Source organism: Aplidium turbinatum, chromosome 4, assembly GCF_918807975.1.
Source record: "Aplidium turbinatum chromosome 4, kaAplTurb1.1, whole genome shotgun sequence".
In the NCBI taxonomy this organism is placed as follows: domain Eukaryota; kingdom Metazoa; phylum Chordata; class Ascidiacea; order Aplousobranchia; family Polyclinidae; genus Aplidium; species Aplidium turbinatum.
The window spans coordinates 28,392,039-28,464,127 of record NC_137475.1 but is presented as its reverse complement, the minus strand read 5'-3'; the positions used below and the strand labels follow the sequence as shown (position 1 = coordinate 28,464,127).

Sequence of the window (72,089 nt, the reverse complement as noted above, 5' to 3'; positions counted from 1 at the left end):
TACCGGAACGGCTCATTTTGGCAAATCCAATTTGGAGACAGCTTTTTCAAAGAAAACCCATTTGGAGAATTTTCGAGAAGTTGTAAGGATTATTTAGATAGGTGGTTTTTACGTTTATCTTTCCATACCCACGCAGAAGGTTAGGCAATTAACTTAACCTACAACATCAGTCAACAAGAAATTTTTACAAGACAAACTAACAATCATAGGTAATTCTGGTGCCCAAGTTAGTAATTCAATACTAATACGGTACGTAGCCAGTGCTATGCTTGGTCAAAATTAGTATTGTTTTGGAAGCTTAAACTACCTATATAAGGTAGCATTCATGTTGCTGTATTTTTGTTATTAGCATAGCTGGCAAGAGCGACTGCAACAAGTATGAGTGCTACACCCAGTAGCTCAAGACGAAGTTGATTAAACATCAAAACAAATTTTTGCTTCATATGCGAAGAGTAGGTACACATTTACTTTCTGATTCTGTAAAGCTGTCCGCCAGCCACAAGCTTGCCTGGGCTAATAAAGTTAATTTATTACACTATAAGGAAGCAATTGCCAGATTTTCCACTGATATGTCAACCATGGTAATGATTCATACGTAACAAGTATGGATGATTAGATGGGCAATTTGGAATTGGATCTTCGCATGCGTGTCTTAAACCATTACGAATTTTCCTTTTATTGGTCATGCCACTGTAGGGTAAACCGGGGTAAAATGGGACAAGGGAAAAAAGGGACTGTTTTTTGTTCATTTTGCTTTTTATTCATGCTACATATCTCGAATTAGTGTTCATTTTACATGAACATTTCATTTCGTTTGTTGTGTTAAATTAGCAAAATACTTGTTCTTTTAATGAACTGTTATTGTTAAAAGTTGTCTTACTATACCCAGTGAATAGAAAAACGAGACAAAAGGAATTTCTTTAAGTGTCCCATTTTTCCCACGGTACACGACAACTGGGCGAGACAAAGTGGGCCATACCCACTTGGGCGAGACCAGGTGGGCGACAAGACAAGTGGGCGACGAGTCAAGTGGGCGATGAGCCAAGTGGGCGACGAACCAAGTGGGCGACGGCCAAAGTGGGCGACGGAAGCGAAAGTTTAGCCGTTCGGAAAAAAATACAACTTTTAATTTTTTACTTTAAAATACAATGATTGATTTGTGGAAGGGAGGCAATGAGAGTTCTCGCGCTGAGTTTCACGAAGCATTGGAAGCAACATTTTTATTATTTTTTGTAGTCTAGTGATAGCGCTTGCTGTTTGATGTTAATTTGCATTGTGACATCATCTTGACACATTAGTTTGCAGTTTGCGGCGTCAGGGTTTATCGTGAAGCTAAAGAGAAACCCCTCAGAAAAGAGACAAACGAATGGCCAAAGAGTGGTTTAAGTCAGTTATGAACGTTCCCTAACCGTTATCAAAGCTTGTCAGTATAAAATATGACTAGGGACATTTTGTTTATGACCTAAAAATTGAAAAATATGACTTTATTTTTAGAGCATCAAAGTTATGCTAATCTCCGTAGTTAATGATTTGCATGTAAGTTTTTACATGTATTTTGAACAATAACACACTCGAAAACTAACAAAAACTTCTGTTTTGCTTGAAAATCACTACAAACATTCCAATGTCTAATGCATGTACCTACCAAACCAGCTACTTAGTAGTTAAGATCTCAGCACTGGCTGACCTAGTGACCTACCGCAAGTGTTTATAAAATTCAGAAACTGGATTGGGTGTTGCAAAATAATGTGTCAAGATGATGTCACAATGCAAATTAACATCAAACAGCAAGCGCTATTACTAGACTACAAAAAATAATAAAAATGTTGCTTCCAATGCTTCGTGAGAAGTCTCATTGCCTCCCTTCCACAAATCAACCATTGTATTTTAAAGTAAAAATTAAAAGTCATATTTTATACTGACAAGCTTCAATAACGGTTAGGGAGCGTTCATAACTGACTTGAACCACTCTATGGCCATTCGTTTGTCTCTTTTCTGAGAGGTTTCTCTTAATCTTCACGATAAACCCTGTGCAAAATAATGTGTCAAGATGATGTCACAATGCAAATTGACATCAAACAGCAAGCGCTATTACTAGACTACAAAAAATAATGAAAATGTTGCTTCCAATGCTTCGTGAAACTCAGCGTGAGAACTCTCATTGCCTCCCTTCCACAAACCCTATCACTAGACTACAAAAAATAATGAAAATGTTGCTTCCAATGCTTCGTGAAACTCAGCGTGAGAACTCTCATTGCCTCCCTTCCACAAACCCTATCACTAGACTACAAAAAATAATGAAAATGTTGCTTCCAATGCTTCGTGAAACTCAGCGTGAGAACTCTCATTGCCTCCCTTCCACAAATCAATCATTGTATTTTAAAGTAAAAATTAAAAGTTATATTTTTTTCTCCGAACGGCTAAACTTTCGCTTCCGTCGCCCACTTTGGCCGTCGCCCACTTTGGCCGTCGCCCACTTGGCTCGTCGCCCACTTGGTCCGTCGCCCACTTGACTCGTCGCCCACTTGTCTCGTCGCCCACCTGGTCTCGCCCAAGTATGTATCGCCCACTTTGTCTCGCCCAGTTGTCGTGTACCGTTTTTCCCACACCCGGGAAAAATGGGACGCTTTTTCTTTTTTAAAAAAAGTTGACTTTCCCAAGGCGGTAGTCTTGAAATTTTTATAGGCTTGTGCCACCCTTTGATTGTTTGCAAAATATGCAAAACAATATTCATGCCAGCTGTAAGGTTATTTATTCCAGTTGCCAGATGCTCAAAAGCAAGCTTTCCAAACAAAACACACAACATAACATTGTTGAACTTGTAGCTCCTGCGGGCACTGCACACTAGGGTGATGACTAAAAAAAAATTTGTTTGCCTGCTATGGGAATCGATGAACTTTTTTATGTGTACCAAGAATGTGAAATTTTTTTTTGAAAATTTTTCAAAAACCTCCCCCACCAATTGATATTTCTGGCATCACTTGGGTACATTTTTCTCCTTTTTTATTCCTCATACATTGTTTAAACTTGTTACAGACTCCTTACCATACTAAAAAGGTGGCCCACAGTATGGTGAAAAATTTGAAAAAAAAATTGTCGAAAAAAGTCAAGGGGGTTCTGAGATTTTACCCTTTTTGTCATTATTTTTCGCAACAGCGCCTCTAGCGGAAAATTTTTAATTAGTGTAACTTCAAGAATTCTTAAGCGATTTCGGTAAATTTTTTTGTCAATAAGCTCATTGTAAATGCTGAGGAGGTTTATTGATACTTTATTTTGATACATTTTTGTCACTAGAGGGCACTAGTGCTTTATATCTGAACTAATAGCCTATAAAGCTAGACCAGACAAGAGTTTTTAATAGCATTGGAAGTTGCTAATAATTTAAAAGAATAATTGAAATCATTTGATCTGTTAATTATTAGCAGCTTGTTGTACTGTACATAAAATCTTGAAAATGTAGCCTAGTCTATTTAATGGGCCTATATCATGCAATTTATCATGCAATTGAATTCAAGTTAGCCTAGTTATCGGGTTAGTTTTTTAGTTACCAGTATTGGGTTTTGGAGTTGGGGGTGCTTAACTGGTTGTTTTGGATTGCATATCATGAGTCCAGCAAAGATGGCGATTCTGAAAGTGACAGGGCCTCCAGTTATTTTGAGAGCACAATATCAGAAGAAGAAGATGGGTTTGAAAAGAAGATGAGATCGTCAACATTGTCAGCAAAAAAAATGGTGGTTTGCCATTCTTTGTCCACGCACGAAGCATCGGGTGTGTGCTCCACTCTGAATGAAGAAGGGATTACTCTCCCTACTCCATCGCAGTCTGGCGTAGTGTTGTAAGAGCTGGAAAAAACGAAAACGATAAAATAAAGTTGCTGTTGAAAGAAGGAAAATATTACTTTCTCCATTTTGATGGAAAAAGGTTGTCTGGGGAGGAGATTCAGGTGGTTTGCCTCCAAAGAGAAACAAATGAGGTCAAACTTGGAATACTAAAGTGCAAAAGTGGATCTGTTCAAGATATGTATAATGAATTGGAACGAATTTTGAATGAATATGAAACCTGGTCCAGTATCAAAATGATTATTTGTGACACAACCGCTGTGAATACTGGTCGACTATATGGTATAGTGGTGAAATTACAAACAAAAATGGTAGAGATAGGACTGGATCAACCACAATATATTGGTTGTCAACACTATATACTAAACAGAATTCTGAAGCATGTCTTGGATTTCTTTTGTCAGCAAACATTCCACCAAACCAACTCTGAATTACAAGTTTATTGATGATATCTCCGAAAGATATGAAGAATTGCAGAGATATTACAGTGGAGAAGTTTGTGTCAACATCAATAAAAATCCTGGTTGGAGAGATGACTTCAAATTCTTATATGAGCTGTGTCGTTCTTTATAATTGTATAAGGTGAGCTAAAATTTGAACATGCTGTGCTGTAAGATTACTAAAGGTACATCTTCTAATAAATCAATTTAAAATTCATAATTTTACAGTTGCATCATGTTTTTTCTCAAATAAAATGGAGAAAACTACCTTCTTTGCACAATGCTAGATGGAATTCACGAGCAATTTATACTTTAATTGCATACTTCTTGATCCCGCAATGGAGAGGAAAATTAGAAATCCCATGTCACTCTATTGCTAATGGATGGCAAGAGCAATGGTTTTCTAACCAAAGATACTCAGAGGAGGCATACCCAAAATTGTTATTGGCTGTTGACAAAATCAAAGTAGGTAAAACTAGTGTTTAACCTTATTGAACCGTGATATTTTGAAGTAACTTTATGGTACCGGTACTATTTATATCATAAAAGCATCATCCTCGTCAAATTTGTAGCCTACTCTTGAATAGCCAAAACAATGTTTATGAAATAGTTCAAGGTTATACCGGACTACCAATACCAACAGTAAATTAGGCTTTAACAAATATGTTTTATGTTAAGTGTAACGGTGCACTGAAATGCTTGAAAACACATTGGAACCAGGATTGCTCTGTTCTCGACATCCCTCGCTCGAATATGATTGCTGAAAGAGCTGTTAAGCTGATAGAAGAACTCCATAAGTGCACCAAAGAAAAATATTTGAGTGTAAAATTTGTTGCATGCAACAAATTGTAAAGCTGTTAAGGACAAAGTATTGTGTGTATTAATACTTTGTGCACCTGCACTGCATCTAAATGATTTTGTCACAATAATACAATTTGCCATTCATATTACTAAGTAACTGATTGTGAGTCATGTGTAGTACATTAGGAAAATAAGTAGAGTAATTTTTACTAATTATTTTGAAACATTGCAAAAAAACTTGGAAATATACGATAAATTTGGGTATCATGCAGTCGATTTGAGGATTTTGCAAGTTTTACACAAAAAAAACAAATTACTGCCATCTAGTGGTAAAAATGCAACAACTAACAAACTACCAAGTCACCCAGTATCAAAAATAAACCATCTGACAAAAAAATTTGTCGAAATCGCTTAAGAATTTTTGAAGTTACACTAATTAAAAATTTTCCGCTAGAGGCGCTGTTGCGAAAAATAATGACAAAAGGGTAAAATCTCTGGACCCCCTTGACTTTTTTCGACAATTTTTTTTTTAAATCTGCACCATACTGTGGGCCACCTTTTTAGTATGGTAAGGAGTCTGTAACAAGTTTAAACAATGTATGAGGAATAAAAAAGGAGAAAAACGTACCCAAGTGATGTCAGAAATATCAATTGGTGGGGGAGGTTTTTGAAAAATGTTTAAAACAAAATTTTACATTCTTTGTACACATAAAAAAGTTCATCGTTTCCCATAGCAGGCGTTTTCGATTTCCTCAAAAAAAAATTTAGTCATCACCCTACTGCACACGTCTTTTCATAAATGATTGGATCTGGAATCCGGCGGCCTTACTGGCTCACTGTTTTTCCCTGCGCTGCGTACAAACCATTAGGCAGGAATTTCGCCATGCGATTAGCCTACTTGCTCTCTCGCATTACGTTGCATTCGCATGATTTTGTGTCTATCTGCATTGTTGGTCTGTTGTGTGCTGTAATCAACAAGCGCAATCAACAAGCAAGGGCCATGTTTGTAATCTAAAAGCTGGTTCTTAAACTGCAACGTCTAGTGTCTCACTTCTAGAGAATAAAAACTAGTAGGAGTCTTAACTCTTGGTACGTAAGTTTCGATAAGTTATGGAATGGGTTGGTTTTCAATATGCAAGTTCGTTACATGCTTCAAGAAGTTTCAACGTGCAGTCGGATGTAGAAAAGTAGTTTCAATACAATAGTTTTCAAGATGAGCAGTGTGCTCCAACTGTAGAAGCTCTCGTAATGGGCTTCAGCTTCAAGATTGATTTCAATCAGTTTTGTGTTTGGTAAAGACTATAGGCTACGTGACTCATTTATTCCAAGCATCTTAGTGTTTCATAAACCAAATAGTAATACCCTGAAAATAATATTGATGTCTCAGAAATACGTGCGAAACGTAGCCCAAAGACAACGCACATTTTATCCCAGATCACTTATCAGAGCTCCGCGATTGTGTTTAAACTGTTGGGTCATTGTTTCTATGTCGGAGTTTTTGTAAACATATCAGACCTATTCATAATTCACTCAAAGGAAGTCACGTCAGCGTCAGCTTAATTGCAGAATGCTAATGCCAGAGTTTAGTTGAGTTTTCATCTTACCCAGCTCAGGTGCGCGGCAAGCATCGGCATATGTTTACATGGCTGGCTCTAATGTGTCAGACTGTTTCATTGCATTAATATACTGTACATATAATCGGGTCTGCTACTATTCGGCGAGTTCGATTCAGCTAGTCCGATTCAGCAAGTTCCCTATTCGGCGAGTGCCCTATTCGGCAATTTTTTGAAATTTTTTAAATAAAATTATCGGTCACCGTAGCCTAATTATAATTGCCGTTTTTATATCGTTTTAACGTCACTAAACCTTGAAATTGTGCAGAAAGGAATAAAAATAAAATGTTTGAACTATTAAATTAAAATTTGTCACGTCAGTTCAGTTGTTTTTATTTCTGACCATCATATCAAAACATTATCTGACCATCATATCAAAACATTTTTATTTCTCTATAGTTCATATCAAAACAATACACGTCAACATAGCAAAGGTAGAAGTGACAAAACGCAAACGTTATAACGTGCTTGTGACCGAAGTAAGTTATTGAGTTGAAAGAAATTTGGCACGGTCGCAACACCTTCAGAAAAATTTAAGATATGAAGGGAAAATAAAAAAAAGAAAATGTTATAAACAAAATAAATATATAAATCATGTTTATGTCTATAAGTTAGTTCTTTTGAATACCGTATTTACTTGATTGTAAATCGCACTTGATTGTAAGCCGCCCTTGATTGTAAGCCGCATGTGATAGTGTTAAAAATTTAATGTAAGCCGCCCTTGAATATAAGCCGCAAATACTGTTTACACGCAACTGTTTACTGTTAAGTACCATAAATAAAACTGACAACTCCTTTTTTTCTTTCGAATGCACGTCATAAATGCATGTGACAATTTAAAATGCACGTCACAACTTCACAATTGTCGGCATCAGACAACGCAGTACCGGTACGACAAAACATCTATGGCAAAGTCGACAAGAAAAAAGGCAGAAAGAAAAAATGTAAGCCGCCTTTGATTGTAAGCCGCCCTTGAATTTAAGCCGCAAACATGATGGAAAAAAAAACTTTATAAGCCGCGGCTTACAATCAAGTAAATACGGTAGTTAAAATGATTAGTTTGGATCGACAAATGTGTGGCCTACAGCTTGGATTGAAAGGAAATTACTGGGTACCGTGGCCTAGTTATCCCAACCAGCAAAAATTTGTTCCAAGAACCCAGTTAGCCTAACAGTTCATTTTTACATTGTAGTAACAGAATGAAAAGGCTAACCAAATGTGTGGCTTATTGTTTTAACGTCGCTAAACGTTGAAATCGTGTAGAAAAGGGAGCTTTTGCAGACTAGGATACGTTGAAACTGAGAAACATTCACAGAAGCCCTTCGATTTGTTCCAAGAACCCAGTTAGCCTAATGTTACTACAATGTAAAAATGAACTGTTAGGCTAACTGGGTTCTTGGAACAAATTTTTGCTGGTCGGGATAACTAGGCTACGGTACCCGATAATTTCCTTTCAATCCAAGCTGTAGGCCACACATTTGTTGATCCAAACTAATCAATCATTAGCCTACATGATTTATTTATTTTGTTTGTTACATTTTCTTTTTTTTTATTTTTCCTTCACGTTGTGTCGCTTCTACCTTTTTCTACACCTTTGCTATGATGGCGTGTATTGTTTTTGATATCATGATCAGAAATAAAAACAACTCTACTGACATGACGAATTCAAGCACATTTTAACGTTCGTGTTTTGTCACTTCTACCTTTGCTATGTTGATGTGCATTGTTTTTGATATGATGGTCAGTAGGGTGATTCAAAAAAAAAAAATTTTTTTTTCATCACTCTCACCCCTTAGATATGTGATGCATCATGCAAAAACATGTATTCCAAAAGATTTTTGAAATCAGACATCATTTAGAGGTGGCACAGCCCATGCAAAATTTTCATAGTTTTCCTATATGCGATACACTACCATCGTCTTGACCAGGACCACAGAAATTCTTAATCAAGATGCTAAGTGTAGAATATGTCAAAAACTGGGTAAATATTACAAGTACATGGCAGCAATTTCATAAACCAGAAGAAAGAGTGCCTGAAAAAGTCATCACCTGGTCTTGCAGTTGCGTAAGATCGCACAGGGGTCGCTGACAGGAGATCCGTGTATATATCAGCAGAAACAGTGGCGGGGGTGGGTGAAGACCCTGCTCAATTCAGGCTAAGTTCTTCTACCATGAGACACCATCGACAAAAGTATCGACTAGACATTATGAATGAAATAAAAGATCAGTTCCATTCTAAAATCCTAATGAACCATTACCAGTGCAATGGGATGGCAAGCTCCTCGAAGATCTGGTAGGCAAGCAGCATGTGGAACGTTTTCCAATACCAGTTTCCGGTCACAGCATTTCCAAGCTTCTCTGGGTACCGAAACTTGCTTCAGGAACTGGAGACATGATGGCAACTGCTGTTTTTAATGCATTTGAAGAATGGGAAGTGAGTGCGAAAGTGAGGGCCATGTGCTTTGACACCACTGCCTCCAACACCGGCCAACACGCTGGTGCATGCACTCTTTTGGAGAAGAAACTTGGGAAAAGTTTGCTTCACTTTGCTTGCAGATATCACATTATGGAACTTATTTTGAAAGGCACATTTGGAACAAAATCTGGTATGTCCTCTGCTCCAGACATCAGCCTCTTCAAGCGGTTTCACAAAAAATGGAACTTTATTGATCAACCCAATTACCAACCACGCCCAACTGATGCACATGTCAATAACACAACGGGGTTGCCTTCCGCTGTCCAGGTGCATTCCACCACGCTCGATGGATGTCAATGTCAAGCCCAAGGTATTGTACTGTTACAAGATTTGTTTTTTTCGCAGCTAATTTAAGCTGCCTAAGAAAGAAGATATTGGACTTCGAGATCTATGCCTCTTTGCTTCATTGGTATATGTGAAAGCATGCATTACTTGAATTTTGCCAAGTGAGGCTCCACGACAAGATCTTAATTTAATGAAATAGCTCTTAGTCTTCGGGTATAAACATATCTGCTCAGGTCTTTCAAAAGCTACTTCAAATAAGCTTTCACACCACATATGGTACATGTCAGAAGAATTAGTGGTTCTGGTTTTTTTGATACCTCGGTGAGCTTGGAAACCAAGAGGAAAATGATGAGCTCTCTCAGAATGCAACAAAACCTGGAGGGCAAAAAACAACCTCCGTCCAGAATTGCTGAAAAAGAGCTGCGGGACTTTGTGTCAAAAGACACTATGGAATTTTTCCATAAGCTTGACATTCCACATGAGCTCCTTTCATTAGATCCGACTACTTGGGATGACAGAGATGATTATGCCAAAGCTAAAACACAGGTGCTGACTCTAAAAGTGGTTACGGTAACGATCATGTCGAACGAGGTGTGACCCTGGTACAGCGGTTTAACAAGCTGCTTTCGAAGACTGAAGAGCAATTTCAGTTTCATCTTCAAGAGGTGACTGAGCAACAAAAAACCTTTCCAGACAGTGTAAAAATACTATTGTGAGCCAGATTGAAAAACAATAATGTGCATAAACTTTGTGATAACGACTGAACACATATCTGCATTACAAAATAACATTTCTGCATTCATTGAATCTTTGTAAATATTTGATGACTTTTAAAGACAGTGTTTTTGATATTTACCAAGTATTATTGATGCAACAAAAATGCGAATTTTTTATTGTTTGTTTTGTGTGTGTTAATTTGTCAGGCTGTATTCTAGCTTTATATAGTTTTTTTTAGCATGTATTTGTGTTTTAGGTGTTGTTCTTCCTTTGTGAAATATTGTGCATCAGTAAATCCAGCATTTCAATGACATAAATAATAAATATGTTATTTTTTAATAAATTTCATCCAATTTGCTAAAATTGAAACTGGATGTGCCACCACTAATCCTTTAGGTAGGACAAAATTTTTTTTATGTATCATATTATTTCTTTACTCATCACACTTTTAGGAGGTGAGAGTTAAAAATTCCAAAAAAAAATTTTTTTTCATCGATTTTGAATCACCCTAATGGTCAGATATAAAAACAACCGAACTGAGATGACGAATTTTAATTTAATAGGCTAGTTCAAACATTTTATTTTTATTCCTTTCTGCACAATTTCAGGATTTAGCGACGTTAAAACGATGTAATAACGGCAATTATAATTAGGCTACGGTGCCCGATAATTTTATTTAAAAAATTATAAAAACTTGCCGAATAGGGCACTCGCCAAAAAAGGCTCTCACCGAATAGGGAACTTGCCGAATCGGACTCGTCGAAACGGTCCATTCCGATATAATCAATGTAGTGTAGTTGACTTTAAAAAAAAGCTTTTAACAAATTGTTTATATTTCTATGATGTTTTAATAATATCTAGGGGAGACCGGAGATATTTCGGACGCGGGGATACCTCAGATAAGGCATTTGACGTCTCAGTAGAGTATTGTTAAATCACGTTTACCAAAGCTTTGTGGCTTCATTAGTGGTGCCCCTCCTAGTGTTTTTCCACTAGATCTAGTGTTTTTGGATTGCATTTAGTGTTCTAGTGTTCTTTCAGCGATTTACCGCTATGTTGGTGTGCATAATGAAATTATGCACACCATTATGCACACTATTATGCACACTATTATGCACCATTATGCACACCACCATTATGGCTTATGAAATTTACCTTGAAATCATCTTATGATGTTATGTATTAAGTGACAGTATTATTGTGTATGTATTTTTCATGTGTATATGACCGTATTTTTTCATTTTCTGCTCCCACTAATATGTCTTCTAAAAGTTTATACCGTATGATATATGTTATCAGATGTTATTGATGGTTAGAGTTATTAGTACCATATTACTTATTAGTTATGAAACTAGCTGTTAACCTAATTAACAGCAAATGCGTTGTGTATATCAGAATGATGAAAAAGCACCTCGGTGCTTACAACATCAAATATTTATTATTATTATTATTATAAGTTTGGACAGTATTCAAAGTACGGTAGCCCCACCTATTTTTTGTTTGGCTGCATCAATGTGTTTGTAGTGCTTTTCAAAGCGGACACGAGTTTTTTGTCTGGTTACACCCAATGATGACCAAATTTGAGATATTTATCATAAATACTTTAAAAAATACACATAAATGACTGTACAAAGTGTTCAAAGTACACTAAAGTAGGTAGCGTAGCCTACCTTATGGTCAGTGTTGTATGCGTCAATGAAATAAATTGACGATGTTAGCGTCAGCGCAAATTGCCAAAACTTTACGGCGTAAAGTACTGCATCAGCTCTTAAAGAAATTGACGGCGTCAGCGCTATTATACCCAGGGTCTCACAAAATGGAAGTATTTCAATCAAGTGTAGGCTAACAATAGCTATAAACAAAGAGCAGGATTTATGTTTTGAGACTGTATTGTAATTAGCTGCTTTAGCTTCCGAACTGTTCATGGTACGAACTAGGTTGCATCCCTGCTGTGGAACGCATGTTTTCGCTTGAAAAGGACATTATGCGTCCCAAACGCAGCAGATTGTCAGAAAAACGTTTTGAAATGCTTGTGTTTTTACAAAGAAATAACTAATAAGCTAAAGCAGGTAATTACAATACAGTCTCAAACGGTAAATCCTGCTCTTTATTCATAGCTATTGTTAGCCTACAGCAGCGCTGAATGGTATTGGTGTGTTCATGGCCACTTGGAGATGCGGCCTGATTTGTCACATTTTGCAGATTTTGATTACAGCTACTGCTGGTGTTTGACTAACATTTTCTGAGAAGTTTTTACTTTTTGCTGTCTCCTAATGATATAAAAGCTTTTTGTTGCCTTGGGGAAGCAGTAGCAAATGAGAAAAAGTAAGTTAAAAAACGCTGGATCAGAGTCAGACTGTTATTGAAAAATTAACAGTCTGGCTACAATCTTCGAAATCAAAATTTCTTTGTTTTTCAACATCTAAGGATGTTAAAACGTATTGTGTCATCTGGGGAAAACAGTAAAAAAAGCGTAAAAGCACAGTTTTTAGAAAAATTTATTTAAACATTTGCCCAAAGTTAGCAAAATCTGGAAATTTCTGCAAAATGTGACAAATCAGGCCGTATCTTTAGGTAGCCATGGTGTGTTGTAGCCTACTTTAAAAACAAGTCTTGAAAATGTTTAGGCCTACTCGGAAAGGTACCGTCGCCTATCACTGTTCCAAGCGTGCTGTAATGGCTTAGCATATATAAATCTTATTTTAACGAGGTCCACTGCACCAACATCGCTCTTTTCAGGGCATAGAGCTCTTGAAATAAAGTAGGCTATCTTCAACCTCCTCGATGACATTCATTGATTTTTTGCTTTCTCTCTCTGATCTCTCCTTCTCGATACTGCTCAGTGCTCACGATATGAGTGATCACCATTTGGCAAACTTCTTCCGCTCGGGGAGCCATGGCCAGAATACATTGTGAAACGAGATTTTCCATGAAAACAAAAAATGACGCATAGCGCTTGACGCTTAAAATCGGCAAAATAGTTGACGGCGCTATCACTTCCGTCAACTAAAAAATAAACTGACGGCGCTAGCCTCAGGCCTCAGCGTCAACAAAAAGTTGACGCCGTCAAATTGACAGTGTCAACGTACAACACTGCATTATGCATATGATAGGCTAGGCTTACATTTCGTCGGCTTACATTTGATGAGAGTGGAGTTCTTAGACTACACTACCTCAGAGATGACTGTGAGTAATATTGCGTTTTTGACAATATATTTGCAAAGGCCAAATTTGGAGAAAAATTTGGGAAAATTTTGTTCGCCCTCCAAAATGTTTTACTCTCCTGCGGCTATGACTTCAGAATTCTCACTTTTAAGGAAGTTCAGTTCTATTTTGAAATTTTAAGGACTTTTAACACTCACTAACGCCATTGGTTGTCATTTTTGTACATTGTGCATGTAAATGATCGTGTATTATGATACTAGTGTTTTTTTTTGTGAATCTAGTGTTTTTTTTCAGTCAAATCTAGTACTTTCCAATGACAAAGAGAGTGGCAACACTGCAAATCAGGATAAAGATCATAAAGTTTGCTGTAGCCACCAGCGTTACCACATCTGATGTTTTAGCATCAGATCTGATGTTTTGAGCAAACTGTCTGATGTCTGATGTTTTAATGTTGAAATCTGATGTTTTGATGTGTGATTTTTTTTTCTGGGGCAAAGTACTTCTATTAGGGTGAAGGCGGTTTTTATTAGGGCAGAGTACTTCTATATAGGTAGGCTATATTATGAATACTGTAGGTTTGTGTTCTAATTAATCGATTTAGTATAACATAACTAGCTTTAGGCTTTAGCCTATGTGTCCACACTCCACAGGCTATTTCTAAGGAACTATTCAGATGTCTAGTCTCTGCACATCAGTTAATTTCATGATCCAATGGAGAGTGCACAAGGTGGAAGCCCTCAACAAGTTTAATTCAGGATATGAAAATTGGAGGACCATCTCGATGATATAGAGTGTACACTACAGTGAAGACTGAGAGTAAATGCTGGTTTTGTAAATTTCTCATAGGGGTTTCCAAAATATTTGTATTTGCACACCCCTTGGACATTGCAATTGAAAGACATTGACAATGACATTGCAATTGATACTGTAGTACAACCACTCGTTATTAAGTATTCGTAATGCTATCACTGCAGAATAATACACAACCACTGTGTATTATTCTGCAGTAATAACATTACGAATAAAGTACTTGATGTTTAAATGCACAAATTACACAGAATTCGACTGCTTGTGTTTGTGCATTTCATTGATACTGTTAGGTGGATGCAACCTAGTTCGTACCCTGAACAGTTCGGACCCTCACTTCGTACCCTGAAAAGATCGAGAGAAAAAATTAAAAAAAGCGGAAGTCGCTGATCGCAGTTTCCGCTAACCCTAACTCTAACCATAGACTAATCTATGCTCTAACCCTAACCCACGCTGATCGCAGTTTCCGCAAACATTTATCCGTAGTTTCCGCTAACCGCAGTTTGCGCTAACCTTTACCCTAACTCTAACCATAAAGTAATCTATGCTCTAACTGTAACCCTCGCTGATCGAAGTTTCCGCCAAACATTTTTCCGCAGTTTCCGCTAACCTTTACCCTAACCCTAACTATAGAGCAATCTATGCTCTAACCCTAACCCTCGCTGATTGCAGTTTTCGCAAACATTTTTTCGCAGTTTTTGCTAACTGCAGTTTCGGCTTACCCTAATTCTAACCATCGAGTAATCTATGCTCTCTAACTCTCGCTGATCGCAGTTTCTGCAAATATTTTTTCCGCAGTTTCCGCTAACCGCGTTTTCCGTTAACCCTAACCCTCGAGTTTGTTTGTGGAAACTCCGATCAGCGACTTCGGCTTTGTGCCATTAAACTGCGATCAGCGACTTCGGCTTTTTTAATTTTTTCTCTCGATCTTTTTAGGGTACGAACTGAGGGTCCGAAGTGTTCAGGGTACGAACTAGGTTGCACCCCTGTTAGGTAAGGTGTCAGAAACTTTTGGATTATTATTGAAATCAATAAGATTTGGAGTCTGATACTAGTTTGGAACTTTTCGGAAAAAATGTGATGTTTTACAGGGCTTATGGGTAATTTGACGCAACTTATGGGGCTTATGGGTAATTCGACGCGACTTATGGGGCTTATGGGTAATTCGACGCGACTTATGGGGCTTATGGGTAATTCGACGCGACTTATGGTGCTTATGGGTAATTCGACGCGACTTATGGAGCTTATGGGCAATTCGACGCAACTTATGGGGCTTATGGGTAATTCGACGCGACTTATGGGGTTTATGGGTACTTATGGTGCTTATGGGTAATTCGTGGGACCGAAATTCTGCCACTGCGAATGACTACAATGCAACCGCCAACCAATCAGAACATGTTATAAGAGGCCGTCCAATTGTGACCCTTCTAGCAGCTCATCCAGAGAGTTAATGCTTGTTTTGAACTTTATTTGGTAATTACAGAAGAAAAAGAGCAATAGCAGTGGTGGGAATCGAACCCGCGTCAATGAAATGACTACTTTCTAGCCCTAAGCCAACCAGCTGACAAAAAATCCATCACTTAATTTGCTTTCTATCATCTTCTTTTTGCCATTTTTTACGTCACTTAAACCGTAGCTTATGATTGGTTGGCGGTTTCATTCTAGTCAAGTTTAGTGGCAGAATTTCGACTTGTTAAAGTGGCTACCAAAGTTTGCAAGTATACTGTACTGTCCAGGGTTACCAGGTTGGCTTTTTTCAAGCCAAATTTCTCAAATCTGGCTCTTTTTTAAGGCCTTTGGCTGGAAGATTTACGGTTTGGCTTTTTTTTGTAATTTAGCTTTATTTTGGCCTTTTTTTAAGTTTGGCTTTTTAACCAGTTATAGATTTTTTTTTTTTTTAAGTACTGAACATATACATCTGCAATTTTTCTCGTTGCTAATTCCGTAAAATCCTGACTATGTGTGAACATCCCAGACAGCAAAATCCGCCATATTTATGTTGATTTAACATATGCAGACGTTAAATCGATGTAAAAATGAAGGATTTTGCTGTTTGGGATGTACCCTAGGGCAGTGCTCTTCAACCTTTTTGTCCGTGGTACACCTTTTTTCAATTTTTAATAACTTTGTATACCTCACAAATAGCAATGTTTAATTGTGCACAGAAAGTAAAAAAAAACTAATACCGGTAATCAATTAATTGTTTGTTAAAGTGATTATAGTATTCTTGAACTGGGCACAAGAAATTACGCATGCAAAAGTGCAAAAAACGCTGTATAGTATACCCTTCTCCAGCTGTACATAAGCTGTATACCCTTCGTATACCCTTCTCCAGCTGTATACCCTATTTTTGATCTGGTATACACTTGGGTATACAGTATACCCGGTTGAATAGCACTGCCCTAGGGTGACTACTGACCAGTGACCAGCCTTGTTTAACTCCTGATTGTCTGGAAAGTAAAAAGCTAATAACGGCAACCATGTTAGATGAAACAGCAGAACGTCCATCAAGGAGACGAAGCCTCAAAGTAGATGCGTTTCTTGGCAATAAAGGTCTAGAACAGTTTTACAACTTTAATTCAAAACGGCTTCTTCAGCTGTTGGGTGTAGATGAAGCAATACTTTCAAAGGATCCTGCTCAGTGCTCATTGGACTGAATATAGTGCATTTATTCAAGCTTTACACATAGCAAAGGGACTTTCAGCAGTCAATGACAGAGCAGAGGGAGGAGTTGCTGTAATCTAGGATTTTACCAAACTCAAACTAAAGATGAAGTCCAACTTCAGTTTCTTTTGCAAGTTGTTACCGGTACTGAATACAGGAAACTGTTTTCCAAATTGCAACAAGAACAATATTGTCGATAATATCGCTTCTCGCAGTACAAACCAGAATTGCATTTTGAAATGAATATTGTCACCAGTGTTCCCTAAGGTTCAAAAATTGAGAAAATAAACAAAATTCTGTAGACTGTTTCATGGACAGAAAAAAGATTGTGAAATCAAGATTTGGACAGATTTCACGAGTCCTAATTTCTTAGAGGGAACACTGATCGTCACATATTTTTTATAGAGCTAATGCTATTATACCTTTTGTGTTAAAATGTGTTTTTCTAAATAACTGCCTGTCTACTTAAAATAGATGCATTTAATGTTCAGAAAGCAGATAGGGAACTATGTTTTCTGCATCTTTTGACACAAAACCGTACAGTATCTCTAGCTCAAGTGGTTTTTGAGATACGCAGATTTGGTATTTTGAGGGAGGGCACAGTAGCCTACTTTAGGGGGGAAGGCCACCCCCTAAATCAACTTCAAATTTTAAAAAAGTTTGCAGGAGTAATTTTTTCTGACAATCTCACCATTTGAAAGGGTGTCCCAAGTAAAATTCAATTTTAAGAGCCACCTTAATGTACACGCAAAGTGAAAAGACTCAACTGATGCAAGACTCAACTGATGACTTGTAATTTTTTTCAAATATGATTCATGATTTCATGCCAGCACCAAATGTTTCCGCTTATATGTTTGGGTGCACCTTGCAAGGTGAAGAGTGTAATTGCCCCTCACGTCCTAAATTGTAAGTTTATTTTGAATGTGCAACAGTTTTCTAAAACAGGCTTTCTAGGTCTTCAATCAATATTTCACACTCTTTTTAAGAGTGCAAGATTTCTTACTGTTTAATTGAAGAATATTTTGAAGAACCTTTGCTTAGCCAAACATACTTTTGTTCTGGCTGTGCTCTCTGCAGTGCCCCCTACGAGGTAAAAAGTGCTTTGTACTGTTAATTCGTCCATTTAATAACACCAAGTATTATATGTGATGATAACTTGTTTTTAGTACTTGATAGTCATGCTTTGTTTGGCCTTTTTTTGGCTCTTCTCAAAAAGATATTTGGCTTTTTTATTTTCATTTTGGCTGGACTTTTTTAGTCAAGTTTGACTTTTTTTTGCAATTTTGATCTGGCAACTCTGGTACTGTCTAGTTTTCTTAGAAAGTTGAGGTCGAAAAAGTGGGTCCACGTCTTTTAGGCGTAGACAGTTAGGCGCCGGTCAAATAGGCACGCACACTATGGCGTCTGGATATTTAGGTGCGGAGCACTGTGGTGCCCGTTCATTTAGGTGCTATTCCCAGTAAAGTCTTCAGATTGTAAGAGCTCAGCTTTGGTAAAACCTAGTCGGGGTTTTGACGGAAAACTAAGTTACTCTTCACTCAAGCCTACCACCCGCTTGAATCTACGCTAAGGTATATTTTTTACTGATGTTTAGTGTAGTTATTATTTGACTTATATAACTAAAAGTGAACTCAGTCATGTTCGAAAACTTGAATAATTTATTGATAAAGCTTTCGCCGATGCAAAGCTGGACTAACAGCAAATAAATGCCGAACACGCCCATTAAAAAAATTATATATTTTTCTGTTCAATACAACATTTTGTGTGAAAAGCATTGCCGGTTGAAGCAGCTTCACTCACCGAAGCCATGACATATTTTTCAGTTCAGTACAACATTTTGTGTGAAAAGCATTGCCGGTTTAAGCAGCTTCACTCATTGAAGCCCTGACTAACAACAAATAAATGCATGCGTATTAACAAAACAACATATTTTTCTATTCAATGTAACATTTTGTGTAAAAAGCATTGCCCTACCTGCCAAGCTGATACAATCTGCAGACTTTACTAGGAATAGCACCTACATGAACGGGCGCCACAGTGCTCCGCACCTAAATATCCAGAGGCCACAGTGTGCGGCGCTGTGCGCGCCTATTTGACCTGCGTCTAAAAGACTTGCTCCCGAAAAAGTAACTTTATCAGTGATATCAAGATTTCAAAATTGTATTTGTAAGATCATGATTCCGTTGCAGTTAACCAAAACAAACTTAGAAAGCAATACTCAGATAAGCAAGTGATGATTTTGACCAGCAGTTATAATAATCATAGGTAGCCATGTTTTTTTCATTTACCTGTAGTCACATGGTCGGGGATACTTCGGACAGAATGGACAAAGTATCCTCGTGGAAAAAATCAAACTTAAACAAAATCTTATTTTCAGATCTTTTGAATTATTTGTTGGATTTTAAAGACATAATGGTTCGGACATATAAAAGAAAAGCAAATATTCTGTAATAACTGTCAAATCAACTAAAAACATCTGCATAAAATTGCTGTCCGAGATGACCCCAGGCATGTCCGAAATTACCCCGATACCGGGCCAGGGTGACTTCGGACATTTGAGGACCGTAGAGATTACGGTATGCTTTTTATAAGCATTTCCGGTTTGCTGAAACAAACGATACTCTTACCCTTTTTCGGCAAAGCTTTACGGTTTACAACAAAATAACATTTACAAACTTGCTGTGTAAGTTTTAAAAAATATGGGTTGTTCTCAAAAAATCGTCCGGGCTATCCCCGGTCTCCCCCTGTGTCATTTTTTTGTTAGTCTTGCAAGGCCTTGTACGTTGCATTCTGAAATAGCTTTGCCCGTGGTAGGATTTCTTTCAGGGGTTTTCCTTGCCTACCTTGCTTTTTGTGATGAGCTAACGCATCAAGAGTGTTCCCAGAGATGGGCTTGATCTTGAAGATCACAAGTAATTTTCATGTTCATGTTTAATACAGTCTTATCAATTGGATGAACTATCACTTTCAATAAAAAAAATTTGCAACAGAGCATTTTTTACGTTGTACAATGTTGAGTCCAATGTATCCACTGACAAAGTTAGCAACTGCAGCATTCGCATCAGGCAATTCTTCCAAAGTAAGTCGAGATAAAAAGTATGCCAGCCACACACAATCTTTTTTTTTTGCTTTCTGAGGAAAAGAGTTTACAAACATAAAGAAATTCCCATTATGCAGTTTTCCAAATAATTTGTATTCAAAACCATGATGTCTTTGCAGATTAGGGTGTACGGTTTTTTACAACCTATAGTGAAACCATTGTTTTTTGTCAGGAAATAAGTAGTTCTGACCACATGTGAAATATTTTTTCTCAACTCTATGGTTTCGAGGACCCATCCCAACTGCCACTTTTCTACATTTAAACAAACCTTATCTACAGTGCGTACCAAAAAAATAAACCAACGCATCTCTTGATTTGCATTAACTGATCTATTTTCTTGCTTCTGCTTCAATGGCACCAAACCCAATATGTTAGCAAACTGTGCAACAATAACTTCTGTTCATTTTTTATTTTTACGAAAACATGTAAGTTGAGTACTGAGCACACAAAAAAGTAGATATATACATTTTTGGTACACACTGTATGAAACCATTAACACTACTACAGTACTACAATGTTCAATACATTCCTTTGGTGCTTTTCTACACCAAAATTTTGAAATATCAGTTTGAAAACAAACATTTCAAACGCTACCACAACACAAAAAGCACATAATCACATCAAAAACCAACAACAAGATTGAAATTTATTGCGGCAACATTCAGGGCTGTGGAGCCAAGAATTTTCTCTGCAGCCTTTTTTTAAATGTCTGGAGCCGGAGCTACAAAAATTTTATCTGCTCCAGCTTCAGGGTGGGTAGCCTAATCTTGATTAGCTTAAAATCAAGTAGTAATACTAATAAACTGATGACATGAAGCTGCAAAATTACTACTTTAGTGTGCTTGCCCCTTTAAACATAATTTTATATAGAAAAATTACTAAACTGTTGTGTCCTACTACTCTGGTAAATGCTATAAACGTATGTAATGGAGCCCGAGCTGGAGCAATTTTTTAAAAATTTGCAGCTCTGGAGCCGGAGCTATTGCATGAATGCTTGATGGCTCCGAACTCCGAAGCTACAGCCGGAGCTATTGGATAAATGCTTGATAGCGCTGGAGCCGGAGCCAATGCTCTCTTACAGTGGCTCCACAGTCCACAGCCCTGGCAACATTGAATGCTACAAGTAATCAGTGCATCATCGAAATAACATAACCTTTTATTCTATCATGAACCTCATTAATTTTTTTCTGTGCCTACATATCATTACTATATCCTTTACTTTTCCTTCAGTAAAATGTATTTTTTCACAAAACCAATTGCTCTTTCATTTGACATCTGGTTGTTTTTTAATGAATGCCAGATGTTTGGGGTAGCGAGTGATATTAAACATGGTGAACATTGCATGGTAATGTCATAAAAAGAAGCAAGTTTCTTTTTACTTCTCAGCAACTTTTTCTGTTGCTTCTTTATTTAATGTGTTGGTAGTTATTTTATGGACATTCGGCTGTTAGTAGCTGAAGTTGCCATTTTACAGTGTTACAAAACTACCATAAAATATTCTGTGAATGAATTGAATAAGGAAAAGTATAATGATATGCTGCAAGTACAATAGCTGTTTTTTTTTAAATAATTATTTAAAAAAATTAAACTATAATTATAACTAAACTATTTAACTATTAGTTTCAGAAACTAATGAGTACTGAGTAACTCATTGTAAGTCACAAAACGGTTGGGATGCTGCACATCCAGGCAACAGCTCTCCATGTTTGTCAATTTGGTTGACCCTTTTGGGTTGACTACCTACCAGCAAACAGTACTAACAGTGCTGGACCATGTCACTGACAATCTTGACACTAAACAGTTCAATATGTTATTCCTTATAACATTGAAGCAAGGCTAAAGTATCTTTGGCTTGCTAATGAGATTAATTATTATTGAACTTGCAATTATAGTGCAAGTCGACCCCCCGTGTTTTCATAAAGCTGACTAGAACACTATTGGGGCCCTTGCAGCCACTGTTTGGGGCCCTTCCAGCCCCATAGCTCTTTGAACCCCAGGCTAGTGACCACTGTGGTACACTTTTTTATTTATCTAACTCTTAATGTTACTCATACTAACTGCAAAAAGCTTCAAAGTCTATTTTAGTAGTTAAAATTCTCCTCCTCTGTACCATGATTTTGCACCAAATTTCTTTCCTGAGTTGGGACCTTGAATTGTTGGAGTAGGGAAAAAATATTTGAGATTATGAGTTTTTAGCTTATTTCCCGACAAAAGAAAAATGGTTTCACTGGAAAATTTGAAAAAAAGTTTTGAAACCGTACACCCTATTGCAGATACTCGGTCAGTTGTGGAAATTATCTTATCACTTTTAAACATGCAGTAAATATTTCACGTGTGAGATCTGCATTTCATGATTGTACCCATTCTTCAAAAAAAATTGATAGCTTCCATCAAATACCTTAGGCCAGAATGTACTTCTTCAAGTACGGTACTTGCATTGTACGTGGCATTGGATCTTTGTTAAACGTGTCAACTGTAAAAGCAATAATATTATACTTTATTTGACACTTAATTATTGAAATTCACAATTTATATTGGGTAATAGAAAGTAAGGCTGCTCATTTGTATCAAACTTAACTAAACTAATAACTTCAGTTTAAATGCAATGCTTCTGCTTGAAGCAAAAGTTAGTTTTTAACTAAACAAAGATTTCAAATTTTGAACGATGATTTGTTGATTTAAGAAAAAGCTTTTGAGTGCAAACACAGATCAATATACAAAATAGACCAATGGTAACTTTGCATATAAAAGTAATCAAGAAAGGCTTGCCTTTAAAAGATGTTTTTGCAGATATAATGTAGTTTATGATTAGTTCATGGCCCCGGTTGTGTTTTAATACCAATTGCAACTTACACATTTTGTGACTGGGAAATACTTCTTGAAATAAGTACGACTTGCCGTTGTGATTTGCACTTAACGAGTCTTTATTATTATTGAGTTTTGTTTCCATTGAGCAGGTTTGTACTGTAGCTATATATAAGTTTGCCTACAATCTTGTTCACAATGGAATCTGCCACTGTTTCTAATACTATGGTTCTTCAACTGGCTGAAGTTCATGCAAAACCAGATAAATCGACAATGGCATATGGCACAGCTGGATTTCGTGGAAAGGCGGATGGAATGGATCACATATTTTTTAGGATGGGATTACTTGCTGTTTTAAGATCAAAGGCAACGAGATCTGCTATTGGTGTCATGGTCACTGCTTCACATAACCCAGAGGTATCTACTACATTCAGTAGTTTGTTGCAGCAATGGAAGAAATAAAAACGCCAACTGAATAAACATTTTTTATTTTATTTTACGGTTTAACGTAGTGCATGATCTTTCAAGTACGTCTTAAAATTACATGAATGCTGTTTAATCAGTTTCTAACATTTTATTTTCAAATTAAAGCAAGATAATGGAGTCAAGCTGATTGACCCACATGGAGAAATGCTGGCAGAAAAATGGGAAAACCACGCCACTGGCTTAGCAAATGTTAGCAACGATGAGCTAACTAACAAAGTTCACGAAATTGCTGCTAAAGAAAATATTGATTTTTCTGAAAACGCTAAAGTGTTTATAGCAAGAGACACAAGGTGCGTTTTATGTTATTTGTTACTTCAGTAAACAAATAGGAACTTTGAAATGAATGATTTTTTGTTATACAGTATAAGACTCGTTCCCATAGTTAAAGATGTAAAATCAAATCACTGGAAGACAAGGAATCTAATTTTGTAACCAGCTATAGGCAAAGGCATATTGATAAATGTCTTGCTTAAAATACTGTCCTCGACTAAAAAAACAACATGGTCTTCCCTGGAATGATTTAACTATTTTAATTTAAACTTTTTATTGGTTTGCTTTATCATTTACTGGTATAGGCTACTCTCTTTTAGTTTCTCCTGTAGTGTGAAATTTTTGCCTTGCTGGCAACCTCGTCATTTCCTGAATAAGAATTTTTAGGTTTAGAAAACTTTAAAAGGTAGAACTTGCAAAAAGCTTATCGTTTCTTTGTTTTTGCATCATCAGACCAAGCAGCCTTGCTTTAAGCAAAGCTGTGCAAGATGGAGTGGGGGCGTTGCAAGGGTCATGCAAAGATTTTGCATTACTTACTACACCTCAGCTTCATTATATTGTTTCCTGCTACAATGCTGGAAAGGTTGATACAGATGAAGATAGTTACTATACTCAGTTTTCCAAAGCTTTCAAGGGGCTCGTTTGTGAAGTGAGTATTCACTAGGACAGTGGTTCCCAAAGTGGGCGCTAGCGCCCTTGGGGCTATTGGCAACCATGAATGGGCGCTGGTTATAAAGTGGGCGATTAGGGAATGCTGAGAGTAAATCGGGGCATTTACAAGAAGATTGCAAAGCATTTTGCTATCATGCAATAGCTATCAATACGATGGCTTTTCACGTGAAATTGGCGTGCACAATTTTATTCGCTGTTTAAAACTGTCGTGGAATATCTACAGAGTTGTCACCCTGATCTTGCTAATGACCTTCTGGTTGTGAGACATGATATCGCCTGCTTGTCAGACATATTTTTAGGGGAGGGTGACTACTGACTAGTCCTCACGCCCTTTGGTTGACTTTGCCTTACATGCGAGAGTGGGAGCTCCCGATGTTTGGTTGCTCAGCGAAGGCAAGTCGACCCTTGTGTTCTACTAGAAACAACTTAGGTTTGTAGTACCGAAACAGAGCAAAATCCTGAAAGCGGATTAAGCTGTTTCGTGCCACATATTTTCCAAATTTAATGAATTAAATGTATCCCTTCAGGGTGACGAAGTAAATGTAATCAAAGTGAAACCGGCACTGTCTGGTTTCAGTAATTAGCTCGTGTTGTATCAGCAAAATTTAGATAGACCAGACTTTTTCCAAATCTCAAGCTTGCATCAACTTGATACCAGTGACAAAGGTATATCTGATGTTGATGTAGAGACGTACAGCAATCAACTTCAAGAAGTACACAAAGACATGGGAGTTCGATTCCAGGATGTATTCCAGTTAGAAATCCCTGACTGGATAATCAACCCATTCTGTGATATTTTCGAACATGGAATTCTTAAGAAGGAAGTGATAACATTGCAAAGGTATTTTGCACTCAAACCAAGTTCAATATCTCGCATCAATCGTTATGGCTGCAGAACCAAATCAAAGAGAAATACCCTCACGTGTGGAATCGGGTCAAAGATTGGTTCCGAACCTAAAGAAAGAAACTTTGCTAAATGCTGATCTTGCTTCCACTTCATCTGGACTGTAATTTAAGATATTGTGACTCAGCTGTAAATTTCTTTATCGTCTGTGCTGTATTATCCTTTCTTGTTTTGTTTTAATTAGTAAAAAAACATGCACATTTTTTTTTATTTACATAGTACCATTCGTTGACAAGCCTTAGCTTAGCAAGGGCAATATGAGCTTGACAAGAGAATGAAATTACTATACATTGATAAGAATAAACTCACTTATTAACATGTAATGTATGACACCAAACTACCAATAAAAAAAATCTGCTAAAACCTATACAAAGTGTAAGGCAATACTATGTAATACTAATACAATAAAAATGCCCAAAAATACAGCGAAAATCAGTTTTTTGGCAATAACTTAATTTCTGTTTGTTTTAGAGAAAAATGTTCTTTTAAAGCATATAGAAACATGATGATTACCTTTCAATAGAGCCTAAAATCAACTCTCTATCCTTACCGGTCAGTCAGATATAGCGATTTTGGCCAAATTTGCTCCGACATTGCCCGAAGTGCTCTGTGGCACCACTAAATTCGAATATTTTCCCAAAAAATTTTTGGGATAGCTTTTGGTCCTAAAAGGAACCCCAAAATGGGTTGAGACCTTGGTTATGAAAAAAAAGTTACAAAGTGGCACACCCTACTGATGACATTGCACCAACCTCATCTGTCTCATTACAGTCGGACTTTAAGTTGTAATGAATGGAAAACAACTTTAGTTTTACTTTTTTTTGTCGAGGGAGCGTTTGATACTCTGTTCCTTGTCCAGGGGGGCGCTATTAAAAAAAAGTTTGGGAAACACTGCACTAGGAGGTAAATTATTTTTTAATGTCTTCAAAGTGTTAATATGACAATGGATAGTAACCGATTGCATGTTTTATGTGATTGTTTGATTTCTTTGTAGCAGTTATGCATGGTATTTCATTAGTAAATATGTTTAATTGAAAAAGTGCATTGGTTAAAAATTAGCTTTGCTAAATAATTGTGTTTCTGATTTAAAGTGTTTTCTGAAAACTGCTACTTTCAAATAAAACAAAAAGACATCGATTGAGTGGTTCCCAAGCTTTTTTGGCAATTTTTTCCTTTGCTTATGTTAGACTCAGTATAACGATAATACTCAATACTTGACGATTACTCATTCATTAATTAACAATTGCTCATTCAGTAATATGACAATATGTGCAGTATTTTTTTACATTAGAGTGCGGTATCTTCAAATGTGACCGTGGACTGTGCGAATGGAATTGGAGCCTCGAAGCTGAAAACACTTTATGAGCATATCGGCCCTAATGTTATTGACATTGTGATACATAACGATGGAGAGTCTGGAAATGGAAAATTGAATGAGAAATGCGGTGCAGACTATGTGAAGATACAGCAACAAGCTCCTATTGGTATCTCATTTCAACTTTTTACTTTCTTGGATGCTCTTATCTAATTTTTGTATTATTGGGTTCCTCAAGCTGCTATTGGTTTTTCAACACTGGTGCTCCGTATTCGTAACATATGCCATTAGAGCAATTTCATTTCAAGCATAATTGTCAGATGGGTATTTTTTTTTTTGAAGAGGTCGGTAACGTGTTACTTTTTAATGCCTCCCTTGAATTGAACAATGGCACGTGAAAAAACAGGCTTTATGTAAGTTATATGCCCTCATTTAAATTATCTCCCACAACTCACTTAGCCATTGAACTATGGTATCTTCTGAAGTGTGCCTAACAGTCATTTTACTGAAAAAAAATATTTATCTACTTTGACATCCGTGTTCCTATTAGGCTTAAACATGGAACCATATCACCGTTATGCATCCTATGATGGCGATGCTGACAGGATCGTATATTATACGTTGGACAGCGACTGCAATTTTGTGCTTCTGGACGGAGATAAAATAGCCACTCTAATCACTCTTTACATTAAAGAGTTGTTGGACCAGGTAAGACCAACTAATTGCACTTGTGCTCAGATTGTGTTGCTTGAATGATAGTGTTTGCAGATTTCAATGTTTGTTAATGCGGTGTGGGAGTGTGTTTTTTTTTTTTTTTTACTTGGATTTTGTTTTTGTCATTTGTCTTCAAACACTTTTATTCTCAATGTTGAAGAACCGCCTCGCTAGCCGGGTATAAACAGTTAAACACCGTATACATGGGATGACGTACATACAGTAAGTGCGCTTGTAAAATCGTTCTTTGGTGTAAATATGGCATTTTTTTCACTGGTTCTCAACTGATTAAATCGTTTCTAGCACGAGTTGCAACGTTCATCTGATAAAAGTAAAAAGCAAAGTCAAACAAGTTGATTTATTGCTTCACTGACGTTTTCAGAGGACTTCGTCTTCAAAGGACTAAACTTACTTTAAATGCTGATTGACACATTAAACGTGTCACACACTCAAGATTGATTCTTCACCTGCAGCGGATATCCTGCACTAAAGTGCACTAGTGGAGTCGCAACGCTAAGTAGAGGTTTAAGAGGGGGTTGGGAGAAATCATGGCCAAAATGACAGTAATTTATGCGTCACAGATTTTTTAGTTTCGTATTCGTAGCTCAATTGATAACTCAAACTGGGTGATGTGGCCTTGCCGCAACACTTGGGTATGACGTTACGACCTCTAATAGATAAATCTTGAGTGAACTTCACTAATTTAATTGAATGCTTTATGAAATAAGCAAGATAATGTTAACATACTGTTGCACAGTGAAACAACATAATTTTTAATTTATTTATAGTCGAAAATCGATGTGAAACTAGGAATGATCCAGACAGCTTATGCAAATGGCAGCTCCACTAAATACGTCAAAGAAATCCTCAATGTAACTGTGGCCTGCACGCCGACTGGAGTGAAGCACTTGCATCGCAAAGCGTTGGACTTTGACATTGGCGTCTACTTTGAAGCGAACGGACATGGAACGGTAGGCCTGTTGTTGATGTTGATTTAAATGTCTTTTGAAATTTCGAAACTGTTTGAGTAGTTGGTGTAATAACGCTAAGGTTTTAACAGGTTACTGTGAAACCACGCACTCATGAAGAAATAAAAGCTGCCACTTCAAACAAAGACCTAACACTTGAAGAAAGAAAAGCTGCCCTAAAATTACAAACCTTTTTACAAGTTATCAATGAGGTAAAATTAGTGTCTCCGTAAAATATGTTTAATGTAAGTCATTCAGGTTTGAAATCGCCGAGATCTTTTCTGGTAATTTTCAATGCATGACGTATTTCTAAAATGGCAAGCTGTATTTATAGCAACATTTGTAAGTAGCTTAGTACGGTATTACTTCACTCTGGAATTGGTTTTCTTCATTTAAGTCGTTTATCTAATTCTGGGATGTATGGTGGTGTTCCCATAGATCAGTGGTTCTCAACCGCCGGTCCGCGGACCGGTGCCGGTCCGTGTAATTTTTTTGCCGGTCCGCAGAAGATCTTACTTTCTGCAAAGCTTATTTTAATGTGGAGTCATTAGCTTATTGTAAAATTGTGATCGCACTGTGAACCATGCACAGCTGTAAAACTGACATATCTCCACGTAAAATTAAAGACATATCTCTACGTAAATAAAGGTGAACTTTTTGATGACCTAATTCTGTGCCGTTGATAATGTTTTTGTTACAAATTGCGTGTAGTTTTCAAAAAGTTTTGAAACACAGAGATACATATCCAAATGGGAAATTTTGTCCTTGATTTTGAAAAAATTCAAAGTCGTTGGAAACGAAAATTTGAAATTAGATCAATTTGAAGTTCGGGGATAAAGTCAGGCCTGCAATTTAAATTTGCCAGAGCCGGAGTTTGAGAAAGCAAAGATCTTGTTTTTCAAAGACTATGCGGAAAATAGCGCTTCGGAATAGAATGAAAACAAGCCAATTTGCTGTGGAAAATGCTGGTGAAATGGAGTGGTAAAAAAAGTAAAAAGAGGTGCTAAGCATTGTGAGTCAACACTTCAAAGAGTTGGCTAACAATTTTGACGATCATTTGCGTAACATGAATCCTCGACTTGGAAACTTTTGGATAAACAATCCATGCATCGATGATGTCAACACATGCGACTTTAATCTTCATGAAAAAGTCTGATCGAATTACAATATGTTGTGCTTCTACTTTGCAGTCCAGATTCGAAAAACATTATTGTCACACTTCTGGTTATCTCATGCAAACGAATTCGTGCCTAACTTTCAAAACAATCGATTTGATGGTAACTGTTTCAACTAGCTCTTTAGAAACGACAATACTTTTCCATCTCTAGCTTTAATAACAAAGCAAATTTCCCACTGACATTGATATTGCATGCAAATGGACATTTTTCTGTTTGAGTTGATTTGATTGCCGTTTTATTCCAATTTTTGTGCTGAATACAAATCATATGCTAAAACCTTGCAGTATGGTGCGCAACGATAACTTTGGTTAACAAAACGTTACAAATATTCATTCTATTCACTACGATCTTTGGTTGCCGGTCCGGGAACATTTTTTAAAAATTTTGCCGGTTCCCCACTGTTAAAAGGTTGAGAACCACTGCATAGATCATATGAACCGGCAATGATTGTTGCTGTCATATTCAAGATCGTCTGTAATTGTTGTAAAAATCGCATTCGCCTCTGCGGAATTTAAAGTGGTTTAATTATTCTGAGTTCCATGTTTGCTTTGTTTTTTGACCATATGAGGTTTTGCTGACGACCATGTTTACTCAAACAACTCAAATAGACACAATTGGAAAATTACACTTATCTGTCCCACAGCTGGATGATTTAATTACTTTTCGCCTATTGAATCGAGGTTTAATGCTAAATCCATTCTTTTTCGGTTTATTAGTGAACACGAATAGAATTTGCTGTCCGCTCACCCTTCCAGCGCATGAGCGCAATCGCTTGTAGGCTACGTTAGCTACGTTTTTAAATAACATTTTCACAATTTTATTAATGATTATATGATTCTGATGTCACCTCGCTATTTCTCGAGGTGAAGAGTTAAATAGATGGTTTTACTTCAACTCCAGAAGTCCAGATGGATATATTATGAAATAGTCGATATTAAGACAGATATTATTACATCTTTTCTGTCGTTGTTCATTTTACCACGAAAATCTATGCAAAAAGAACGGCTTTTGCTGACTTGGTAGTGCTTCAACCGGAGCTTTCCTTCGGATACGCAGAAAGAATTTAGATTTCAATTGTTATCATGTTCTCACAGTTGTAAGCAGCATTGACGTTTTGCTGAATCCGAGCAAAAGATTTTAGTTAATTCGATTGCTTAGTTTCGATTGCATTTTTTCGTAACTGTTGAGATTTTCATTAAAGATTGCACTGAATCACGCAAGCGATATATCACATTTTCAATTTAAAGCACATGTCTATGTAAACAAAACAATTTCATATTTTCTGCGCAGTTGTTACTTGATTCTAATTTATCAGCCACCACCCAGCTCATCCTGCTTTGTTTGCCCGTGGTCAGATATTTAATTAATATTGAATTTCTTGTTTCATGTGCCTCCATACGGTTGAGTTATATGTACACGCGCAATTGGTGTTACGTTTGTTTATTTTACATTGTGTAAACCCCCACCACCTATTACACATTGCTAATTCACATTCGTGTCAGCTGTCTTTTGTACTACATGAAACCTTTTGTTTTGTCAACAACGAGTAGATTTCGTTAAGCATATGCAATACGGTACAAGTTGTTGCGCAAAGAATTCTAAAATCCAAGATATTCAAATACATGGATCTTTAAAAGACATCGACATCCACTTGCTGTGTTAGCATGATATGTTAAGATTTTTTTCTGGAATGGCAAGGTCTTTTAAAAAGCTGCCGAGAAACATACTTTATATCATTTCTCTTTTATTTTCGAAAACATGTCGTATGATTTTATGTTGTTCACCGAGTTGTTGTTCCAGACAGTCGGTGACGCTATGAGCGATATGCTTGCTGTGGAAGCTATTCTAAATACCAAATCATGGTCTGCGCGGGAGTGGTCTCAACTTTACTCTGACCTACCCAACAGACAGCTCAAAGTTAAGGTATGCTTAACGCTTATGGTCGTTTTTGTGGACTATGGACTTTTTCGAAGTGTTCAATCCTGTACGTTTTGTAGTTTATTGCTTTTAAACTAGTTACCGACTAGAGTTTAGAAAATAAATTTGTTCAAAGCTTGTTCAAACAGGCTAAAGCTGGTTGTTGAAAACACCGCTCACCTCTACCCAGGGTGTAATAAATTGGGTGGGCATAATTGCTGAAGGAAAGGCGGCCGAGAGAAAGTAACTGGTCACCTTACTCTCAGTGCCGAAGGCTTAGTACAATGAGAACCTTATCTTCTCACACCCGACACTTGAATCAAGTATGGGACCGCCTTTACCTCAAACAGAAGTTGATAGCATGTTTTGAAAACCATCTTGATACAGTTGGCGTATTTGTAACCTGTAGGTCGCTGCAGCAGATGAAGTGTTTTGACCGGTAATAGAAACTTTGAACATAGGACAGTTTTGGGTCTGCTACTATTCGGTGAGTCCGATTCGGTGAGTCCGATTCGGTGAGTTCCCCTAACCCTAACTCCTACCTAACTAACCCTAACTAACCCCTAACCCTAACTCCTAACCCTAAAACGGCAATGGTAATTAGGCTACGGTACCCGATAATTTAAAAAAAAAAAAATTGAAAAAATCTCCCGTTAAAGGATCGGACTCACCGAAACGGGCCATTCCGGACAGTTTTTCCTATGAACCACCTGACTACAGTCACTGTGACCACTCAGCCAGAGTTCATTCCTGCTTTGAACTTTGTTTGGTAATTTGAAAAAAGAATAATAAAAGGGGTAGGCATTGAACCCACGTCATCGAAATGACTATCTCCCTATCTCTAAGTCGCGAGGCCACGCTGTCGACGGCGAAACGTTGATTTAATTTATTTATCAGATAAGTTTCGAGGAGACTGCTTACAATCTCACGTGCATGTAACACTTCATCTGCTGCAGCGATCAATAGATTGCAAATACGCATACGGTTGTAATGAACGGCTAATGGCTACTTGTGCTTCATTCTTGATACAAATTTTCTTCTTACTTGCTTCATACTTGATACAAACTGGTTCCACTGACTGTTGTCATCTCATATAGGTTGGAAGCAGCATGTAGGCTAGATAGACTGTTATACTGTGATATTTCTTTAAAAGTTTATAACCAAGTTTCTTCGATATTTTACTTGAGGCGGTGGTGAACCCCAAACTTGTTGAAGAGTGAACTCTTTCCGTGTTGACGTGAAGTCCGTAACTTTCAGGTTGCCGATCGCACAGTCATTACAACAGCAGACGCCGAGAGAAAGGCAGTCACTCCAAAAGGCCTCCAGGTCGCCATAGACGACGTGGTGGTCCAGTTCCCATCCGGTAGGTCCTTTGTACGTCCATCTGGAACGGAAGACGTCGTGCGAGTGTACGCAGAAAGTGACACACAGGTGAAAGTTTGATTTTTAACTTTCCATCGAAAGCAATTTCCTTTCTCGATTGAACGATGAACGTTTCAAGAATCTTCCTTTGTACGATTCATTCTTTCATGTGAGACAGTTTACAGTAGTTTCAAAGCAGCTCATAGAAAGGCAGGTCAGGGTAGCCTCATCCAGTGGTGCCATGCTATTTTTTCTGTTTGGGGCTTTGTAGATGGTACATCTTTGGGTTACGTCACGGAGTGATGTATAAAATCGTGGAGTCTGGTGAGGGTGGTACACCATTTTCCATTCCAAGTTATTTCCGTCCAATACGCTGGTGTTGTGACTGCCACATGTTTACATCAGCTCCAACGTAGCTGACCCGAAGAAGTGTCGTTCAGTCGACTCTGTAGCTAGAAACGTGTTGCTGTGCCTTAAGAATGTTATATTTAGTTTGCTGAATGCGTCCATAAGTTAGTAGTTTCACTTTGTTATGCTTTGTTTTGTATCGCCTGCGCTTTTTTGTGGCGCAAAATAATTTCAACGGTTGTTGATTTCGCCTGACACCTCGCATTTTGAATGGGAAAGCAAATTATTGAGCAGTTATTATCTACTGTTTTACCACTTCTGCACTTCTACTACTGTAGTACCACATCGGAACTTTTTTGAAAGTAAAATTTACCACCACGTTACTACATTTGTGTTGTTTGTCTCGCTACTAGCTTTCTTCCAGCTAAATCCTTGCTTTGCTGGTTTATAATCAAACCATGACTGGTTGAAGCCGACATAGCGCTGCGATACTTGCATAATGTGCAACGTAGAAGCGTTCTATTGAATTTTACAAGTTTAAATTGCAATGCTCAAGTGAAACTTGCATCGTAACCTTGAAAAGTCGATTTTATTTTGCAGGACAATGCCGACTCATTGGCCCACAAAGTGAGTGTTCTGGTTTACGAGATGGCGGGAGGGATAGGGGAAAAGCCTACTCAAGGTTGAAATCTATCGCTGCTCCACTTGCAAGACTATTGGTAGCTTTTAACGCTCTTAATTCGACGTCAAAAAGTATATCGTTGGCAGCTGGGCGACGTTAAAATCAACGTAGTTGACTTGCAAATATTTTTTAATCAGACCTGCGATATGTATAACTTCACATCCACGTCAGCATGGTCGTCCGGCAATTCTCAACTGCTAATATAATTTCAGCTTATCCTCTGTTTTTATCCGATTCAAGGCGACCCTCTGTTTGTCTACATACCTTTGAGAGAATTATTGAAGCATATTACTATCTGTGTTAATGTACTTGCTTTTCGCAATTGTCACATTATATCACTGTCGCCAAACATCCGTGGGACCAAAAACGAATAGTTTTCTTACAAATTTTCTTCATTAATTCCCAATCAACTGATGTAGTACAGTGAAGCTTAGAGTGACTTCATTTATTTTTTATTGAGACCTGAACGTTTATATATAGTACTTGGTGTGCTCAGCAGGTGCTTGGCTGATAAAACGGCAGCTGTGACAATTTGAAGGATTTTCTGTATGATTCTTTGTCAAGTTTAGTGTTTTTGGAATGTTACTTTTATATTTAATGTTACTTGAAATTCAGCCGAAAAGAACCAATCCGATGTCATCTTTCACTCGGAGTCGTGTTTATTCAACTGAATTTTAGTGAAATTTAGTTGTGGCACGATGCAGTGATTGGATATCGATTTTTCTTGCTAACAACCGTTTTAAACGTGAATGAATGCTTAAACAACGTTTGTTGTATACTAGACAGTAATTTAAATGGACCATGATTTGCTGTAAGCTAGGTTAGAAATCGTTGTATTATTATGTTGCCATTTTCTCTCCCTATATGACGCATGCCATCAACCTATTTTACGCGATATGATGGTTATGATACACTCAAAGCATCATATGATATTTGTGCAGGCAGGTACATCCTCCTCACTGACCTTGCCTCAATACAGGCCACGTTTATTTATTAAACATTTACAATTGTGTAAAACTGTCAACGGCAAATTTGCGATTTCGTGCACATGAACATTAATTTAATGTTTTTTAATTGGCTGCAGTAGTTTTAGATTGGAATTAGCCTTAAGAAAAATTAGTTTCTTTGCGCGATGCGAGTAACATTTGCAAGTGTGGTTGAAAGTCCGCTTATGTCACAGAGTTACGCGCATCCCTGCAGTATTTTGTCGATGTACCGCCATTTCATCTCTCTGTTGGATTGTGCAATTAGTTTTTCAATAAATTAGTGCCCTCCATGACTTCATATGCTGCTTTCATATATTTGCCAACAAGCTTGAATTCTCAAAACATTAGCCAAAACTAGTTCTGTTAAAACTTCCCCAGCGTTTTAAATGCTGATCTGCATGATACAAACATGAATGCCTGCTCTAGAGCGTTTCTTCATAGAGCGAAACCCATTGACGAACGCAAAGGCGGAATTTGGGTGGTCAAAACCCCGGCCATTAAGCTTAAATCTTAATTTTTGTAAACACTGTATTGTTTGTGACGCTTTTTTGCATAGGTTATCGTTTTTGTAGTGATGTTACCTGCAGATAGACTGAAATAGAACTAAAAAAATAAATAGAAGCCTGGCTAATATCGAAATTTATAAATGTTTTGCTCACTGCAGCATATGTTTTTGTTGTTTGTACGACGAGAAGAGCTGTTGGAAGTAAAACTGGGTTGTTGTCAACCCAGGTGGGCCACCCGCATCCATAGCCGTAGGAGATGGGGGGGCAGGGGGGGCGGTCGCTCCCCCGTTGAAAAAAAAATGTCGCAAATTTGGGCAAAAATGTCAAGTTATTTGGGCAAATCAATCTTACCATGATGTTTCGAAGTCTCACCAGTTTATAGACTTTATATAATTATTATAATTTATGAGATGCATTGATATTTTTCAATGAATGTAAAATGCATTATCATCGATTTTGGAAACAATTGCATGTGGTATTGCAATCTGGGCATTTAAATGATAAATTTCGATTCTAAAACTGCAAAAAGTAACTGTAAAAGAGCACAGTTAGCAAACAAATGTAACTTTATCACTGATTTTCACTAAAACATAGGCTGCACCTGCATTAGGTACGGTATATAAGATTTAAAGGCTTGCTGGGTAGCCTACTGGTAACTATATGAGAGTTTTTTGGGTTTTTTTCTCAATATCTTACTAGGCTACTGTGATGTAGTTGTTTGTAAAAATCATTTGGGCAAAAATATCTAGTTATTTGAATAAATTAATTCTTCGCTGTGGTTATATTTACACTATAATAGTGTAAATATAGCCGTAATAGCGTTGCCAGATAAGGAATTCTGCCCTAATTTGAGAAAAGTTAATCCTAACTCTGGCAACACCTTTCACAAGCAACCATGGCAACAAGTGTGTAAAAATAGCCACTTCGTTAATTCTTACCATGAGTTTTCAACATTTTACCAGTTTAGTGACTTTATTGTTTAAATGCAAGGAATGTGGAAAGTGGGTACATGCAAGATGTGCTAATGTCAAGAGAGCCGCAACAAGATTGGCGAAGTGTTTTGTTTGTGGGAAATGCAGTAAAGGAAGGAATGAAGTGGAAGGCCATGATGATGAGTTCTGCCATGGCATCGAAACAGTGACAGACTTCTGTTATCTGGGTGATCGGATAAATGGAAGTGGTGGATGTGAAGCAGCGGTGACAACAAGGGCAAGATTGGGCTGGGCAAAGTTCAGGGAATGTGGGGAAATGTTGTATGGCAGAAAATTCTCACTAAGGATGAAAGGGAAAGTATATCGGAGCTGTGTGCGGCCTGCAATGCTATATGGTAGCGAGACATGGATATTGAGAGAGAGTGAACTGGCAATCCTGAGAAGAACGGAAAGGTCAATGGTGAGAGCAATGTGTGGGGTGAAAACGAGAAGGGAAAAAAGGACTGAAGAATTGTTGGATATGCTAGAGATGAGAGAGACCATAGACCAACTGGCAAGGGCAAATGGAGTAAGATGGTATGGACATGTGATAAGGAGGGAGGAAGGAAGTTTTCTTAGAAAGGCACTAGATCTAAAGGTGGATGGGAAGAGGAAACGCGGTCGTCCAAGAAGAACGTGGAAACAACAAGTGAAGGATGAATTTAAAAAAGTCGGACTGAAGGAGGAAGATGCAAGGGACAGGGTGAAATGGAGAAAAGGGATTAAAACAATTGCTGCGCGGAAACAATCGGCCACCCCCACTAGTGGGGAACAAACCGACGATGGATTATGATGATGATGATGATTGTGTTGCACTTTGTATGAAATACATTAACATTTTTCTTTGAATGTAAATGTAGCATCGACAATTTTGAAAACTTTTGTATATGGTATAGAAATTTGGGCAGAATGTAACTTTCGATTCAGTATCTGAAGAAAGTAAATGTAAAATAATGCATTTGGCGAGCTGAGGTAAGCTTATTACAGATATTTATTAGGATATACACTATACAGTATACACACTAGCTTATACACTTCTTCATTGGTAGAATTTTGAAACCCTACTGGATTCTTGTACTAATGTAGTTGTTAGTAAAATGTTTGAGCAAAATTATGTAGTTATTGGATAAATTAATCTCATCATGAGTTATGCTATGCTCACAAAACTTGACTTAAATACTACAAAGATAGCTTATCATTTTTAGATATGGCCAAACAAGTTAAGCATTTGTTATAAACTCTAAAAATCAACAGTTGTGAGGCCACATATACACCACTTTTGTGAGCATTTGATCTTGGCAACGAACTACCGCATAGGCCTGCACAAAGTGAAAAAGTATATTAAATGAAAACAATTTGTAAATTTTCCAGCATTTAGTTTCATGTAATTTGTGGGCTACGGTTTAACTGTTTTCTATATGTAAAGAAGTTTTTTGTTTGAACTGCTGTTTGTCTTTGCTAGTCCAGGGGTTGATATGCTCAGCTATTTAGCCTCGGAATGGCCCGTTTCGGTGAGTCCGATTCCCTATTCGGTAATTTTTTGAATTTTTTTTTAAATAATAGGGTACCGTAGCCTAATTATCATTGCCGTTTTAGGGTTAGGGGTTAGGAGTTAAGGTTAAGGGTTAGGGGTTAGGAACTCACCGAATAGTAGCAGACCCATTTAGCCTACTATCTATGATCAGTATTAGAGCAACAACAATCAAATATAAAAACACATGTTATGTTGTTCATGTTTTGTCATCCAATTCATGCAGTTGATGCATCAGGCAATGTAAATAGTGCTGTTGGTAATGTGGTCTGTAATATTTTGTAGCAAGGATTAAGCTTGAAGTTACTACCTGGGAGTCGCTTTTCTTCAGTGCTTGCAATTTGAGTAGCTGCTTCATTATGAAGTAAGAATATCATTCTAATGATGTTCTGTAAGAACATTGAGTATGATTTCATTGTAATATGATATCAATATTTGTGATATTAAAAGTAGTTTTGTTCAAAGGTGCAAGTTTGATGTGCATAGCATCATAAACTGTCAAATTCTTTTTAGGCTATAGTGTTGAAGTAGCATGGATTAAGTAACTTAATGTTACTGGTTTGATAAGTAAATAGGTTGTCATTCTAGATTTTTTTCAATGCAAATTTACAAATACACTACTGAGTCTTTGGACTATCTTTATATTGAAAAGATTGAGCTACTTTTTGTCTGGCCTTTAGTTTTAGTGAAGTTAGGCTGGAGATTTTCAAATAATCTGACGACAAGGATATTCATCAATTGTTACCCGGTTATTGCTGTAAGTCAGTTTAAATTGTTGTTGAATCCAGCTAGGCTTAATATATATTTTTGTGCCACATAAGAGTGCTTCAATTTGATCGTTTATTTAATTGGGACACAGACAGGTTTATGAATGCACGTTAAAGTTAAGTTAGCCTTGTTTTGCTGTTGTAGCCTATGTTATGTTGCCTGTGTTCTCGTACACGGCCAAGTTGATGCCTGTAGAGTTATTAAATGCACTACCTCAGAGATTGTGAGTAATTTTGTGCTTTTGAAATATATACGCAAAGATAAAATTTGGGCAAACTTTGAAAAATTTGGGCAAATTTTGTTCGCCCCCCCAAAATGTTTTACTCTCCTACGGCTATGCCCGCATCTAATCAACCGAATGATTATATTTTGGTAACAAAAATATCGTCCTATTTTTCTGCATGCTACAGTTTCCACCGTGAATTGGACTACTCAATTTAGTTTAAATTAGACCAACTTGGTTCCGTTGGAAAGCGATCTTAATTTTTTACATTTCTTGTAAGTTATATCTATAGAATTTAAAAAAACATTTTGTTCTTCAGCGCAAAATATCTTTGATTTTGTTTTGTAAGGCCATGCGGTCGAAACATAAAAATATATATCTCGTCGTGATGATGCGCCAAATGCGTGACCGTGCATACGAAGTGCTTGGTTAACATAAACTATTCGCCCAGAGAATGTTATTCCCTATTTTTTTGAAATGTGTTTTGAGAGCCAATGATGTCATTGGCTCAAATCAGTGTTTAAGAAAGCACACCACATGTAAATACAGTATCTCTCTTTTTTTTGACTTCCAACCAGAACTTTCTGGAAGAGACTGTTTGATCAACGGTAAGATTCTAAACAGCAATAACAAGCTCAACCAGATACATCATCTTTTGGGGCAGTCAAACTCCGAATGTTATGGCGATAGGTATGTTCTCGATTGCGTCTCAGCTAAATACTGTACCATGAAACTTTTCACATTTGAATTTGTTGAAGCCGTTGAATATAATAAAAAATGGTTTAATGATGAACGATTCTCTCTAACCTGTTAGCTCAAGATTACAACGTCATTACACAATACAACGAATACCATAATATACGTGAATATTAAAGTTTTTTTAATTAAATATGCAAAAAGAACAATTAATAATATAGTTAACTATTCATCACAAGCATCTTGAAACGGTCAAGGGTTTCTAATTTACAAAACGTCACAATAATGCAGACTGTCATGGCACACTGTGGTAGTGTAACTTGTCACCTACTCCTGCAGTCTTATGCATCAGAAGGTCCGTCTGACTATAACGTGATTTCAACTCAACCACATGACTGGCCAACAGCTTCAACAAAAGAAACCAGTAGCTATTTGAGTTCCCAGCCACCATATGTCACGCATATGCTTGTACGAAACATATGATATTTTACTTGTCCACTATCGTTGGACCTTTCTTTTAGCAGTGATAAAAATGATTTAATATCGTCTAGTGTCAAAGCAAAACACCTTGATAAAGGTGCTGGAAACCTCGTTAAGAAAAATATTGCCCTGTGGAGTGACCACGATATCGTGGGGTCTCCATAAGTCATGGTCTTTTTTGTTTAAGACTGTAGCGCGATAGACTCCTTCGGATGTAAACTGTGCCACACGATGATGGCCGACGTCACAAACCAGAATGTTATCTTCTGCGTCACAAGCCACTGAACCTGGATACTTGAAGTCGTGGCCGGTACCAATTATTGGCTTAATTCTTATCATAGGTCTGCCGTGAGGTTCATAAACTACAACAGAATTGTTGAGATGATCTGGAATGACAATTCTTCCACGACTGTCCGAGGATATACGAAGGACATCACCATCTATGTGAGGATCCCATGAGTTGATTATGGTTCCGTCCTTGCTGCAAGTTGTGATGCGCACTTTTCTCCTAAATTAAAAGAAATCACAAAGCAACTTTAAACCAGCTGATAAAAAGTAGAGGCAAGGGTGCAAGCAGCAAATTATTGTTATACTGTACTATTAGTTACTTTTACACATACAAATTTTAGAATTTTACTGTTGTGATTGAATTATTCTAATAGGCTACTGTACACTATTGCTACAGTCCATTGCAAAAACATTGATAAAATGAAAAAATAACCAGAAATTTATATTCTGTAAAACTTCTTGCACGAAAGTATGAACTTATGATATAGCTACCTGTCCATCACAGTAATCCTGTCTAAATCGTCAACTGTCAAAGCACAAGACGATCCTATTACTCCTGCTCCGAATCTGTGCACTACTCTTCCCTCTGGAGTAAAGATGCCGATTTGTGATGTGCCGTCAAATCCTACGCAATTAACGCACAGATTTCCGTTTCTAAATACACTTATTCCTCGTGCTTGAAAGTTAAAACCGGCGATGTTCGAAGGAAAGGCATGCCTAGAAAAATATGTTCAAAGCTTACGGAATTTTAATGAGAGGCAACATTAAAATCTAAGGTCATTTTTTTTTTTTTTTTTTTGGGCCTAAATTTGTAGTAATTTAAATTTGGCTAACCTACTGTCTCTAAAGCAAACTAATCCTAGAAGGATCATCCATGCCAGGTTTATCGAGGAGAGGCTCAGATAAGCCTAATTCATAATATCAAGCTCACAGATTAGCTGATCGCAATCTGCAGTCACATTTCTGCATTTTGAATGCGGAAAAGTTTTTTTAGGAAATGGTTTGTACGGTAGCCTACTCTTTTGCTTGTCTGCATGAATTATAACCAGTTCCCCAATATATTGTGCCTGCGTTCCACACCATTGGACAATCTTCTTATTCTTGCTGGCATCCAACCCGCTGCTCTCGGTCGACGGGCATTGGATCCCAAACATTTTCTACATTCCAAAATCTCTGCTTCTCCAAGAGAGCACCCCGTCGACGGAAATCAAGACACCCATTTGTGCCAGCCACTCAACTTCTGATCAACGAAGCTGATAGACAAAACGTCTCTGCGGCTAATTGGGCGGACAATAAATGGAAGTCAAACACCACCAGACTACATTCGTTCATCCCGGATGCCGACACCCGTCCCACCGGCCTGACACTACAAAGACAGGCGTAGTTGCGCCTCAACCGTTTCCGTATAACGGTATAAGCGTCGGGCTTTTTCGCTCAACCACGCACCAATGGGAAATGGTTTCTTTCTCTACTTGTGAATCTGGTGCTGAGAAACAGACCGCAGACCACCTTATCAAAGATTGCATTATCTTAAAGCCATCTAATGGATTGGAAGTTTTACGTGTCCTGGATGATGAGACAAAAGACTGGCTGCTCTCTAGCAGCCTTATAGCTTAGTCCGTGAACATCGTGAAACTGGGGTGGTAAAAGGATAGACCCTCAGCCTAAGAGGCTGACATGACGACGACGACCTCCCCAAGGGGACACGTAGGCTACGGTAGGTTACTTGTAGCCTATTGTTATTTGCTTCCTTACTGAATTTTAACCAAGTTGCCAAACTACAGTGAATTCTTTTACATTCAATGTTAAATGTAAACAGTTTATTTTTATTCTTACAGCGGTTTCTTGTGAGCGAGGTCAATAGATTGTATCCGTTTATTCCATAGGTCGCATGCATATAAAACTTGTCCATCACCACTGACCGCAAAGTGTTGGATCCAACCACCAAACTGCCCCGGTCCTCTTCCTTTTCTACCAAGCTAAATGTAGAATTTTTCTTAATAAAAAAAAATCATCTGCACTAGTCTGGTGAGTGAACCAAAGCATAACAAATTCATTGTACCAGGGAGAATAATTTAAATGTTAACAAATATTACAAACACGAGGTAGCCTACAAAAAATACTCAGGTGGCTACACCTTTGGCCCGCATTGGCCATTGCCCTGAACTAGCTAAAAATAGAAACAGGCTAAACAATTGAAATGGTAAAGATAAACGTAAGCATTAAAACCCAGATAGTACATTCCAATTTTAGACAGGTCGCTTTGAGCTATGTTCTTTTATTTAGCAATTACGCAAACTTACAAGCATTCAAATAAGCTTAACAAAAAAAATAATTGAAAAATTTTCGAATCGAAAGCAGGCCTAACTTGTTTCGTTCGACGCAAAAATTTTTCGTTGTGATTTCGTTTGGATTTTCTTATTTATTAGTTTAAAATTTTGTTATGTTTTATACAAAAAAAAATTCTTTCACACTGCGTTAAGCATTTGATCAAGAGGAAACCGGCTACTTTTCAGAAACCAAAAAAAGACAAGATATGACAACACATTTAGATTATACAACCTACTATAGTCTTACTAACGGGCTACACCTACGCAAGAAAAGCTGCTGCAATCGGCACATAAAAATTCCTGAAAAATGCGTTGTTTCTATGCCATACCTCGTAATTATATTCCACATAACCATTGATAGGTAATCCAGAGGAGACTGCATCTAAGCCAATCTCTGCATATGGGTCATCCGCACTTGGATCATGAGGCTTCCAACTTGAACCTTGCGATTGTAATCTGCTCATTGCACTTCACTGTAATGTCTTTGTATTTAATCAACAGGTTAAATTAAGAAGTTCTGGGATAAACAACGCATTAGCTGTACTTCTGTAGAATACACCGTGTTGGTTAAGTCAGTAGCGTTCGTTTAAGCACAGTTCCGCGACTTTAGCAAGACACTTGGATGCAGATAAAAAACATTAGTTTTCTTACCTTTTTGTCCATTTATTCTAAATGCTTAAATTATAAAACAAGCTTTGGATACAAAAAGAAAAAGCGTGTTTTTTTCTTTTAACAATACAGTATAAAAAAGCAAATCTTTAAATATTCATCTCAGAGATTTAAGGGTAGAATGAACCTTTTTCCCGTGGCTGCGTTTATGACAGAATTCTTCAATTAGGCAACTTTCAAAAATAAAAATTATTTAAAGGCTACTACACAACCTTGCTTTAGATTTTGCTTTATTTGTTTTGTTTGTTGATTTCAAGTAGCCTAGACTTTTGAACTGCCCTTTTAAAGGTTTGCCAAACAAGCTACCAATAGGCTACTGTAGATGGGTTGTATGGCTATGACCCCCAGTTCAACTGCCCCAGCGATTGTTCAATTGCCCCAACAGTTGATTAAGTTAGTTTTAGATGTCAGTTATTAGTCGGTTTCCAATGAACTATGTAGCCTATGCTAGTTGAAAAATTGAAAATTCGAATAAAATGTTAGGCCATGGCTTCTTACATCAAATATCTGACATGAGCTTGATCGTGTGATTAGCTGAGACAAAATATTAAGAGTAGGCTACTGAGAAGTGGTTGATCCGATCTGATCCTTTAGCCTACTTGTAAAAACCTGGTCAAACTCAATGTATTCGGTACCTAGTTTACCTGGCATTCAACTATAAAGAGAAAGATTTTGCTACTTAATATTGTAGCTATCTAGATTCTAGAGAAAATAAACTATCTTGCCTCATTATTTAGCTTTGGGTAATTTTACCACCAACACCTTGTACAATACCACGGCACACGTGCGCTGCGGTTTCTTTATGATTATTTAATTTGGTTTGTTTTCATCAACTCTACGATCGTAATTTAACCCCAGCTGAGCATTCAAGCTAAGATACTTGATACTAACAAGAAGTAACTGTTTCAATGTTTTACATTTGTCTCCTAAGTAAACCTTTCTTCTACTCAATATGATACAAAAAATAGTGTTGAAAGTTAACCCATCTTGTGCAGCGTTTCCAACAGTCGATGAAATGTAATAGAAATGTCGGGATAGGCTACTATTCAAAATATAACAACAAATTACCACTAAACATTTGAATAATATGATGCAAGAGCACAAATAAGTTTCATATATAGGCTACCCAATTACAAATAGTTTAACTTCCAATTTCGTTTGTTTGGAGCAGTTCTATTCTACAGTAGGCTACAGTTTCGTTGTTTTCATTGCCTACTACAGAGTCGCCAGACGTTGAAACTATACAAAAACAACACCTGTTTTAGACGACCGAGTGCTGAGACCTAATTTGAAGTAAACTTTATTAACATCATCCATAAATTACTTTATACCAAAGACGTTTTTATGATTGGGGTTTTCTGGCATATTTTATATTGCAGCGTTGCCGGTTACCAGCGAAAATGAGTTTCTACGTCTTGTGCACAAACCATAGAACAACCAAACTTAAATTGAGCTACATGCAAGAAAAGTTAACTACGATGTTTTCACAGGAGTCTATCTGTTTTGTTTGCGTGTTTTACAATAAAATAATGTGCTACAGCAGTGTTTCCCAACCTTTTTGACCTTGCGGCACCCTATCAAAGAGATAAATAGTTTGCGGCACCCTGGCAAAACTAGGTCAATTTTATGAGATTTCTGTATTTCAAATAACTGTATGAAATAACACAGAATGAGTTGTACAGTATAACGCGCGTAAATAAATGTATTTATTCAAAAGTTAGTGTGAAATTTGGGCTTGACTTCTTGCACAAAGTCCCTTAATATCTCAAGGCACATTCGACAAAGCCACCCACATTTCTTCCTCGACTACAAGCAGTCGTTCTCGTTTTTTAGTTTTAATGTTCGTTTGTACGGAAAATCCACTAATTTGGAGACCCAATTGAAATCGCAAAGCAATTCACAAAATGTATTCATAAGTATAAAGAACAAATCAATTATAACTTAGCCTTTTCTCGATTAGCTATGTAAGCTATCGCACAGGTAACAGTGCGATAGCTTACATGTAAGCTATCCCGACTATATGTAAGCTATCCCCCATGGAACAGTTTCCTATTTTATAATGGTTCGCAAACAATAGTGCAATTTATAATCTTGCTGGGTCACATAATCCGATAATCCATCACTGCAATTTGACTTTGTGCTCCGTGAAACGCAAAATAAAATCATGAAACCTGCAATAATGATGCGTTTCAAACGTTTTTATGGAAAAAACAGCATCCAGTCAAAATCTCTTTCACGCTGTTTTTCCTGGGCGAGAAAACAAAGGCTTACCGTGGATTAGAGTTAAACTAAATAAATAAATTCCACACTTAACGGGTTAAAGTTAAAATAAAGAATGGGCCGCAGTATTGCAATATCTCGCGGCACCCTTGAGCATTGTAATTGGCACCCCAGGGTGCCGCGGCACCCCGGTTGGGAACCACTGTGCTACAGAATAATGAGTGTACAATTTCATACCACATTTTGTTCAAAAGCAATCTGAGATTTTACTGTTCATCACAATTAGGCTACAGTAAGCCTGCAACGTAAGCTAGACATCACGACTTGACTAATATTGGTAGTCAAGTCCGCTTGACAGTTTTTGATTGCAATTCCGTCCTTTGTCTGGCAAACTCATAAAGCAAAAATGCACTGAATGAAACTATTCAAGACTACCACACTAGTAAAAAAAGATTCATACATCTGTTCTCCAAGAAAGAGTTATCGATTTTACTTTCAACTATACACATAGATTAGGCCTATAGAGGCCTCTAGGCCAACAGATTAAATAAAATGAGATCAAATACTTTTTTGTTAGGACACGTCTTATTCTTCACTGCAGGTTCGATCCGCTATGTTTTCAGCATACATTGTGAGCAAGCCGGAAGATACACCCACAACATAGAATCATATATATGATCACGTGATCAAACTGATTATACGAATCACAAAAGCCTCCAATACAACAGTCATCGTGATGCGTAAGAGGAAGTATACGTAATCAGTGTAGTGAGATGTTTCACCGAATACTTAACACAACAAAGTAACAAAGCAGCCGATTATGAAAAGGTTTTATTTGATTGTGAATCGTCACTTTAATATCTAGAGTTGGCGTAGCATGAATTCCCGAAGAGGATTATTTGAAGTCCTAAATCGCATCCTTCAAATGGCATTTATTTTCCTGATGAATGGACCTTCTTGAATGTTTCACTTTTTAATCTTTTTTTCTAATTTTGATTGCTACTATTTCAAAAAGTGATTTTGGGTAGTGATTCTTAACCTTTTTCAGTGCGGGGCCAAATTTAATACGTCCATTTTGTAAAGAATTCAAAAAAGAAAATCTGATTTGATGTGAAACTTGATGTTGGCTTGGACTTTCAATAATTTTTCCAAATTGAGGGGTAGGCTCAAAAACTGTTTAAAATGGTGGTTCATCAATCAGTTGTGATAACTTATTAGGTTTTAATTCTAAGCATTTTGCTGAAAACTGCTGAAAACACGTAATTGAACAGAGGCATTTTCAGTGCATTTGTTATCAAGTGAGCAGTTAGGATACTTTCTCTCGAAGATTCGACTTCAAAAGTGAAGTAGATGATCACATTTGCATGCTTATGTCAGCTTTACATCTGACTACAAATCTAGCCGCTCCAGCTAAAATCATTGGAAGTGGTGGCTGCATCTATTGCCCTAGCTATAGGTGTTGCAAATACTTTCATCAGAAGCAGAAAAGAATTGACACCGTTAATGCGACTTTTAAATTTATCAATCATGTTGCTAATAAACCTAGTGTAGGCTACGTTCAAATGATCTATTGACTTGGTGCTCTGTCTTAACCACCAAACGGCAGTGAACGCGAGCAGTCAGCATCAATATCTTCTCCGTAGTCAGCATCAATATCTTCCAAAAATTGCTTAAAGAGAAAGGTCTGGACCTATGATCATAGTGGGAGCCATGATTCACCCCCTTTTTCGATATAAATTAGTTTGATCACGATTTTAGATGACGTTATGTTTTTATGCTTGAATAACTTTTCGTTAATCTTTTTGTTAAAATTGTGTTGAAAGTTAAAGAGCCAAGAAGAGCCATGAAGATGTGTTGTTTTTGTATTGAAAAAGTTATGTTTTGGGGCCAGATGTGTGTTAAAATAATTGATTTGTTGCGCGAGAAATGTTTAGGATTTTTTTCGTGATAGTTAATGTATTATGAACTATGATATAATTAAACCGACTTTTTTAGATGGTAATGCTATTTTTTTCTGAGCAGTGTTTATGTTGTTTCATTTTCCAAACATCAGGTCGGACCCTTGAGTAATCTTGAGTTGGGACCTGCAAGCTCTGATATATTGGTGTCAGTGGTCATTGTATAAAATAGCTACTGTACTTTTTTTTTTTTTTTTAATTTTTTTGTATTTTATTAGGATACACAAAACACTTTTGACAAGTTGTAGGCTATGCCATTTTATACAACAATTCTGAAAACCCATTCCAAGCAATCATTTTAAGCTTCTATCGCTTATTTTGAAAGTTATGGTTTGAAAGCATTGATTTGATGCAGAAATAATTGAATAAATTTATTGTATGAAAACATTGATTTGACACAGAATAGAATTAAGCATTATCGGCAGCAGTGGCCAAGTGGTTAGCGCGTTGGGCTCGCAGTCGAGAGCCTGCATGTTCGACTCCAGCCACCCGCACTTGCTGTTGTTTCTCTGGGCAAGAAACTTTACGATAATTGCCTTTACCCAGTGATCGATTTCGAGTAATGGGTAGTACCAAATTTAAGTCATAAGTAGAGTAGACAACCGGAAACAGACATTGCCGTCGGCTGCAGCGTGGGTCAGGTGTACGTCGGAAGGCGTACACCGATGCATAGCGCTCAAGTTCGCTTTCTCGCAATGCAGGATAAAGATATAACAAACAAACAAAGCACAAATTAACTCTTAGAACTGTATCTTTAAATATGACATAGTAGTTTTTTTTGCAAAAATGTATTATTTGTTCATAAAGCAACTGTGTCTTGTGGGTCACTACACGTGTCTTATCGCTCCTTACATGTTGGGACGGATGAGTCACTGGCGCGTGTTTATGTTTTTAAGCGCAAATTAAACAATTGCTGAAATGATAGCTTGTGCTTTTGTTGTAAAGTAGGCTATGTGAAAAGGCATTACAAAACCAAGTTTTAGAGAAAAATATTAAAAAATGTGGAAGATATGCTTCAAATAGACAAAAGCAGCTTACAGGCCCGACCTTTCCCAACTTGCGATAATAATCAAGCGCATTTGCACGAATCCAACTTACTGTTGATGTTACGATTCCTATCACCTTGACATCTTCAGCGACTTAACAACGATATTTTATTGGTGCAAAATGCAGTGGTGCCACATCACACAGGTAAGTATCCTCTTCACGCCATGTGTTGTCCTTGTCCATGAAGTCGTAAGTCCATGAAGACCTTGATTTTTCCCAAACATGGAAGTACCCTCATCTGTTGTACTAAACGCAGTGTATAAATGTGATTCTACTGTAGAACGACATAGGCTACATGAAACATACAGGAAATAGCCTATTCCTTTTGTTGTGTCGTGAAAGTGAGAAATTGCTCGCAAATGTTAAAGTCTGGCGTAATTCTTCTGATAAACACAACAAATCGCTCTGTATCCATAGTGTAGAGAAAAGTTATTATAAGCCATTTTCTATGCTAGCACAGAAGTTATGTGACAACCATGTATTTTCACCATTTTGGGCTGTTCTGCTAGCACAAATAATATTTTTGCTGCATCGATGAGGGCCGCAGGAAGAATGCTTGAGGGCCCCGGTTGAGAATTACTGCCTTTGGGGTATGAAAGCATGTATGCACATGTTCAATCGTTTTCATTCGATTTCTGATGGAAATGACCCACGCCACAACCATAAAAATTAAACATTTGATGATAATAACAGCGATAATAATGAATCAATGCTATAAGTAGCACGAAGTGACAAGTTTAAAAAACCTCACCGCTTTTTTGTTATTTTGTTGTTTAGGCTTGCTTGGCAAGACTTCTGAATCAACACAAACAAATTCTATCATTTATTGGCAATATCCCCTCATTAAACTTTAATATCATATCAAATGCAAACAGTTTATTTCTAACCCTGAAATGCCATGATTAACTCTGAATTTTTTAATTGCAGTGCGCAAGAGTAAGGCATACTTTTTTAGTTTGATTTAAATTAACTATTACATTTTTGAACACTTGATTACGGAAACCAAGTGCAGAAGTTCTTATTTGTGCATTGTTTGAAATTTTGAGGGCGTCGTCGTTAGATTTTTTGGCTAAAATCATTTTAAATGTTTTATCGTTTTAACTTCACGTAGCCTAATTCATTTTCAAATTAAAAAAGATGTTCGTGTTCTATTAAGCTTAAGTGTTATTATTATAGTCACGGGGGCTGTAAAAACGCTGTAACATGAAACTTTCAGTAATGACGTTGACAATGTGTCATGTTAAACTTGGACTTCTCAAAATAAGTAGCCTAATTCCCTGTGTTTATTTGATATTAAGCTACATAAGTATTGCCCCATACCAGTATTGCCCCATACCTTGACACTACGGCAGTGCTTCTTAACTCCTGGGTCGCGACCCAAAATTGGGTCGCCGTTTCATTTGGCTGGGTCGCTGTAAGATGTGGTGATAAAAGATAATGTCTCTTGAGAAAAATTAAAACTGTAGTTTTCGTAATTTCGTAAATCTACCACTATAAGCCTACTGTAGTTTTCGTAATTTCCACTGACATGCAAGATGTAATTCACATCATCAACTTCATAAAGGCCAAATCACTGAACTCACGATTGTTTGAAATATTATGCAAAGATTTTAATGCAGAATACAGACATCTGTTGAACTTTTCTGATATGATTATCTCGTGGCAAAGTACTGGAGAGATTTGTAACTCTGCGCAAGGAGGTGAGGAAATTTTTGATAAATAAGAAGCGTAGCTTGGCAGAAAAATTTGCTGATCAAAAGTGGCTTTTGTTTATGGCGTATCTTTCTGATATATTTTCGCAGCTGAACATCTTGAATAAATCTTTGCAAGGACCAAACATAATGTTGGTCGATGTATCTGAAAATATGATTGCTTTTACAGAAAAGCTGAAGTTGTGGAAGAGGAAGATCGTGTCCCAGAAAACAACAACATTTAGGCTACTGTTTTGAATTAGTTACTGGTAGATACGGAGGTAGGCTTTGACGATGTCCAGCTTGTCAAAGAAAGGCATTTGGGTTCATTGATACGAGAATTTAATTTGATTATCCCTAAAATTGCAAAGGATTTGGAATGAGTGCGCAATCCATTGGCTATTGATGTTAATACCCTGCCTGAAAACTACCAAAGCATTTTTGGATTTTAAGAGGAGTATATTGACATTCAGTGCGACAGTGCGTTGATGAACTGTTTTAAGAAAGAAACCCTTGGACAATTTTGGACAAAATTCAAGAATGAAAAGACTGTTATCGGCATGCACGTAGTAAAAGCTCTCCTGCCATTTGTTACTACTTGCCTGTGTGAGAGCGGGTTTTCTGCGCTTACTCACATCAAAACAAAGGAAAGAAATTGTCTTCAACCTGAAGATGACATGAGATTGGCACTGAGCAAGATAGGTCCAAATTTTGACAAGTTGTTGAAACAATACAAAGTCAATTGGCTCACATTAATTAAATTCGACACTTTGTTGTTATGTTTAACCGTGTTATATACGAATGTGGCTCATTTTATCATGCTTATTAGTGATGCAAGCCGCGCCGTGCCGCGCTGCGTACGCGGCCGCTTTTGACTTTTTCGCCGCGTGCCGCGCCGCGTGGAAGGTTGAAATGATAAAGCCGCGCCGCGCCGCTTGCCGCGTAAACTTTCAAGAAATTGAACTTTCGTAAACGTAAACTTTCAACTTTTCAAGAAAATCAGTTATGAAACTTCAAATTTAAATTGGAAACACGGATCAGTTTTTTTTTCTTCGGAAACCCTAAGCTGGAAAGCTATGCAAATGGCTTCCAGTTGACAGGGTTTTTGGGGTTGGCTTGTGATTGAAGTTGTACGAGTGTTTTTGGTTATAGCCTAGCTGATCAGCTCAGTTACCAGGCTATAGGCCTAGCGCAACTACCGCATTAGTTACTATAACAGTTAGCCCAGTGAGTTCAGGCTATAAGTGTTACTCTTGTGTGTGTAGTTCATACAGCCACTGACATTAAAATTGCATTATTGCTTACAAAAAATGTTCAAAAGTCCTGATACTGGATCCAGGAACATTCTATTTGAAAAAGCATGATGTCTTAGAACTTAGATGCATTGCTGATGATCTGGTTAGCCTAGTCAATTAGTGCACAACTGTACTGGTACCGGTAGGTTACCGTACCAGACTACCAGTTACCGGTATAGTAGCCTATATGCCATGGGTGCTTTTTGCAACAATTGACTTTCTAAAAAATAGCGCGTTAAAATGTTTTTTGAAAATTTTGTAATTTGCGGTGTGCGGTGCGGTGCAGTGTCAAAGTTCCAGATAAATTGCGGTGCGGTGTGCGGATAGATGATTCATTTGCGGTGTGCGGATAAAAATTTTGGGTTTGTTGCATCTCTAATGCTTACAAAACGTAGTTTTGGAAATAGGGTCGCCAAATCTTCGCTATTAATTTAACCTTAATTTTTGGGTTGCCACAAATAAAGGTTGAGAAGCACTGCACTACGGGATGCGAAACTCGAAATCTGCCCGTCTATTGGCGTCCAACCGAAGGGCTAACTATGCTGTCTACATCGTATTGCACAATGCCGTGTTACTGCATGAGAATGTGTTATGCACTGGCTGTTTTCACTTAATCGTTTCATTAAAGTGGTAGACCTATTTGTTATGTTTTTTACAAAATTATTAATATTTCATGAGTTTATTGCCAATAAAGTTACATGGAAAACAAATACTACTTTAATGAAACGATCAAGTGAAAACAGCCAGTGCAAAACAAACATTCTGATGCAGTAACACGGCATGGTTTAATACAATGTAGACAGCATAGTTAACCCTTCAGTTGGACGGGCAGATTTCGAGTTTCGCATCTCGTAGTGTCAAGATATCCCTGCCCCATACTTTTTCGATATTAGAAACAAGAAGATAACACAATAAAAAGTTTCTTCGGGATTGGCAATACACGGACGGCGCTTGGAAGGACGTTGGTTCAATACCTAACAAGAGCAACTGCAACAAATTTAAAAGTGATTCTAAATGTTGAATAAATCAATACCGAAGAAAAGCGTCACTGACTCGACTTCAGAACTGTTGAATACCAAAACAAGCCTTTGAGCAAAGAGTTAAGATGTGTGTTAGTTTCAAACAGTTATCGACAAGGAAAAAAACTCCACTACGCCTACTATCACTGTCGCCTACATTCAATCAAGCTCTGCTTGAGCAGCTGAATAACAAACGGTTTTTCTCTTTTTCGTATGAAATAACAAGGCTCCTGTTTATTTGCAATTGTTTAGTATGGTAAGCTCTCCTTTATGAACGAAGAAACTGCAAGATCAAGGTTCAACTTTCAGGTACTTTACTTGAGCAGCTTATTTCAAGAACAACTCTCCATTCAGCGGCACCTAGTGGATGGAATTATTTACAGATTATTATTATTTACAGTTGTTTCTCTGGGCAAGAAACTTTACGATAATTGCCTCTACCCAGTGATCGATTTCGAGCATGGGCTATATCCAAGGGGGGGTGAGGGGGGTGATCACCCCCCCACTAATTGGAGTGGGGGGGTGATCAATGCAAAATCACCCCCCCCACTCATTTGGCTTTGAAAAGGTTTTGTGATATTTTATTGATCAAATTTTGAAAAATATATTTTCGCTGTTAGCACATTTTGAATTTTTTATTAATATGAACATATATTTCATTTCAATATGATTTTTTGGTTTGGCAACCCTGAACTACGAGCCAGGCGTTTACACTGTGTTCTTAGTTTGCTTGGCAGCCACTTTAACAAGAAAATATTCTGCCACTGCAAATGACTAGAATGACACCGCCAACCAATCAGAACATGTTATAAGAGGCTACCGTCCAATTGTAACCTTTCTCGCACTTAGCCAGAGAGTTAATCTTTGTTTTGAACTTTATTTGGTAATTACAGAAGAAAAAAGAGCAATAGCAGTTGTGAGAATCGAACCCACGTCAATGATATGACTACTTTCTAACCCTAACCCCTAAACAGCCAACCAGCTGCCAACTTAGTCGGCAGCAGTGGCCGAGTGGTTAGCGCGTTGGGCTCGCAGTCGAGAGCCTGAATGTTCGACTCCACCCACCCGCACTTGCTGTTGTTTCTCTGGGGAAGAAATTTCACTATGAGTATAATTGCCTCTACTCAGTGATCGATTTCGAGTAATGGGTAGTACCAAATTTAAGTCATAAGTAGAGTAGACAACCGGAAACAGACATTGCCGTCGGCTGCAGCGTGGGTCAGGTGTACGTCAGAAGGCGTACACCGATGCATAGCGTTCAAGTCCGCTTTCTCGCAATGCAGGGTAAAAATATGAAAAACAAATAAACAAACAAAAAAACAGCTGATAGAAAATCCAGCACTTAGTTTGCTTTGTATCATCTTCTTTTCGCCCTTTTTCACGTCACGGAAAACGTAGTTTATGATTGGTTCGAGTTTTCATTTGCAGTGCCAGAAATATTTCTTGTTAAGTGACTACCAGTTTGCTTACCCAAAAATGCCCTTTCCGAAACATACTTTGTGAAACGACTTGGAAACCCTATGCTTCGATCAGAAAGAAGCTGATGCTGCAATGGGGGGTCTGGGGGGCGCAGCCCCCCAGAAGTTGAAATGACTACCCAGCAAACATTGATTGCTGGGCCAGCGTCGGCTATATGCTGGGTATGTTGGCACAAGGCTGGCAATTTTGTCCAACATTTTGCCAACATTGCCAACATTACGCCAACAATTTCAATACTTCTTATTATGCGTTCAAAAAGGTCTTAAAGATTTTGTTTCAGGTTTATTTGTTTTAAACTGTAAAAATACTAACACAAACCTCTTTTCATGTGGTATTGCTTCAAAACACAGTTGTGTGATTGGCTGACATCGGTCAGAAGCATTGCCAGCGTTGTGCCAATTCATAACAATTTCGGGGTTTTCTTCAAAATTATGCAAATGTATACCATCATTTTGCTACAATTTTACATTTTAATAATAGGCTATCAATGCTGTTATTATTTTCTGATACCGTACAAGTATACTATGAATACTTAAGACCAGCGTTGGTCAGAAGGGTAGCCAACAGTTTGCCAACAAAGTAGTTTCATTTTAGTTTGTTTATGCCAAACTGAGCAGAGGTCTAGAAAAAGGCTGGAGCAACAGAAACGCGAACGTGATTCCGTGCTTGATACTGAAACAGTTTAAGTTTCCATTTGCCCTACACGTTTCCACAAAATAAACAATTGCAATGTCGCCTATATGCTGGATGTGAGGGCACAAGATTGGCAATTATGTCCAACATGTTGCCAACAATACGCCATCAATTTCAATAACTTATTTCTTATCATGCGTTCAAAAAGGTCTCAAAGATTTTATTTCAGGTTTATTTGTTTTAATCTGTAAAATTACTAACACAAACCTCTTTTCATGTGGTATTGCTTCAAAACACAGTTGTGTGGTTGGCTAACATCGGTCAGAAGCATTGCCAGCGTTGTGCCAATTCATAACAATTTCGGTGTTTTCTTTAAAATTATGCAAATGTATACCATGATTTTGCTACAATTTTACATTTTTATAATAGGCTATCAATGCTGTTATTATTTTCTGATACCGTACAAGTATACTATGAATATTTAAGACCAGCGTTGGTCAGAAGTGTAGCCAACAGTTTGCCAAGTTTGTTTATGCCAAACGGAGCAGAGGTCTAGAAAAAGGTAGGAGCAACAAAACGCGAACGCGATAACGTGCTTGATACCGAACCAGTTTAAAGTTTCCATTCGCCCTACGCGTTTCTACAAAATAAACAATTGCAACGTTGGCTACTTTATTTCAGCTTCACTGGATTTATTCTTTGAAAATATTAATAGCCAACAATAAAATGACTCTTTAACTAAATGACTCATGTGGTTTAGTGGAAAAACACAGTTTCTTTCGCATACCGTATTCTTGTACCAACAACGCCATGATAAAAATCGTTTGTTCATATTCAATTGCTTCAGATAATTTAGTGCAATAAATGTCTTGTGATTCAGAGAACACTTCCAGAAAGTTTAGGCTTTGGCGCCTGCAATACCCAACTAGCATAATCCGTTCTTTTTACATTGATTCAACGTCTGCAGACGTTGGTAAGGTAACTAACAAGCGATAAACTTAAAAACGTGGTTGCTAATTCAAGTTGCCAGGTCTTCATTTTTTTCTTGTGTTCTACAAAAGCTTTTTTAATTTTCAAGTTTAACTATACTAAAATGTTTTGTAATATTTTTGAAAACATTTTTTCAGGACTAACCTCAAAATTTGCGTGCAGTTCAAGAAAATTTAAAACAACTTGTAAGCTTAATCGAATTCACTTGTTGATGTTTAGTAGCACTCGACACAGCAGCATGATTGTGGTGATCATGTAATCATTGAGTTGCGGCTGCACTGCCGCCGCGCTGCTGACCTGTCTGCAGACGCTGAATCAATGTAAAAAAAATCGATTGATGCAGTATCACTGATGCAGTATTGATGCAGATTTTGTTCTGAGAGCAGTCTCGCTCACTGTCTGATTTTGACCACGTGGGTGAGATTCTCGTGTCGCCAACAAAGGGGCGTCTTTACTTTAAATGTAGCAAAGCTTGCACAATAGGCCAGCTTCAGGAGCAGTCATGTTGCGTCGAAATCTCTCCTCAATTTCTTGAAGCGAGATTTCACAAAACGATCGCTACTTTTACTTTCAACGATGCGGCGAATCGTTTTTTCTCCTCTCGCGGTGCATAGAACAATACTGCAGGCACAATAATTGTTGTGAAAACTCCATTATGACGTCACTACTTAAACTTTGACTGGGCAATATGACGCGTTGAAGTGAAAGAGGCAACAAAGCTTTAGAATGCGGCGATGTGTTATATCAACGTGAGGAGATGCAATTTAGCAGAAGAACTTGGTTTTTTTATGAAGGAAGACAAAGGCCATGACGTAATCCTTTGCTAAAGGGATTATGACGTCACTCGATTCACTTCGACTGTTCAATCATGGCGGTTGTGCTCAATACACAATTACGTGGAGAGCCGAAAGCACAATGCTTATGTGAACAGCGCTAAGAGGAATTTTCGCTTCTTGCATCGAAAATATAAAAAATCGAATTCAATTGAGATAGGCCTATTACGGCCGAAAGAAGTTTTAGAAATGATCAAAATGAAACTATAGGAATGACTTACGACAATGTTTATGAAAACCTGGTAAGTGAATGTCTTTTATTCATTGAACCTGAAATAATTGTGTAAAGTCGTTTTTGTCACTAGGCTACGTTTACACAATTTAAAGAAAGTTATAAAACTCAATTTAGAGAAAGTTATAAAACTCAATGACCAATGGAAAACTTTCATATGAAATATTCTCGTGACAAATTTAGTGCCAGTGTTTCTAGATGAGTGCTAAGAAGATGTCAGCAAAGTAGCAGAGCTTGTGATGTCCCACAACATGTGTAGGGTTCTGCTCAATCTTTGATTTTGCTGCTCCGGCAGTGTTTGCCTGACTGCTTGAATGTGTTTGTATTTTTATGTCGTGTGGATAGGTCTGTGATGGTTGTAGAGTATTTGCAAATGTAGCTTTCATTGCCGTCAACTGAATAATAATAATAATAACATGTTTTATTCTGCGCCCATTTCGACAACACAGCCTACAGTAGCCTACACTGCGACCTACATACGCAACAAAACAGACGACTGGAATCCCGAAATAAACTTTAAACGTTGGCTGTCATTTGTAACAGTCGAAAATGTCTGTAACAAGTGCTGAAGCTTTTTAATATGATGGATGAAACCTCTGTCATTACATTCGATTTACATTTTGCAGATAGCAAATTTAAGTCAAGCTGTTGGCAAAAATGCAAGCGATTGTATCAGTGGACTTATTACCAACTATTATTATCGAACACAACACAGTTCAAAGCATGTCGAGAAAAAAGAAAGGAAAAAAAAACGTCGTGAAGTCTAAGCACTCGTTTGATTGTTTAAAAAAGAATCTGAAAAAGATTGTTCTTGGTGAGTACGGATAAATGTTTTTACTACGACTAAATGATTATGTCATAACTATGCCATTTTGTTCTTTTGATTAATGTGATGTAATTGTGAAGAGTATTGAGTAATGTATGAAAATGTTTTAGTGGTGTATTCGCATTGATGTGAACAACGAACATGGTGGTTAGTAGGCTATGTCGGCATTTATATACTGATTTAACACTTCTTTTTTTACTTTCATGATTAGACATGGTGATGGCGCACGACAAAGCTGCTGCCGTGCAGCAAATTGATGAAGAGTTTCAGAGTGATTTCGAAATTGGAAGGACAGGCAAGGTGGCTGAAAACGGCAAAAACTAACTTTTGGTGAGCTTGTTATATGTTTGAAAGACAACAGCGCATGTGTTGCTTTAGTTGTTGAATAGGGTGGGCCGTTTTTGACTTTTTTTCGAAATTCAAAAACGGCTAGTCATAAAAAGTGGCACATGCATGAAAAAATTACGTGTGCAAAATTTCATCAGTTTGGGGGTGCATCTTCTGCCCCCGCAGGGGGGTCAAACTTTCAATTTTTAGAAAAAAAATAGGAAATTTCACTTTCCATTTTAACATAATTTTTTTTATAATTTTTCTACTGGCTAGTTATAAATTGTAAGTGGGATGTACCCAGAACTTTCCTATGTAAAGGCATGTTCGAAGCTTAAGGTTTACTGCCCCCGCATCGACGACAAAAATGCTGAATTTTCACCAATTTGAGATGCTATTTTGTCATTGCTCAATAAACAAACTTGTCGCAAAAGGGCGAGATGGTGTTAACGCTGTACGCTCATTTATGTTCTGTCCACTACCTTTCCAGGATGATATGAACTGACAAACTATAAGACGTAATCTTGCTTAAATTAAAAGCAACAGTAGGCTACGTTTGATCAGTTGCGGCTATAAAACGCAATCCTATAATTTACTTCAGAATAAAAGCAATATGATCTGCAGGTTCCGTAAATGAAATGTACTGTACAGTTCCACGTGAATTGTTATCATGATTTTGTTTACACAAATTTGTCATTTACAAACCATTAAACGTTCACTTGATAGGCTACTACAGAACCACATGCAAGAGTAAACTTTGTTTGACAGCAATGTAACGATAAAAAAGAACTTGTGTTAACAAAAAAAAAACGAAATTGTGTCAAAAATACAACAAACAACAAGGTCTTTTAGCCAGTTCCCCAGATTTTGCTCAAATTTAGTTCTGGCTGAAGTCTAATGAATCATAAAATCTTGTTTTGACTGGAACCTAGGATTTTTTTTCCTTGATTGTAATATTGCTTTAATGTAGGCTACCCATCTCTTTCAACGCTATCCACCACACGTGATGAGCATCTGTTGTGTGTGGCAGAGAAAACGTAGAAAACAACTGCTGTGAAGGCATCTTTGTTTTGATGTGCTCTTTTATCACATTGCTGTCAACACCACACATCGCTGGGGGGGGTTCCGTAACTGGAATATTTTGCCAGTCTATCATCTCAAAGTAACGTTCGGAACTGAACTGCAATATTGACAGGGTGAATTTTTGCTGACGAGTGCTGTGAGGTGATAATATTCTTAAATTGAAAATTCTTCTCCATCCTAGTTTCCTTACATACTCTTTGGTATAACATATGATTGCAATCAAAATGTTTTCAGGATGGGCATAAAACATATTCCTCTATATTACTTTGTTGAGGATATTGCGAGATTTATTCGATAGCTTCTGAGCAGAGTGTAGAATTTTAAAGAAATGTTTTTGGCCATTAGTGAAATTGCTTTTCTTTATAATGGCAAATCATACTGGAATATAAACATTCATAATATAGTCCACACGTTCTACTAATACAGCTGACGCGTTAGATGCAACATATAAACGTAGAATTCTATTGGCTGTGTTTAACCATCTTGAGTGGTTCATCATACCTGGACTCCTATAAGCGAAATGAATTGATATATCTCCAATTTTCACTGTTCTGTGCAATGCATGTGTAGAAGATATTTTTGGTCAGTGCTGAGGTCATTTTCATCAATTTCAATCTCTGGTGCCGGAACTGCTTTATATTTTACAACATCTGGTTGTGTGACAGTGGCTAGCTGCTTTATAATGTTGGGCCCAGTGAAGCTATCAGGTCTGCTAGTATTGCCATATCTTTTATAAGATGCCTAATTAGGCAATTCATTACTATGGAGTAGGCATATTAACCATTAAAGTGGCTTTTGGAAATGATCTTCCAGGAGCTTTATCACGACGCCTTTTTGATCTGTGTTTATTGCGGTTCCATCGCATCCAATTGCCATTACATTATCGTAGCTAATTTTATTGGATCCAAGATATTCAAGAATCCCGGTAGCTATTGACACATTAGATCAGTTGGCTACAGTAAAATGACCATTGAAATGAGAACTTGGCTCCTCAAGTAAAGTATTGTGCTCTTCAACTGCGAAATGTTTTCGAAGTCGCCCAGCAATTTCATTTTGTTTGATGATTTAATCTTTTCGGCCATCAAAATATATGCTTTGCAAATTTATGCTCATGATAGGCCTACTTTCCATTTGAGTTGTAAACCTCATTTTTTTCCTCGCTCTGCTCACTTTGCTTTTATCTATGACTGATTGAGATTCGCTATCCGTTACAACTCCCGCATTTTGTAGAAATGATGAAGCAATAAGTGCTGCAGACCTATCGGAAATACTAGTACGATCGCATGATTCAGCAAATACTACTAAACTGGAAGTAACCTTGCTTTTTCTGGGGTTTTCCAAGGCAAAACTGGGTTGATAATCAAAATCTTCGCAGTGTTCTTCATTGGATGACAAAGTTTCTGAGCTTGCATAAGAAGTTAAAGGTGTTTTAACCAAAGCGCTACTTGTGCCTGCTCCTGGGTCTTCACGTAAAGAACGGAATTGTTCTGATCTCGCGACTCTCCTCAGAAAACGTTTAAAATTAGATTTTGTGGCCGATTTATCATGTTTATCAATCACCATTATGCGAGTTGTTCTTTGATCAAGAAGGAACTGTTGTTCTGTAACAGGGACACGATTTTCCTGCGGGCAAGTACATTGCAGAAAATTGGAGCACTCAGGCTACAACAACCGATTTCAAATATTTTTGCTTTGCAGATTCATTCATTTGGTCCAAATTTTGCTGAAATTTAGGCCCACCTCTAAAATTTGACTTCAAAACGTTATTCATTTTTTTGTATCGCTTTATCATAAATATGTACTGATGTTCGTACCTCATTCGTATCATCCTGCAAAGTTAATGGACAAAACATAAATGAGCGTACAGCGTTAACACCATCTCGCCCTTTTGTGACAAGTTTGTTTATTGAGCAATGACAAAATAGCATCTCAAATGGGTGAAAATTCAGCATTTTGGTCGTCGATGCGGGGGCAGTAAACCTTAAGCTTCGAACATGCCTTTACATAGGAAAGTTCTGGGTACATCCCACTTACAATTTATAACTAGCCAGTAGAAAAATTATAAAAAAAATTATGTTAAAACGGAAAGTGAAATTTCCCATTTTTTTTCAAAAAATTGAAAGTTTGACCCCCCTGCGGGGGCAGAAGATGCACCCCCAAACTGATGAAATTTTGCACACGTAATTTTTTCATGCATGTGCCACTTTTTATGACTAGCCGTTTTTGAATTTCGAAAAAAAGTCAAAAACGGCCCACCCTATTGTTGAATAACTACTGTACACGCAATTAGAATGTATTGGAACTTGATTATTGCTCTGCGTGGCGCAGAATCGAATGATAAGTTTTTTGTCACGCACGTTGGAGAGAGGGATATTACATTGATATTGCAGATTGTCAATTAACTTCGTAGTATCCTGAACGACAACTGATCAAAATCCTACACAGTGGCGTAGCCAGAAAAATGTTTTGGGGGGGCCAAATATTTGATGAATTGAAGAGAACAACAAAGTGTTTGATTTAAAGCCATCGCCACTTGATGTGCAGTGGCGTATCCTGGTGGGTTGAAGCAATAAAACTGGTAGCGGGGTTAGAGCGTGCCGAAGGCACGCGTATTCTAAGGGGGTCCGGGGGCATACTCCCCCGAAAAATTTTTGAAAAATTACACTCAAATAATGGATTATAGCGCTTTCTGAAAACACTTTTAGGGTAATATTTGTATGAAATTTATTAGCAGATAAACAGCTATTAACTTATTAAAGATAGCTCTTACACACGAACTGGCAAAAACTGCGGCTAAATTAGAGAACACCAAAAACACAGCTAAACAAAAACTCAATAACTACACAAAAGCCCAACAGAGTAAGCCATTCTGAAATTGCTTCCACAAATTAGTTCAAAGAAATGTAAATCGCGTAAATTTTGGGCGATTTACGATTTGGAAAATTTATTGGTGTCTTTCTGTGTGTCTTTCTGTAATTTCTGTTTCTTGTGTTTTTCTGTCTTTCTGTAAAACAAGTCCTTGGGGGTGTTAATAGCCAGATGTCTTGGAAAACGATATAAATTTCTACAAACTTTATTGCATTTTCAACAAAGGGCTCAACTTCGAAATCCAAAGTTTGAAAATTTGGGGGGGCATGGCCCCTTTTGCCCCCCTGGCTACGCCTATGATTCCTACACTGTTGCCAAACAGCCCTCTTGAATTAAATATTTTTGTTTCATTCGCAGGAATTCACAATGATAAAGATACACAAGAAAAAGCTGCTGATGTGCAATGAATCTCCATCTATCAATACGATTTGATGTGGCTTGTTTCTAATAAATGTGAAAATATACGAAGCTCGGCTGTTACTTTGCTTTGTCACAAAGGGAGAAGTGTTGCTTATAAATCCGTGTTGCTGCTGTTCTTTCGCCCAAGGATTAGCTAGGTTCAACAATAAACTTTTGGTGATGAGCGAGGTTCAAGTACAGAGACGTTTGGCAAATGTAGATGCCAATGCTGTTCAGATGTTTTATGCACCAGCTTGCTTCGCATGGCCAACCTTGGTCAAAGCGCGGGCATCACAATAGTCAATAGATCAGATGAAGCAAAATGGTGCATAAAAGTCAACCAGAATTTAGGCGCCAGATGAAGCAAAATGGTGCACAAGCCATCTTGCCAACGTTGGCCAGATACAGAAGCCAACGTTGGCTAGATGCAGAAGTCGTCGTTGGCTAGATGCAGACGCCAACGGTGGCAAGATGCATACGCCAACGCTGGCCAGATGCATCCAAATGGTGCATAAAACATTTTGCCAACGTTGGTAAGATGCAGAAGCCAATGTTGGCTAGATGCAGAAGCCAACGTTGGCAAGATGCAGAAGCCAGCGTTGGCAAGATGCAGACGCCAACGCTGGCCAGATGCATCCAAATGGTGCATAAAACATTTTGCCACCGTTGGCAAGATGCAGAAGCCAATGTTGGCAAGATGCAGAAGCCAGCGTTGGCAAAATGCATAATCCAATGTTGGCAAGATGCAGAAACCAACGGTGGCAAGATGCAGACGCCAACGCTGGCCAGATGTATCCAAATGGTGCATAAAACATATTGCCAATGTTGGCGTCTGCATCTTGCCAATGTTGCGGCCAACTTCTTGCCAATGTTGCCCCAACAATCAATGTTTACTGGGTATGACGATTTTAGCCCACTGTCCAAAAATCACCCCCCCCGAATTCTAAAAGTGGATAGAGCCCCTGATTTCGAGTAATGGATAGTACCAAATTTAAGTCATAAGCAGAGTAGACAACCGGAAACAGACATTGCCGTCGGCTGCAGCGTGGGTCAGGTGTAAGTCGGAAGGCGTACACCGATGCATAGCGCTCAAGTCCGCTTTCCCGCAATGCAGGATAAAGATATGAAAAACAAACAAACAAGACAAGAGTACTTTAACAATAAGCTGAAACTTGACTGCCAATCTCAGTGACTGGGCTTGTGGCAGTGGTTAGTAGTCTAGGGCCCTAGGCCTATACGAAACTGCCAGGTTAAAGATTCTAAAGAGGCTTCTCAGTCCAAAAATTTTCACAATTAATCATCATCATTCATGAAGATCAGGCCCCCTGTACCATTCTTTCTCACAACGTGCAACAGGCCATGATTAGGCCTACATTTTTGCAATTCTCCACTATTCACAATGTATCACTCCCGGTTGTATTTAGCACTACGCAACAATTCAGAACAAAAGCGAAGTCAGTTTCTGTCAGCAAGCAGTTAGATCCAGCAGAGGCAAGTAGATCGTGACCCAAAGGGACCCAAAACGTTACCCAATTGCTTGAGCAGTCACGATGTGCCTAACTGTGGACGTCGCTATAATCTCATTTGGACAGGAAGCCAAAAATCGCCGTGCAAGATGAGGCTTAAAGGCATACTAAATGAAATTTTCAAACGGGAATTAAGCATTAAAATGCGTAAACTAAACATTCAAGAATACATTTCCGAAAAAATTACCGAAAAAAATTTGTTTTCAATAGCACTGGCAAGGCCCAAAGTTCAATGTTTCATTTATTTTTAATTTTTTTCAAAATGATCAAAAAGTGCAAACACTGCTCGAGAATACGTCACTATCGACAGCAATAACAAAAGGCACGTTAACACTAACATCCGATCTGATGTTTTGAGCAAACTGTCTGATATTTTGATGTTGAAACCTGATGTTTTGATGTACATACATACAGTAGCCTACATAGCCTACAGTTAAATCGCCCGAAGTAACAACTATTGCGCGATCAGCTAATTGCTAGTCCATAGTGACGTAGACTGTACAGTCGCACGCTTCGCTGCTCAAGCCCATTCTCGTTTTGAAAGCTCTGACAAAAGCACGCGCGGAATGCTGATCAGACCGCAATGGGGCAAAATTTTATTGAAAATCGTTTTATGGTAGCATGTTAAACACAAAGAACGTGTATAATCACCAAGTCAGGTTTTTTCTTTAGTATCCCTTTAATGACTGAGCTTCACCGTGGGCGGCAGCTTTTGGCTCTCTATAAATTCTACCCATATGCTATTATATAGCGACGTCCACGGCCTAACCATAGTTCCTTCCATGTCACATTGTTTGTTTCATCATTCATCAGAGACGGCCAGGAGGGGTTGTACAGCATGCTCTTCGGTCCTTGTCGTTACGTTGCAGGCACCTTCAAAATGGTTGCGTGCAGCCTTCCAATTGGACATCAGCAATTGCTGTGTTAACCACCAAAATGATTAAGCAACCTATAATGTATTACGTCGGCAAAAGTGCCAAAAATTCTACCACGTGGGCAGTTGACTTTTTAGAACGCACCCAAAGCAATTGTAGAACGCGGAAAAAATCGGATAGCCTATTTAAATTTCCGTGCTTTATTGTGAAGCAGAAGCAACGACACAAACATTTGAGCCAATTTGAGCAAGTAAAAGTTAATAAGTAAAAGTAAAGTAGCCTGATAGAGGAAGGCGGAAAAAACGGACCTCAGTTTTTTTTTTCGAAAACGAAAAATGCAAGCACCACTCTTACTGTATTTTCCTAAACCACGATAAACGTCAAGAAAACGTTTCTGTCAAAACACGAGGCTGTGTTTCGACAGAAACGAGAGCCAGAAAGCCAGTAGGAGTATTTACAAACTTACTATTTTGCTAATAAATCCACACACATTGGCCTATCATTGCAGGGCAATGAAATATTAGTATGTTTGATGTATGCAATGCTGAGATAGGATTCTTTTAAGGAATTTTTCAGTTGCTTGTTTGCTAAATCAATTGCACAGGAAGACCTCTTCATTAGGCTCATAAGCAGTTGGAGTTTTAAGCTTATTAGTTTAGAAATTTTCTAAAACTGTGTTTCATGCGAAACACAGGTTACTGTTGGGGCAAACCGCACCCCCAAGCGGGGCAGCAAAAACCACCAAGAACCATGCGGAAACGGACCAATAAATTCTGTTGATTTGTTAAACGTTCTGGTGATTCGGCCAAGGAGGGTTTTAACAGTAGCCTAAACATACTTCCATTGCCTTCTGCTAAGTTTAGACAAGGAAGACTAAAGCACAATAGGAACTTTCAACAAGCTTTTCCGTAAAAAATTGTTGTTGGGAGACTAAAAAAAATACCAAGTTAAAACTCGGTGATGGTGCTTGCTTTGTGGACATTTCTACCAAGATCGCCCCAAAATGGATAAGATTCAGTGCAGCAAACGTGAAAGCTGATATCACTGGGAAAATGTTCTGACTACGGCTTGGGGACTTTGTGTGCGACTTGAAATGTGTCCCTAATTTAAAACGGTTAAAAAATGCTTTGCTTGCTGCAGTTCTCATTTGACACAAAAGTTTATTAAGCTCATCTCTTTGGGCTAGAGTAGAGTTGATTGTGTATGTAGCCTAAGTTTTCCTCTTGAACTTTAATCTGTCGATATTGTGGAACCCTCATAAATCTAGTAGCCCAGGATACCGTGCGTTATTGAAGAAGTTCTGATAAACAAAGGGGCGGTATTTTAGGTAAAAATTTAGGCCTATAGGTGGCAGAAAGTGATGCTAAGCGCTGATAGTGAGCAATGGATCTTCTCACTTGGTTTGAATCTTATCCTCGGACTTAAAAAGATTATTCCTTGCAGTTTCGCATTCTTGTAAAGCAGTGGTTCCCAACATGGGGTTCGCGGACCCCTTAGAGTCCGTGAGAAAGCATTTGGGGGTCCATGACTACCTTGATAAATTTTGAAAAAAAAAACAACTTTGTTCTATATGCACGGATGGAGCACCAGCTATGCTCCGGAACAAATCCGGATTTGCTGCTTTAGTAAAAAACGAAGCTCCTCGCGTGGTTGTTACCCAATACCCATTGCTTCTTGCACAGGTAGGCTACGCCTTAGCAGCAAAAACTTTACTAGCAAGTCTCAAAGAAATTCTGACGAATTGCGTAAAATTTGTTAATTTCATCAAAAGCACAGCTGTAAACCACCGTACTTTTAAAGCGCTCTGTCAAGAAGTAGGGTCAGATGACGGAGTAGGCTACTTTTGTATCATTTTGAGGTGCGTTGGTTATCTAGAGAAGTTTTAAAACGACTGCAGCAGCTAAAAAATGAGGTATCAACTCTTTTGAAAGCAAAAGGAAGTCCCCTCTCAAAATTGTTTGAGAGTAAAAGTTTTCTATACGGCATGGCCTACTTAGCCGATATTTTCGGTCATATTAACAATGTTAATCGTGGCATTCAAGGACCAGGTGTGACAATAATTGATGCAGCTGAAAAACTGAAAGTGTTTTTAGCCAAGTTGTCGGTTTGGAAACGCAGATTGGAAGCAGGTAATTACGCTAATTTTCCAAGGTTAGAAGATCTTGATGGATGAAACTCAAAGAGAATGTACTCTTTTGATCTCTATGAGAAAAAAAATTTGAGCACACTTGAAACCCTGCAAATCTCATTTCAACATTATTTTAATTTAGAACACCTGCCGAACGAAGTTGAAACATGGATTCGAAATCCTTTTCTTTTTGACTTGAACAACATTAGCGATGACGATCTCAGTAAAGATGACCTAATTGATTTAAGATCAAAAGAGTTATTACGCATTGAGTTTCATTCAAAAACTGTGGAAGAATTTTGGTGCTCACAACTGCAAATTAACGTAGTGTTACGGCCAATCTCTGTACAAATCAAACGTCATATAAAACCGTTCAAGTCTACTGAATATTACGTCATGGAAGTTGCTAGAAAATGTGCCAAAATTGCACCATCGTTCATAGACTTGTGTCAAACTTGTTAGGACTTGTTTGGGCCTGTTTAAACAGGAAATATTACATCAGCTTTAAACACCTGTTGGAATGACTTCATAATTGTCTTTCATTATTGCGTCACAGTACTGCATACGTGAATTTGAGATATTGCTATCTATTCTGGTCATTCGTAAAATGATTGTTTGAAAGTTGGCCGCACATTTAACTGTTGGCTTAGTGCTTGCTAGCTGGACAAAGGTTCCGTCTTTTATCCAATTAATCTGTATTGTAGTGACAGTTTTTTTTAGAGGTGTAGGCGTTACACCTATTTTCGATAGCCTCGGGCTAATTTTACTGGAATACACTGTTTGAATAGACGTTTCGAAAGTGTGTTTATTTTTGGGTCATTGCATGCAGACGAACGGATTTGGGAATCTTACGTTACAATTTTCCCACGAAGAGATTATGGTTTACCGCTGTGACCATAAAAAATAAAAGACGAGTTCTTGTCAGTTGGTAGGTCAAGAAGAAATTAAAACAAAAAAAATAAAAGACGATTCTCTGTCTAGTGTTTGGCACAGAAGCACTTAGAAGTAAAAAATAAAAGACGAGTTCTTGTTAGCTGGTAGGCCAAGAAGCACTTAGAAGCAAAAAAATAAAAGACGAGTTCTTGTCAGTTGGTAGGCCAAGAAGCACTAGAAGCATAAAAAAATAAAAGACGATTCTCTGTCTAGTGTTTGGCACAGAAGCACTTAGAAGCAAAGAAATAATAAAAGAAGATCTTATTGGTTGGTAGTCTAAAGAAGCAAAGAAAATTAAAGACATTTCTTCTCGGTAGGCAACTGAAGAACTTTAAGCTAAAAAGTAAAGACATTTCTTCTCAGTTTGGTACAGAAGAAAAATAACTTTGACATTTATTGGCAAGAAAGAAGATTAAAGGCAATCCATATGTGCTTGAAGATTCAAGTGGAAGAATCCAAGCAAGTTTTGTGGACGTTTGGACTTCACATACTCGTACAGCTACGGTATCGTGCATTTAAATTCTTTTTTGTATTTTTACGGTCTTTGCAGTTAAGTTTTTTATAACTACTGTAATTTTGTGTGTTTGTGTAACTTAATTTTTTAATTGTTAAATTTAGCCCTAACATTTAATATGTCTACACTCGGTGGCGACAAGGACTCGACCGCCGTAGACTCGACTGAGTTTAAGCCTGATGATGTTCTTTGCGGTCGGGCAGGCCATTCTGGGGAGGGACCCATTAACGATGAGGCTAAGTCAGTTCGAGAGGCCCGGCATCTTAGACGGGATATTTTGACTCAAATTGTGGAACTTTCTGTAGCCCTAGGTTCTTTGAGTGATAAGCAGGAACTGTTAATTTTTCGATCTAAGTTATCTACTTTAGAAGAGGAATTACGGCATTTCCATGCTCTTTTGACTAAAATCTTTAACTCTGCAATCTTGGCAGAACTTCGTGATAGGGTAGATCCCGAATTTAACTCGTTAAAAAATAACTTTGAACAAAAAGAAAGTGAGTTCTCAGATATGTTGGATGCTGACATACATCCTGAGGATAGCGCCTCAAATGTAAGCACTAGGATGTCTAGGACTTCGTCTCGGATAGTGGCACAAATTAACCTGCAGCTAAGACGAGAGGAGCTCCAGATCCAAGCTGAGGCCGAAGCAAGAGCTGCTGAGGCCATCGCGAGAGCTGAGGCCATTCGAGCTGAGGCTGCCGCGAGAGCTGAGGCCGAAGCGAGAGCGGCTGAGGTCACCGCGAGAGCTGCTGAGTTCGCACTCAAAGACGCTCAGTTGAGGGCTGAACAACGAAAAGAGGTAGTTTTAGCTGAATATCGATCAGAGGCGGGCTCCCGGCGTAGCTCTAGGAAGGGCTCTTCTAGGCATTCCAGAAGTGAACATCAATCACAGTTTAATTTACCTAACCTTTTCCAGACGCCTGTTCAATCTGTAAGTGGACCTGTACAATCCACATGTTTTCCAGCTGTTTCAGGAGGTCTCGGGGCCGCGGCTAAGGGTCTTCCGAAGGCTGTAGAGCCAAGGTCTGTAAATTACAACCGAACTCCTCCCCCAGAGCGTACAGGTCACGGGGCCGCCATTAGCAGTAATGCTTTGCCGCCTTCACAGTTTTCTGCGCCGCTAGTTTTTGATCGCCCAGCTACACGTAATTTGGGTGGTTGTGAGAGGCGTATCGCGTCTCCTGATTTTAACGTGTGTGAGGATCGTGATCGGGCTGTGCATGTGACTGAGCCCACTCAGCCCCTTAAGGGATATAGCTTGTCTTCTCCCGCTAAATCGAGTTCTCAACAGCAGGATTGCTTTTTTGAATACCAAAATAGTAGGACGTTCTTCGATAAGGCGGCCTTGATTGGTTACGATGGTAATAATATGCCATTTGTCTTCTTTAAAAATCGTGTTATGGCCTTGATGGCAGCTTCGCCCTTTAAGGGAACTCGTTTGACTTTGTTGCAAGCAGCTTGTGTTAGAACAGCTGCACAAACGATTGCTAATTTGGTTTCCGACACTCCTGGCTTGTCAGAGGAAGACAGGATAGAAATGTCGTTAGCTCGCTTGTCCCAACGTTTTGGAGTTCGTGGAGGTCTTTTCGCAGAACCAGAAATTAGAAAGTATCGCTATGGTAGCAAATTGACTTCGATCTCTTCCAGTGATTTGAAAGAGTTTAAAGATGAATTGTCGCAGTGTTTGCTTTACGCGAAAGCTTATGGTCAGCGTGATAAATTAGAAGGACGTTTTGTTTTGGATTTGGCTAAGCGACTCCCGTTTGACGCTAAGCAGCGTTATCTTGACTTTTTAGGTGATCAGTATGGTAGCACTGAGGAACCTACCTTTCAGAGTTTGTTTGAATTTGTAGTACGAGAGGAAACGCGCAAGTCGACTGATTTTAGCATTATGCTAATGGGCGATTCTGGTGAGTCGCAGCAATTTAAAAAGTTTGGCAAAGGAAAATTGCCTTCATGTCCGGTTAGGCAGACGTCGGTAAAACCCCATGATAATGTGATTTCAGGGAGTTCGCAGTACTCGACTGCTGTTGGCGCACCGCGCGGCGGTGTGGCCAGACGTAGTGACATACCGGCATGTTTTTGTTGTTCATCACGTGGTCAAGTTGAATATCATTTTTTGTCTAATTGTAAAGAATTTTTGCGCTTGACACCTAAAGGTCGGAGAGATGTCATTGTGAAAGCTGGAAAATGCTTGAACTGTTTGCGCCAGCATATGGTTAAGGACTGTAATCATGCAAACAACTGTCGTCAGTGTGGGCCTAACAACGATAGGAAACACTATTTTCTTCTGCATGATTTTTATGTGACGTCACGTGATTCTCTGGATTCGGTCGGTAAAGATGATGCTGGTGCCAGAGTTCCTGTGCGTAATGTTAAGATTGGAAATGTTAAAGCAGCCTTTAACCGCGTTACTGCTGCTCGTGTTTTGAATCCAATGACTGGCAAATCGAAGTTGGTGTATTGTCAGCATGATCCTGGTTCGCAGTTGACCTTTGTTTCGAGTGACTTGGTGTGCGAACTTGGTCTTAAACCGTATGATAAAGCGTCGTTTAAAATGGATACTCTGGCTGGTCAGAAACCTACTTGTGCTGAACTTGTTAAACTCAACATTCAGTCGTTAGAGACGAATGAACTGTTTTGTGATATAACTTCGGTGGTTAACCCAGCTTGGGCTGACGATGTTAAGACTTTACCACATAAGCAGGATTTAAGTAGTTTCCGTCATTTTCATGACGTGAATATGTTTCATTTGAATGATTGTAGTACTGTAGATGTACTGATTGGAAACGACAACGCTTATTTGATGTGGGCAAAAGAAGAACGTGTTGGTGAAAATCGCAGTGAACCGCATGCTTTACTCACTCCTCTCGGTTGGTTGGCTTGTGGTGGTAAGTCACCCTTAGTTGAAAGCGTTGCTAAAGTGTGCAGAGTGCAGACGTCTTCAGAGTCGGATGTCATCTCTGGCTTTCAGCGTAAAATTGAGTCTCGTGATATGGAAATAGCAGACCTGAATAAAGTCATTCAGGATTTGACTTTGCAAAATGAAACCTGTGAATTGTCTCGCAATGATATTTTGGCTAGAGAACTTGTCGAACCGAATATTGAGTTGAAAGATAGTCGATTTGAGATACCTGTTCCGTTGAAGGAAGATATTGATCTACCTAACAATTTTGTGTTGGCGTCAGATAGAGCTGCTGCTTTAAGAAAGAAAGCTTTAAAACAACCTGAACTTCGTGATTTCCTTACTGACACCATGAAAGATCTTAAATCTAATGGCTATATTGAGCGTGCGGGTGAAGCAGGAAATGTCAAGGGATTTAAATGGTATTTACCATACTTTGTGACGTCACAATTAAAAAAGCGTATTGTTTACGATGGCAAGTCTGAATTTCGAGGAACTTGTGTTAATGATGTAATGTTTTCGGGTCCTGACTTGTTAAACCCTCTGTTAGATGTCTTGGCTAGATTTCGGCTTGGTAGATTTGGTCTCATGGCTGATGTGACTAAATGCTTCTTTCAAATAAAGTTACCTGAGTCGCAAAGGGATTTGTTTCGTATATTGTGGTTTGAAGATGATGACCTTGAAAATGGTAGGATGGTACCATTTCGTTTTTGTGTACACCCTTGGGGAATAAAGAGTAGCCCGTATATCGCTTGCTTGGCTATAAAGAAAATGATCGAGCAGAATCCCAGCAGTGCTGGTGAATTGACTCTCTGCAATATTGCAAATAATATGTACATGGATGATTTTATATTTTCGGCTGATAGCTTAGAGGAAGCTCAGCAAATCACTCATGAATCAATTGCTTTGTTTGATAGCCGTGGGTTTAAACTTGTTAAGTGGAGTGCTAACAAGGAGGCTATGATTGTCTTGTCAAATTTGGATAATGAGATGCTTTCACCTTTGATTCGTGACATTGACTTTCAGACTGAAAATATGACTTTGCCATCAGCGAAGACATTGGGTTGTGTGTGGCAAACCGAGTCTGACGAGATGCGTATCGCATGTTCCTTAAAGCCCTTAGCTAAACACACGCGCCGAAGTATGCTCAGTCAGCTTGGACAAAATTTTGATCCGCTAGGCTTTGGAGCGCCATTTTTTCTAAAAGCACGCCTTATACTTCAGCAATTGGCGATAGACAAGTTTGATTGGGACACCGAGGTCCCTGATAGCTTTGTTAAAGAGTGGGAGTCGTGGCTTCGCTCTTTGGACCTGCTTAAGGATTTTTCGTTA

At 38.0% G+C, this 72,089-nt stretch overlaps 2 protein-coding genes and 1 long non-coding RNA gene across 4 annotated transcripts; 2 read left to right on the top strand and 1 right to left on the bottom strand.

The window, feature by feature from the left end:
- The first annotated feature begins 22,870 nt into the window (after nt 1–22,870).
- LOC145768608 (phosphoacetylglucosamine mutase-like) lies at nt 22,871–34,807 on the top strand. The gene is made up of 10 exons (XM_082580143.1): nt 22,871–23,129; nt 23,304–23,488; nt 23,922–24,117; nt 26,336–26,528; nt 26,910–27,067; nt 27,862–28,044; nt 28,134–28,253; nt 31,020–31,142; nt 32,394–32,567; nt 33,447–34,807. Exons 1-10 carry the CDS (start codon nt 22,911–22,913, stop codon nt 33,531–33,533), a joined length of 1,638 nt encoding a protein of 545 aa, XP_082436269.1. The 5' UTR covers nt 22,871–22,910; the 3' UTR covers nt 33,534–34,807.
- A 4,374-nt stretch (nt 34,808–39,181) lies between these two features.
- Nucleotides 39,182–42,841, bottom strand: LOC145769574 (uncharacterized). Its single transcript, XM_082581229.1, has 4 exons — nt 42,637–42,841; nt 41,814–41,956; nt 40,470–40,694; nt 39,182–40,197 (listed from the first exon to the last, which is right to left on the bottom strand). The coding sequence occupies exons 1-4, from the start codon at nt 42,769–42,771 to the stop codon at nt 39,747–39,749; spliced, it is 954 nt and encodes a 317-aa protein (XP_082437355.1). The 5' UTR covers nt 42,772–42,841; the 3' UTR covers nt 39,182–39,746.
- A 9,631-nt stretch (nt 42,842–52,472) lies between these two features.
- Nucleotides 52,473–61,960, top strand: LOC145769301 (uncharacterized). Of its 2 annotated transcripts, none has more exons than XR_014289003.1 (4): nt 52,473–52,515; nt 57,000–57,187; nt 57,411–57,529; nt 61,835–61,960. It is a non-coding gene; the product is annotated as an uncharacterized LOC145769301 (long non-coding RNA). The 2 variants fall into 2 exon arrangements; XR_014289002.1 differs by lacking the exon at nt 52,473–52,515 and adding an exon at nt 53,895–56,383.
- The last annotated feature ends 10,129 nt before the right edge of the window (nt 61,961–72,089 follow it).

Coding starts and splice junctions, on each gene's coding strand:
- LOC145768608 (XM_082580143.1), top strand. CDS start 22,911: ATGGAATCTGCCACTGTTTCTAATACTATGGTTCTTCAACTGGCTGAA. Junction 28,045..28,133: donor AAGCGAACGGACATGGAACG/GTAGGCCTGTTG, acceptor AGGTTTTAACAG/GTTACTGTGAAACCACGCAC. Junction 32,568..33,446: donor ACGCAGAAAGTGACACACAG/GTGAAAGTTTGA, acceptor TTTATTTTGCAG/GACAATGCCGACTCATTGGC.
- LOC145769574 (XM_082581229.1), bottom strand. CDS start 42,771: ATGAGCAGATTACAATCGCAAGGTTCAAGTTGGAAGCCTCATGATCCA. Junction 40,695..41,813: donor CTCGCTCACAAGAAACCGCT/GTAAGAATAAAA, acceptor ATATTTTTCTAG/GCATGCCTTTCCTTCGAACA. Junction 40,198..40,469: donor AGGATTACTGTGATGGACAG/GTAGCTATATCA, acceptor CTTTTAATTTAG/GAGAAAAGTGCGCATCACAA.